Genomic DNA, 69268 nt, shown 5'->3' on the forward strand with positions numbered 1-69268 from the left:
GAAGACACAAACCTGAAATTTAAATGGAAGCAAACAAACTAGAATGGGGTCTTAAGACCCCGAAGTGGTCAGTAAGCACCATATGCTGTAGGTATGTGGATAACTGAGCGGAGGTAAGCAGACTGATGAACCAAAGATGGTTACAAAAGTTCTCGACGAGCCCAATGATGCAGAACCCAGGCCAGACCATCCTTCTTTTTTTCCCACCAATTCTGACCTGACAACTATCTGGAGTTATGGAGAATTTCTTCTGTGAAAGGCAGCGGGAGAAAAGAGAGAATAAATATTAAGATCATAGCATTAAGTCACCCCATCTCCCTATTCGACAGCTCTCCATAGTTAGATGTTCTATCATTATGTATCCAAAAGTGGAGTCCTGCTGCTTGCCGCTCCAAACCAGTAAAGAAACAAGGTTGGTGGAGAGGAAATTTTATTTTGAATGCTGACAAACAGGGGTGGGGAGTGGGAAGGAAGGATGCCTGTCCAAAGGCCAATCCCCCGCCCCACCCGACAATCAGGGAGCAAGAGCTTTCATAGACAGACAGAGACGGCTACAGGCGGAAACAGCACAGTCAGCTCTGTCGTCTTACAGTTGGTCACCAGTGGTCTGACCAGCGTCGTCTTGATTGTTTTAGGTACAGTTAATCTTCAGCTACAGGGTCAATTCAGTCTGGTCATCAGGCATTTAACTTCTCCAGAAATTGTGGGTTTCCGTCTCTATAAGCGCTCACAGGATAAGGCTCAGAATATTACCTATAGCCCTTGAGAAGGAACTAAATGCCCTTGACTATGCTTAATGACCAAACTATTATTATTTGGTCTCCTTTCTTTTTCTTTGTGTCTGCTTGTTTACTTCTATAATTAAACTTATTCTTTTGCTAAGGTTTTTCCAGGCCAAAGACAGGCAAGTGACTTGGGGTGACAAGGACCATCAGGTCCCCCTCTGTTCCTATTGCGTCTTCATTACACCCAGGGAACTTTGCATAATGTCTTGCACCTAATGGCAGATTCATGAATACAGTTTGGAAAAATGAGTCCTATCCGAGTTCCAAGGTGGCCATCTGTGTGGTCTATGCTAAGCTGGAAGTCCTGGAACTACTTACTGTCTTCATATGGAGAGGATGTGCTAATGTGTGGTGAAGACACGCCTTCACAATGAAGCAAGAGTCGTGTTCGCCCGCACCAATGGGAGGTTTGACTTGATGGGCTCAGCCAAGCCCTAATGGTGTTAAACCATTTTCAGCAACGCTCGCAGACTGTCCTGGAGGACAACACTGTTAATGCAGACATGCTGTCACTGTTTCAGATGTTAACTCTGATTGTCCTCAGGGCTTGTAAGTTGTTCTTTTCCCCCAATTTCCTTTGACCAATATTCTCTAAATTTTGTCTCTTAAAAAAAACTCCAACTTTCTGGTTTGTTAACTCTCCTTTTCTCCCCCCCAGTGTGTGTGTACGGTACAGGTCGTGTAGAGCAACCTCAAATTTCCAGTACCAGAAAGCTGTCTAAAACAGCTCACCTGGAATGCATGGTATCCGGTGTAACAATTTCTACCACATCTGTATATTGGTATCAAGAAAGACCCGGTCAAGCCATACAGCACCTGCTACACATTTTCTCTAACAACACCGTCAAAAGGGAATCAGGCATTCTGTTGAGCAAGTTTGAGGCACACATGACACCTGAAACTTCCACATCGACCCTCACCGTTCACAATGTGCGGGAACAAGACTCTGCCACCTACTACTGTGCCCTCTGGGATATGCACGGTAGAAGACATTAGAGTCATGCTATTCAATAAATGGTCCTTGGGTTTCATTCACTATTGTGAGTTAGGAAACCACAGTTACCACCTGTGTGCTTCTGTGCAGTTTTCTAGGTAAACTTTCATGTGGGTGACTACGAAGTTGCCAAATCCCACATTTTCTTAAAGAGGAAGCTTTGTGCTATATAACACAGGGAGCCCAGCCAGATGCTTTGTGATGATCTAGGGAGTGGGGTGGGGGGAGGGGAAGGAGGTTCATATATACAATTATACATACATTATATGTAATGTATATATGTATTTATATATGTATACGTATGTATACATATGTATAATTATGGCTGATTTGCATTGTTGTATGGCAGAAACCATCACAACATTGAAAAACAATTTTCCTCCAATTAAAAAATAAGTAAAAAAAAGAAGTACCTGCAAATAACTAGGCTCCTGTTTTCGGGAATCATCTTGCTCTCCAACAGGCTTTCTCAGGGCACCCATGTTTATTCATCTGAGTCAGCCTCCACAACACACTGTTTTATTTTCTGCCGAGATATATACACCATACTATCTGTGACTCCTTTTTAAATTTAATTCATTAATTAATTTTGGCTGCACCGCATGGAATGTGGGATCTTAGTTCCCCAACTAAGGATCAAACCTATACTCCCTGCAATGAAAGTGTAGAGCCTTAACCACTGGACCACCAGGGAAGTCCATGTGACATCTTTTGTATGATTTGCATGTCATTACATTTTTTTTTTCTGATCCACTTATCTCCTTGGATTAAAATTGTGGATATTAGATTAAATGTTACTTATTCAGCCTGGAGGCTAAAATGTAACACACACAGGATGATCTAACCACAATCAGGGCTGACTGCAAGGATAAATATATCAAATACATGCTTGGAATGGTGATATTTGATTTTGCACAAAGCTTATATAAATGCTGCTACCTACTGAGTCCAAGTCAAAGTCTACTTTGGATTGGAGCTTGGGGAGTAGCTCATTTTCTGCACTACTGAAGATTCCACCTATCTCACAGTAAATGTTTGACTGACACTCTGAGCCAGGCATTGAGCACCGCAGACACTGAAGATATCATATGCTCTGTCAGATCTGGAGGTCATTGCTGTAGCACTCCCCTCTGCCACTGGGCTGCCAGTCCCCAGTGAAATGATAGTCCTCAAATTAAATATTAATACCTCTCAGGGTTATAAATCCCTCAGGAATCCCGGTTACTTCTAGCTCAGCTCATGGTTTATAATGTGTGTTGTTTTGCTGTGACAAAACAAATAAGATCTTGGTCTTCTTCAAATGTCATTCTTCTTAGGTAAAACAGATGAAAGTAGATTTGCTTTGGTTAAAAGAATTGAAGGATAAATATGGTTTGATTTCTCAAATAGCTCTTACGTTTTCTGATTTTTCAATAGAAAACAATTATCTGTCTACACAAAGGGCCTAGCCAGGTGGTGAAGACTTTGGTCTCTTGTATCAGAGAGACCTAGGTCTGACCTGGGCTCTGGCATTTACCAGCCATGTGACAAGGAGGATCTCTGCTATAGTCCATTTCCTCACCTATAAAGTAGTGGTCCTTGTAGAGCTTCTACAGGTACAGGAACACACATACACCCCAGGGCTTTGTACCTAGGGCTTAGCACCACATTGGTCATAATGGGGCTAACTTACAGCTTAAAGATAGATTAGTGAGATACAAAGAAAACCCCATGAGAAGCCGTCTCAAATCAATTTCAATATAAGTTTTCAATCATGGGTCCCTAGTACACTTAGGGTGCACACAGGTGAGAATAACAGTGGCTTCCTCATGGACCAACAAGCCATATGTGGGTAGGGGGAAACAAGTCTATATGTGGAGTCACTTACTCCTCCTGCTCTTCTTTAGACCAATGTGAGCTTCACTAAGGACACTGGCCACACATATCAAAGGCAAACCAGCCAGATGCAAACCAGCCTGATTCATAGAACACCAAAAGCACTTTATAAGGATGAACAGTACTGAAGACAGAAGTGGCTCAATTAATGTCTGTTGAAATGAGGTCTATATTCCCATTATTATTGACGTGTTTGCATTACCTAATGGGTGGATGGGGATTTTCTATAGATGGATGCATGAAATCTCCTGATGATTTTGATTTAACTTCTTCTTATACCAAAAGTGGGTGATTCACAGTGACTGTAAGTAATAGAACCAATGTAGTATTATCTAATTAATGCTGAATATGAGAGCTGACGAACTGATACTTTCAAATTGTGGTGCTGGAGAAGATTCTTGAGAATCCCTTGGACTGCAAGGAGATCAAACCAGCCAGTCCTAAAGGAAATCAACCCTGAATGTTCATTGGAAGGACTGATGGTGAAGCTGAAGCACCAGTACTTTGGCCAATTGATGCGAAGATCTGACTCATTGGAAAAGACCCTGATGCTGGGAAAGGAGAAGGGGGTGGCAGAGGATGAGATGGTTAGATAGCATCACCGACTCAATAGGCATGAATTTGAGCAAACTGCAGGATATAGTGAAGGACAGGGGAGCCTGATGTGCTACAGTCCATGGGGTCACAAAGAGTCAGATACAGCTAGCAACTGAAGAGCAGCAAAAGTCTAGGAAAACCTTAAAAGTCAGTATTTTCTGTAACATATCATGTATTACCAACTCCCCACACATACTAACACTGTAGGAAAAGTCATGTGTGTTACCTAAGAGTCAAGTTGGAAAAATCACAATTCTGAAAATTGCTAGGCCCACCTGGAAATCCATATTGACTCTTTTGACTTGAGTGACTTTACTTTCAACCCTGAGAATGGGTTTAGAGAATTAGCCCAAGGCAGAGGAAAGGGCATGGCTTTGTAGTGATCACGTCTGGGGGTTGGGATCATGGATAATTGTTTTCTACGTCACTACTGTGGCTCCTATATTGTCTAATAGAAAACTTTTATTACTTTTGAATTTTAGTTCAGAATTTATTTTTGAGAAAAACTCATATATTTCATAATATTAAAAATACCTCAGAAACTATTGAGCACTTGGAGACAACATGTAAAAATTGATGGTTAGAAAGGTTCCATCTTGACCACTTTTTCTCCCCACCTCCTCCAGCAGCTTTTGCTTCTTTACAAAATAAAATCTTATTTTCTCTCCTGATTCCCAGTGAACCTCTCTGGCAAGTGAGAGACCATGTTAATGCTCAGGGTGGTTTATTGGGCTTCAATGTCTTTCTTCCCCTTATTATAGACACTATAATGTACAGATAGTGCCAAAAATATGCAATTTTCTTCTTTTTTTTTTTGGCCATGTAGCTTGTGAGACCTTAGTTTCCTGACCAGGGATCCAACTCAGGCCCTCAGCAAGGAGTCTTAACCACTTGACCACCAGGGAATTCCATGCAGTCTTATTAACCCTATGCTACTGAGAGGGTAACAGGTAGGAAGGCCAGGGGTCTCCAAACGGAGGAAATAGGCTACAAGTGTCAGACATTTTTTTTTTAATCTCTCTCCTAAGCAGCAGGAGGAAACAAACTAGTGATATATTTTTTCCCCTTCTCTATGCAAATTTAAAAAGAGGTTTCTCTTAAAATACTGTGTTGCCATAATGACACCTGGTTCCACCTGAACTTAAGTTTTCTCAAATTTTGAGCTAACCATTTTGAGCTTTCCATTTTTCTTATGGAAATGTTTGTCTTAAGCTATGTTAATGTCCTATGCATTTACCCCAAACTCTTTCCACCTAAAGGCTCAGAACTGACTTGACAAACCAGTATGTTATCCTCATACATTGTTCTAATCCATGTAAATGGAACTATTTGTATGGTAATCTGCCTTTATACAAGATTCAAGTCAGTCATTTTATGGCCCAGGATAATTCACCTTGTGTCAAGATTATCTCAAAATGCATCTTGTGGGTGAGGGACCTGGTGCCATTCTCTGAGTTTTTAGACATTTGTTTCTTTCATTAACAGACTGCTGCTGCTGCTCCTGCTGCTAAGTCACTTTAGTCGTGTCTGACTCTGTGCGACGCCAGAGACAGCAGCCCACCAGGCTCCCCCATCCTTGGGACTCTCCAGGCAAGAACACTGGAGTGGGCTGCCATTCCCTTCTCCAATGCATGAAAGTGAAAAGTGAAGTCACTCAGTCGTGTCCGACTCTTAGTGACCCCATGGACTGCAGCCCACCAGGCTCCTCCATCCATGGGATGTTCCAGGCAAGAGTACTGGAGTGGGTTGCCATTGCCTTCTCTGTAACAGACTGCTAGTAACTATATAACATCCAGCTAAAAACTAGCAGGCGCGTATTCTTTCTGCCCCCTTCTGATATCTATGTCAGAAGCTTTCTCTGTCTCTTTTATACTTTAATAAAACTATTACACAAAGGCTCTGAGCAATCAAGCCTCAACTCTGGCCCCGGATTGAATTCTTCTCCTCCAGAGGCCAAGAATCCCGGCATCTTTTGTGGTTCAGCAACAACTTTTCACTACAATGTTCTTGCTTTCTTTACTTCTGTTTTGTCCAGATGCAGTGATGAGCAAGAATTGTACACTTCACTGCACAGGAGGTGTTTCAGTCTGCAAGGCTGCTGGCACTCCTATTGCCTGAGAACATGACCCTCTACCTCTCACAGAAGGTTGCTAGAAAATCAGCCTCACGGGATCTTCACCTGAAAGCCCAGAGAAGATAGACTTTCAGCTTTGACTCTGTGAGTGCCCTTCTTTGGGGCATTGATTTCTCAGTCAGTTCAAGGACATGAGGGGATGCTAAGAGGCAAAAAGGATGGACTCTGTTGAAGGTTTTCTGTTTTCTCCTCAAGTCCCACTCTCACGTCTCTCCAGCCTGCTCTTGATGCAGGAAACTAACCCCTATGGAGTCCACTAACGGGCAGCTTCACTTGTTGCTTTCCATTTAATTTTGGCCCAGCTGGAATTTGAAGTTCAAAGAAATGAAGACTGTGTCACCTGACCAAAGCATTCCTTCCTTGGGCACCAGGACTTTGAAGCCCTGAGGGGGGAAAAACACACACACACACAAAAAACCACATACTCCTCTCTGTTCAGTTTATCAGTTGGAAAGTACAGAATTCAGTGACACTCTCTCAGCTCCTGTCTGGTTTCCTGTTTTCTTACTGAAGGAGTAGGGGTACATCCTGTTCTGTTAAGGACGGGATCTCAGTGGCTTTTTGGAAAGTGAAATGAAACAAACTTGGTGAAGCCTTCTTCCTGCTCTTCAACCTGTATTACTTATCTAGGGGCAAAGATAACCCACTTATTTGAACATCTGTTTGATTTCTTCCCTTTACTCTTCCAGATTGACTCTCCATTTCTCTTAACTCTCCTTTATGCCTTACAAGTCAGAACTTCATGAACTAGACTAATGGTCTTATTTCTGGTTGCTGTTTGGTAGACTGGAAAGTGGGAGAAGAATGAGGTCAGCGTTCCCTCCTTGACAGTGACCTTGGATTAACTGCGTTCTCCTCCAGTGACCAAATATAGTGACATCTAACTCATAGCCAGAAGGTTTAAGTCCAGGAACCAAAAGATCAAGGTGTAGGAGGACATTCTTTTTATACTGATTAACCCCATGGAGGAATGTGTTTCTTTTACTAAAACCTTGGGAGGCTGTTTCCTCTTCTTCCTGTTCCTCTTTTCTATCTGCTCCTCATCCTTTTTGGGCACTCAGCCTGGGTAGACAGGATGTATGGGTACAAATATTCATCTGTGAATATTGCTCTGAGTATGCACATTTGTTTCTCTTTTTCTTAGATTTGGTTAGGATTTTTTCCCTAGTGGCTCAGACAGTAAAGAGTTTTTCTGCACTGCAGGAGACCCAGGTTTGATCCCTGGGTCGAGAAGACCCCCTGGAGAAAGAAATGACAACCCAGTATCCTTGCCTGGAAAATTCCATAGAGAGAGGAGCCTGGCAGATTACAGTCCATGGGGTCACAAAGAATTGGACACAACTGAGTGACTAACACATTTCTTTTTAAAGTAACTTCCAGTGAAATAAGTCAGACAGAGAAAGAGAAATACTTTATGTTATCACTTACATGTGGAATCTGAAAAGTAAAACAAAAGAATATAACAATAGCAAGACTCTCAGATAAAGAGAACAGGCTAGTGTTTACCAGTGTGGAGAGGGAGGTGGGGAGGGGGCAAGAGATAGGTATAGGTTTAAGAGACACAAACTACTATGTACAAAATAAATAAGCAAAAAAAAAAAAAAAAAGCAAAAAAATAAAAAATAAATAAAAATAAATAAGCAAAAACACAGAGAAATAGAACTATTGTTTTGAAATAACTTTAAATGGAGTATAATCCATAAAAATACTGAATCACTATGTTGTACACCTGAAGATAACATAATATTGTAAATCAACTATACTTACTTCAATAAAAGTACAGTTGATTCACAACATAGTTACCCATGCCAGCAAAGAACAAGTAATCTTTTATTTCTTGATTATTTTGCTTTTTGTTGGAAATGCTATTCCAATTGAAGCAAAGGAAAATATGTAATTTAATAGCAGGAAGGAACATGTATTTTCACTGTAGAGTATCCAGATATAACTTTCCATATACACACAAATGCTGATACCAAATCAGGAGTTTGAAGATCAGATATTTACTTTAAAAAAAAAACAAACAACTGTTTTCAAGGTCAGTTATGATTAAAGAACTGCAACCATAGAGTTTGTAAAATTCACAGAAGATGAAATGAAGACCTAATATAATAGCCCCTGGGAACCTTAGAGTACCATTAGAGCCAAGAAAATGAGCACAGACACTCCTTATCATGACTGTGACCACATCCTTCCCGACACGGAGCAACCTTGGTCCTGAGTCCAGACCTCAGCCCTGACTAGACCTCAGCCTCAGCCTGCAGCATTTCCTGAGCTTCTCAGGTCTACGCCTTATATCAAAGAAAAGAGGAAAGGGAGCCTGATGGCTATCGACTGTACCCCTACAGATGTGAGTAACCGTGCCCCTAAATGTCTGCTTTGACATCATTTCCTGTTGATGTGGATTCCTACTGAGAGACGATGAGTGTTGAAATGGTCTGATTATCTCAGAGAGAAAGAAGACAAGGTGCATTATTTAATTTCCCAGAGATTTTCAGTCACTGTGAAGAATTCGGGCCAAAGGTACTGACAATGAACATAATGGACTTGATAACCATTTAGCTCCCACTGGCTGCCAGATAATTTATTACACATATTCAGAAGCTCATGCGATTATCATTAAGAAAAACCCTGCAAATAAGTGTGTTTCATGGAAGAAGGAATTTATGCTTAGAGAGGGTAGTTATCAGTCCAAATAAATAGTCCATGCTGCTTCAATTGCACTATTGGGCCACCGTGAATCCCTTAGTGTTCGTTAACTCTATAAAGACATACTTTGGCATTTGTGAGCAAATATGGGTTGACGCAGGCCTGTTGCCCTACCTAGTGGAGACTTCTCTGGACATAATGAGCAGCCACTCAAGAAGTCATGGCTTGAAGGTCACGTTGGGGCACCTCTTAAAGAGTTCTGTCTCTGTACACTCTTCTCTAGGACCCTTCTCCCTAGTGGAGAACAAAAGTCTAAGAAAATCATCTATCTTCTGTGTTTTGTGAATTTACTTTACCAAGAAATATCATAGCTGGGATACATAATGAAGGCCCTGAACTCCATGCTTGGACTTAAATAAACAATCATAATAATATGCAATGAGGAAAATGTTTTGGAAATTTATAATCAGCATATTTTTATTTTCCTAAATGAATCAAGTTGCCTGTATGTCAGGAAGCATTTAACAAGAGGCTTCCTGTGTACTGTTTTGGATCTGTCAGGAACCCTCTGGCCCTTATTAATTCCTGAATATTCAGGAATTAAGAGGAGAGGCACACCTTTCCCAGGGCTGAGGAATCCAGGCATTTCTCATTATGGTGATAAGTACCCTCTTCCTCCTTATGAACCATACAGGAAAAGGTGATTGTTTGCAACTCTCTCTTTGATAGGGATCCGTTATGTTTTGTAAATCTGGAATCTTAATCTTTATCTTTGCTGAGAATAACTACCTTGTAAGACAGTATATATGCCCACACCATGTTGATTAAAACACCTTTGCTCCATCAGAGCTTTGGTGCCCGTGTCTTTCTTTCTTTTTCTCTCTATCTCTATTTCTGGCTGATTCCCTGGAGCACGGAAGCCGGCTGCGTAACCCAGGGAATATTAGCCTCTTTCCTTCTTTCACTCTCTCATCGTCGACTCCGGACCACCAGGTTCTGGTCCATTAAAGGACCAACACCTGTCGTCCTTCTACTGAAACTAACCCATGAGATTTGCCACCCATGGAAGGTGACAGTGGCTGTGCCCAGAACAAAGCTCACTTTTGCTTCTTTTATTTTGCCTATTTTTCCCAGATTTATTGAGGTACAGGATTGTGTAATTTTAAGCAATGTAAGATGTAGAATCAATAGTGGTAGGTTAAGTTCTGATTCTTACACTAGCTAATTCAGAGGAAGAGACGAAATCCCAGAGACCAGCAGGGCAAAGAGCTAGAAGCTGATGAGAACACAAGGGGGATGAGAGGATGACTGTAAGAATTCACACTCCTCCTGTGTGTGGTGAAACCATCTGGGGGATGAGAGGAAGGGTGAGAGAGGAACAAAAAAGATAAAGAATGTACTCAAAGGGACTGAACTAACCTGCAAGGGGCCATTCTAAAACAGTGGAAGCTATTTTAAATTGGTAATTAGTGCCTTCTTTCAATGTCAAAATGAGGAGATATATCAATTATACACAACAATGATGCTCCCACACCTCACACATGCGCAGAGTGGTAGCGTATATATGTTCTACCACTGACCTCTACTCAAGGTGCCTAGAGATTTGGAATCCCAACCCATGCCAGCCTCCCTTTACCCACAGGATCAGACTATGTTAGCCTCAGGATTCTGATTCTGCATGGGGATGTGTCTTTTTTAATAAATAAAGATGACCTTTATATGCTCCTAGTTAGGAGGTAGTAAGTTCATAGAATCATATAGACAAGAAACGGCTTTTAAATAAATTAACTCTATGAAACTTCCTGGTCCTAAGGCATGAAAATGAGTCTAGGTTAAAAAGAATAATCAAAGAAGATGGCAGAGTAGGAAAATCCCGGGTTTTCACTTCCTCCCATGGGCACAACAATATTATAACCATTTACAGAGAAACTGTTGATGAGAAAGACCCAAAGACTATCAAAAAAAGATCTTCTACAAATAAAGATATAAAGAAGAAAGTACAGAAAGATGGATAGAAGGGGTTAAGGAACAGTATAAACAAGGCTCATAAGCCAGGATAAGTGACCCACATACAGGAGGAAAATAGCAATTGCAGAGTTTCTCCCCAAGAAACACAAGTACCACGCCCCAGATGGGGCTCCCCAGACTGGGGATCCTGCACTGGAATGACCAGACCCCATAACATTTGGCTTTGAAGGCTGGCAGGGATTACTTTTGGGAGAGTCAGAGGTCTGTGGGGTATAGACACCCGTTCACACAGACTGCACACAGAATCTTACAGGGCAGCCACAGTAATGTGACAGGAGCCTGGGTCAGATTCACCTGCTGATGCGGGTGAGCCTCCCGGAGAGGCAGGAGGCGGCTGGAGCTCACCCACAGGACATGGACTCTGGCAGCGGCCGTTTTGGGGAACTGGTGCTGGCAGCGACCCTGGTGTTGGCAAGTGTCACTGTGGAATCCTGCCTCTAGTTTATTAGGGTCTGAACCCACAAGGCTCTCAGCTGACATGGCAGGAGAAAATCTACAGGCCAGAAGAGAGTGACATGATATATTTAAAATAATTAAAGGAAAAAATCTACAACTAAGAGCACTTCATCTAGAAAAAGCTTTCATTCAGATATGATGGAGATATCAAAAGTTTTAAAGACAAGAAAAAGATAAAAGAGTTCAGTGCCGTCAAATCAACTTAAAAAAAGTAATACAGGAACATCTCTACATAGAAAAGAAAAGGCCACAACTAGGAATATGAAAATCAAAAAGGAAGAATCTCATTGATAAAGGGAATATACAGTAAAAGTGGTAAGTCAAGCACATATAAAGCTATGAGGAAGGTTAAGAGAGAGTGAAAAGCAGTGAAATTGTCTACATCCACAATAAGAAGAAGAAATGCAAAAGAAAAGGACACAAAATAGGTAAGAAACAGTAAACGGGTGTGTGGAGTAAAAATGAAAGGTTGTTAAAATGTGTTTGATTTAAGAGACAAGCAACTTAAAATATTCTCTATATAGACTACTACCTATAAACTCATGGTAGCCACAAACCAAACATCTATAAAAGATGATACATGAAAGAGAAAGGAATCCAAACACAACACTAAAGACATTACTAAATTCAAAGGGAAGACAGCAAAAGAAGAAGGAAAGAACAAAATGAACCATTGAATAACCTTACAAAACAATTATTAAAGAAAAGGCAATAAGTACATATGTATCAATAATCACTTCAAATGTAAATAGAATAAATGCTCTAATCAAAGGGCATAGATTGGCCTTTAAATATATTTATAGTTCATAATATCAAGTTAATATCTATATATTCCAAGGGGGAAATCTAGAAGTTAAGACATCATAATGATAGCAGTTGTTGGTCTTGGTAAAATGATCACAGGTATATTTAATTATCTTATTGGTGTATGCGTGCTTTACAATGTTGTGTTAGCTTCTGCTAACACAAAACAGGTAAGAAACAGTGATTCAATGAAGTGAATCAACTATATGGATCACAGGCATTTTTATTTTCATCTTTACCTGTTTCTCTGAACTTCTTCAATGAACATCTTTCCCAGCACATCCCACTTAAAGAGCTGGGTGACTTTTGTTGAGTCACATTGCTCCTCTGAACCTCATTTTCCTGATCTATAAAATCAGAACTACCAACACCAATATTATGTGATTTCTGTGAGAAGAAAAACATTTAGATAAATAGCCTAACAAACAGACAAAGTTCATTAAATATTTGCTACCATAGAAGTCAATGTTTATTAAACTTACAATATTTGAAAATACTAAGCCGAGAAAAATACTAGCTCCTGGGCAAACAGAAACCATTTTCATTCTACAGAAATCAAGATTCCTCCATGGCTCCCTCACAGTCATATCAAATAATCCTCCAGAAACCACTAGTTTTATCTTAAGATCAGCAGAGCCAATGAAGGACCAGAGGAAACAGGAGACTCAGGCCTGAGGAGCCTGCAACCAAAACTAACAGCCCAGGGACACATTAGTCTGGCTACTTCCTTCTCCTCCCCCTATTCAGCCATGCCCTCTTACCACTGACTTGGGGCGTCCAGCCACCAGGTCCCCACTTTCCTGCCTTCACTTTGAGCACACAGCCCAGCAGACAGGATGTCACCGCTGGAAGCATTCACATTTTTCTCCTTCTGGGCTTGTGAGTCACTCCCTGATCAATGCACTTTAGCTGAATGAACAAAGAAATTCTTGCATATTTCTTACATTATCAGAAGTTCATTAGAAATTCTCTTCTTTTACTTGCAGCTGGACTTGGGTTATCAAAAGTGGAGCAGGCCCAGATATCGCTTTCCACAGAAGTAAAGAAAAGTATTAACATACATTGCAAGATAGAGAGCACAAATTTTGAATCAGAAACTGTTTACTGGTATCGGCAGAAAAGGAATCAGGCTTTGGAGCATCTGGTTTATGTGACCTCAACCACAACTGCAGCTCGAAGTCAAGTAGATGGGAAGAACAAAATTGAGGCAAGAAAAGATGCTCGAATGTTCACTTCGATCCTTACGGTAAATTTCATAGAAAAAGAAGATGTGGGCATTTACTACTGTGCTGGCTGGAGCTCACAGTACTAGAACTGTGGCGACAACCCACACAAGATCCTCTCCCTGGGTCTGTGCCCACCCACATCCTTCCCACCAGCAGCGACCAGTTCCACACCTGGGCTCCCCACCTCATCTGCAGCACTTCCTGAGCTTTCCAGGAAGTCATCTTGGATCACACTTGCACTTGACCTTCAGGCTTTATTTGACTGTATCCCAGTGAATAGAATTCTTGGGAATTCTAGGGACTGAGGGCACACAGACTGTGCCATCATTCATTATCTCCCCATCCAGAGACTTCTGCATGTGGGCAAGCTTCAGGTTTAGAAAGGGCATTACCATATTCCTTTATTGTGACATATACTCAAGACAACAGGCTGCTATACAACTATTATTGGTTCATTCTACAAATAAAGAAATAAAAACCTGGAAAATTGAATCCTAATAATCACCAAAGAAAAGAAATCCATGCTTTGAACTGGACTGTGAGATCATACTGAAAAGTTTAAGGATTGCAATTCTTTAAGTGAACATTAGACTATTAAGGATAAATTAGGGATGAAATAAGTGCCCTCTTTTTGAGAGGTATGGGTAAAAGGATTCTGCCAGCATGATATCATCAGAATAAAACTCTGTGTCACTGGGGTGCTTAGATGAGTTCATCATCCTTGGTTACTCAGATTCTGTTTGTGAAAAAAAGATAAAGTGGGACTTCCCTGTTGGTCCTGTGGTTAGGACTCCATGCTTCCACTGCAGGGGGCACAGTTTTGATCGCTGGTTGGGGAACGAGGATCCGTCATAAGGTTGTTAGGTAGTTAGACTAGGAAAAAGGAGTCCAAAATGGCAGTGGCTAAAAGACAGAGAGGAACAGCCCACAAAAATGGAACACAAGAAAATCCAAGGACCAGAGTGAGAACCTAAAGGGTTAAAGTGTGGCCCCCTAGAAAAGAAGAGAGAATGCCTGCCAAGACCAGAAGAATTAGCATTGATGTGTCTGAATGAATTCCCTATAAGTGTTCTCAATGCCTTGCATATATTAGCTCCTTTAAACTGCATTATCTGTAAGATTTTTTCTCTTATCATGAATATATTTGATTCATGAGGCAAATAAAGTACCGGATGGTTCAATCACTTGTCTAAACCACACAGCTGGTCCATGGCTAGTTGACAGAGTAGGAAAGGGACCCAGGTTACCTAGCTCCTCTTGATTAATACATGAAACCACTTCTTAACTGAAGGGCCAGGCTTCCTTGGTGGTAAAGAATCTGCTTGCCAAGCAGGAGACTCAGTTTTGATCCCTGTGTCAGGAAAATTCCCTTGAGAAGGGAATGGCAACTCACTCTAATAGTCTTGCCTGGGAAATCCCATAGACAGAAAAGTCTAGTGGGCTATAGCCCATGGGGTCATAAGTCACACAAGATTTAGCGACTAAACAGCAATAACAAATTGAAGTACAATGAAAGGATGGATCCACTGTTCCCAGCACCACAAACAAGGTTGTTCTGAGCATCATAGAACACTAACTGACTCATGTTACCATTAGGTGCTAAAGCATGTGCCCAGGATTGGAATAGTAGGTATCTTCTCAGAATAAGTAAAATGTCAATAAATTATCTATTGGCTTTTCAATGTAAAACAATACAAAATTCTTATTTTTTATTTCTAATAGTAGTATCTGTAGCAGGTTTCTTGTAAGATCCATGGCTGATTCATATCAATGTATGACAAAACCCACTGGAAAAAAAAAAAAAAGAATATGGATATATGAGCCTTCAGCCTTTCCTCTCCCATTTCTGGTGTTCTTATATTTTGATTCACATCCTGAGCTATACTGCTTATGACCGTGACAGTTTTTTAGTGGAGAGACTGTTGCTAATTAGAGTTAAAAATAATCTACCCGGGCCCCTATGAGTTTCCCTGGTGGCTCAGTCAGTAAAGAATTTGCCTGCCAGGCAGGAGACTGTCTGAAATGCATTGAGACAGGGGTTCAATACCTGGGTCGGAAAGATCCCCTGGAGAAGGGAATGACAACCTTCTCCAGTATGCTTGCCTGGAAAATCCCATGGACAGGGGAGCCTGGCGGGCCACAGTCCATGAGGTCACAAAACGTCAGACACAACTAAGTGACTAAACCACCACCACAGGCTCCTATGTATGTTTTAAAATGTTTATTTTAGTATAGTTGATTACCAATGTTGTGCTAGTTTTGGCTGTACAGCAAAGTGAATCAAACATACGTATCCATATATATCCTCTTTTTTGGATTTCCTTCCCCTTTTCGGCCACCATAGAGCATTGTTTCCTCTGCGATACAGGGTTCTCATTACTTATCTGTTTTATACATAGTCTCATAGTGTATGTATCCATCTCAATCTCCAAATTCATCTCCCCTTCCCCCTAGATGTCCATGCATTTGTTCTTTACTTCTGTGTCTCTATTTCTGCTTTGTAAATAAGATCATCTCTACCAATCTGGGTTTCCCTGGTGGCTCATATTGTAAAGAATCTGCCTGCACTGCAGGAGACTCAGGTTCAATCTCTGGATCAGGAAGACCACTTGGAGAATGGAATGGCTACCCACTCCAATATTTTTGCCTACAGAATTCCATGGACAGAGGAGCCTGGCAGGCTACAGTCCAGGGGAAAGCAAAGAGTCATAAACAACTGAATGACTAACAATTTCACTTTCATGCCAATTTAAGAAAGATAATTTTAAATAAATTGACTCTGTGAAGTTTCCTGGCCCAAAGGAAAGATAAAACGAGTCTGGATGAAAAGAATGATCAAAGAAGTTGGCAGACTAAGAAGAACCTGGGCTCATCTCCTCCCATGGGCACACCTATATTACACCTATTTACAGAGAAACTGCTGATGACAAAGACCCAAAGACTAGCAAAAACGATCTTCTACAAATAAAGATATAAAGAAGGAACTACAACAAGATAGGTAGAAGGGGCTAAGGAACAGTATAAACAAGACTCATAAGCCAGGATAAGTGACCCACAAACAGGAGGAAAACAACAATCACAGAGTTTCTCCCCCAAGAAACACAGGTACTAAGTCCCACATAGGGCTCCCCAGCCTGGGGGTCCTGCACTAGAATGACCAGACCCCATAACATTTGCCTTTGAAGGCAGGCAAGGCTCACTTTTGAGACAGTCAGAGGTCTGTGGGATACTGACACCCCATTCACACAGGTTGCACACAAAATCTCACAGGGCAGCACAGTAATATGAAAGGAGCTTGGGTGAGATTCACCTGCTGATGTTGGTGAGCTTCCCGGAGAGGCAGGAGGCAACTGGAGCTCCCCCACAGGACATAGACTCTGGCAGCGGCCATTTTGGGAAACTTGTTCCACCCCAGGGACACAGGTCCTGCAAGTGTCACTGTGGAATCCTGCCTCTAGCTTATTAGTGTCTGGACACATAAGGCTCTCAACTGACTTTTCAGGAGAAAATCTGCAGGCCAGAAGAGAGTATACATTTAAAAATATTTCATAAATAAATAAATATTAAATATCATTTCATCTAAAATAATGAAAGGGGAAAACCTAACAACCAGGAATACTCTAACCAGGAAAGCTTTCATTCAGATATGATGGAGATATCAAAAGTTTTACAGACAAGAAAATGATAAAATAATTCAGCCCCACCAAACCAGCTTTACAAGAGATGATACAGAAACTTCTCTCAGTAGCAAAGAAAAGGCCACAACTAGAAATATGCAAATTAAGAAAGGAAGACTCTCATTGATGAATACACATATACAGTAAAAGTGGTAAATCAAGCACATATAAAGCTGTTAGGAAGGTTAAAAGATGAAAGTAGTAAAATTATCTATACCCACAGTAAGCAATTAAGGAAATAAAAAAGAAAAAGACACAAAACAGGTTAAAAAAAACAGTGAACATGAGGGTGTGGAGTAAAAAGGAAAGGTTATTTAAATGTGTTTGAGCTGAAGAGATAAGCAGCTTAAAATATCCTCCATATAGATTTCTACATATAAACCTCATGGTAGCCACAAACCAAACATCTATAATAGACACACAAAAGAGAAAGAAATCTAAACAACACTACAGACAGTAATTAAATAACAGGGAAGACAGCAAAAGGAGAAGCAAAGATCAAAAATGAACCTTTGGAAAACTCCACAAAACAATTAATGAAAAGGCAATAAGTACATACATATTAATAATTACTTTATTTATTTTACTCTGTATTTATTTGTCTGTGCTGGGTCTTAGTTGTAGGATGCGGGATCTAGTTCTCCATCTAGGGATCAAACCCAGGCTCCCTGCATTGGAAATGAGGAGTCTAAGCCACTGGATCACCAGGGAAGTTCCCTCTATAATTACTTTAAATGTAAATAGAATAAACGAACCAATCAAAAGACATAGAGTGGCTTATAAATATATTTATAATCCATAATATTGTATTGATATCCATATATTTGCAAGAAAGAAATCTAGAAATTAAGACACTGTATGATAAAACTTGTTAGTCTTGGTAGTATGATCACAGGCATTTTTATTTTCACCTTTATTCTATTTGTCTGAATCTCCTCAATAAGCATCTTTCCCAGCACGTCCCACTAAACAGCTGGGTGACTTTTGGTGAGTCACGTTGCTCTATGTTTTTCCTCAGAAAAACCCCATTTTCCTGATCTATTAAATGATAACTACCAACATCAATATCAATATCATGGGATTGCTGTAAGATGAGAAACATTTAGAAAAATAGCCTAACAAATAGAAAATGCTCGTTCAATATTTGCTACCATAAAAATCAATATTTATTAAACATACAATATTTGAAAATACTATGCTAAGGAAAAGTGTTCATAGACTAGCTCCTGGGCAAATAGAAACCATTTTCATTCTACAGAAATCAAGACTCCTCCATGGCTCTTTCACATTCGTGCCAAATAATCTTCCAGTGACCACTAGCTTCATTATTGAGCTTGGCATTGCCACTGGGAATACCAGAGGAAACAGGAGACTCAGGCCCAGTGAGCTTGTGGCCAGCACTAACAGCCCAAGGACCCACTAGACCATCCACTTCCTTCCCCTTCTTGGTTCAGGCCACGCCCTTCCACTGATTTGAGGCATCCAGCCACCAGGTCCCCACCTTCCTGCCTTCTCTTTGAGCAGACAGCCCAGCAGACAGGATGTCACCACTGGAAGCATTCACATTTTTCTCCTTCTGGGCTTGTGAGTCATTCCCTGATCATTTCACTTTAGATGAATGAGTAAAGAAATTCTTGGATATTTCTTACATTATCAGAAGTTCATTAGAAATTCTCTTCTTTTATTTACAGTTGGACATGGGTTATCAAAAGTGGAACAGGCCCAGATATCGCTTTCCACAGAAGTAAAGAAAAGTATTAACATACATTGCAAGATAGAGAGCACAGATTTTGGGTTAGTGGCCATTCACTGGTACCGGATTAAACTGAATCAGGTTTTGGAGCATCTGGTTTATGTGATCTCAACCACAACTGCAGCTAGAAATCAAGTAGATGGCAAGAACAAAATTGAGGCAAGAAAAGATGCCCAAACGTTCACTTCAACCCTTACGGTAAATTTCGTGGAAAAAGAAGATGTGGGCATTTACTACTGTGCTTGCTGGGGCTCACAGTACTAGAACTGTGGAGACAACCCACACAAGATCCCCTCCCTAGATCCGTGCCCACACACATCCTTCCCACCAGCAGCAACCACACACCAGTTTCCCACCTGGGCTCCTTGCCTCAGCCCCATCTCATCTGCAGCACTTCCTGAGCTTTCTAGGAAGTCATCTTGGATCACGCTTGGATCATGACCTTCCAGCAGACCCCAAAAGCTGTGCTTCCAAAGCTTTTTTTTTTTTTTGACACTGGTATTTTTTTTTTTTCATTTATTTTTATTAGTTGGAGGCTAATTACTTTACAATATTGTAGTGGGTTTTGTCATACATTGACATGAATCAGTCATGGATTTACATGTATTCCCCATCCCGATACCCCCTCCCACCTCCCTCTCTACCCGATCCCTCTGGGTCTTCCCAGTGCACCAGGCCCGAGCACTTGTCTCATGCATCCAATCTGGGCTGGTGATCTGTTTCACTATAGATAATATACATGTTTCGATGCTGTTCTTTCAAAACATCCCACCCTCGCCTTCTCCCACAGACTCTAAAAGTCTGTTCTATACATCTGTGTCACTTTTCTGTTTTGCATATAGGGTTATCATTACCATCTTTCTAAATCCCATATATATGTGTTAGTATGCTGTAGTGTTCTTTATCTTTCTTGCTTACTTCACTCTGTATAATGGGCTCCAGTTTCATCCATCTCATTAGAACTGATTCAAATGAATTCTTTTTAATGGCTGAGTAATATTCCATGGTGTATATGTACCACAGCTTCCTTATCCATTCGTCTGCTGATGACATCTAGGTTGCTTCCATGTCCTGGCTATAATAAACAGTGCTGCGATGAACATTGGGGTACACGTGTCTCTTTCAGATCTGGTTTCCTCGGTGTGTATGCCCAGAAGTGGGATTGCTGGGTCATATGGCAGTTCCATTTCCAGTTTTTTAAGAAATCTCCACACTGTTCTCCATAGCGGCTGTACTAGTTTGCATTCCCACCAACAGTGTAAGAGGGTTCCCTTTTCTCCACACCCTCTCCAGCATTTATTGCTTATAGACTTTTGGATAGCAGCCATCCTGACTGGTGTGTAATGGTACCTCATTGTGGTTTTGATTTGCATTTCTCTGATAATGAGTGAGGTTGAGCATCTTTCCATATGCTTGTTAGCCATCTGTATGTCTTCTTTGGAGAAATGTCTGTTTAGTTCTTTGGCCCATTTTTTGATTGGGTCATTTATTTTTCTGGAATTGAGCTTCAGGAGTTGCTTGTATATTTTTGAGATTAATCCTTTGTCTGTTGCTTCATTTGCTATTATTTTCTCCCAATCTGAGGGCTGTCTTTTCACCTTGCTTATAGTTTCCTTTGTAGTGCAAAAGCTTTTAAGTTTCATTAGATCCCATTTGTTTGTTTTTGCTTTTATTTCCAATATTCTGGGAGGTGGGTCATAGAGGATCCTGCTGTGATTTATGTCGGAGAGTGTTTTGCCTATGTTCTCCTCTAGGAGTTTTATAGTTTCTGGTCTTACATTTAGATCTTTAATCCATTTTGAGTTTATTTTTGTGTATGGTGTTAGAAAATATTCTAGTTTCATTCTTTTACAAGTGGTTGACCAGTTTTCCCAGCACCACTTGTCTTTTTTCCATTGTATATCCTTGCCTCCTTTGTCGAAGATAAGGTGTCCATAGGTTTGTGGATTTATCTCTGGGCTTTCTCTTCTGTTCCATTGATCTATATTTCTGTCTTTGTGCCAGTACCATACTGTCTTGATGACTGTGGCTTTGTAGTAGAGTCTGAAGTCAGGCAGGTTGATTCCTCCAGTTCCATTCTTCTTTCTCAAGATTACTTTGGCTATTCGAGATTTTTTGTATTTCCATACAAACTGTGAAATTATTTGTTCTAGTTCTGTGAAAAATACCGTTGGTAGCTTGATAGGGATTGCACTGAATCTATAGACTGCTTTGGGTAGAATAGCCGTTTTGACAATATTGATTCTTCCAATCCATGAACACGGTATGTTTCTCCATCTGTTTGTGTCCTCTTTGATTTCTTTCATCAGTGTTTTATAGTTTTCTATGTATATGTCTTTTGTTTCTTTAGGTAGATATACTCCTAAGTATTTTATTCTTTTTGTTGCAATGGTGAATGGTATTGTTTCCTTAATTTCTCTTTCTGTTTCCTCATTGTTAGTGTATAGGAATGCAAGGGATTTCTGTGTGTTAATTTTATATCCTGCAACTTTACTATATTTGTTGATTAGCTCTAGTAATTTTCTGGTAGAGTCTTTAGGGTTTTCTATGTAGAGGATCATGTCATCTGCAAACAGAGAGAGTTTCACTTCTTTTCCTATCTGGATTCCTTTTACTTCTTTTTCTGCTCTGATTGCTGTGGCCAAAACTTCCAACACTATGTTGAATATTAGTGGTGAGAGTGGGCATCCTTGTCTTGTTCCTGATTTTAGGGGAAATGCTTTCAATTTTTCACCATTGAGGGTAATGCTTGCTGTGGGTTTGTCATATATAGCTTTTATTATGTTGAGGTATGTTCCTTTTATTCCTGCTTTCTGGAGAGTTTTAATCATAAATGGGTGTTGAATTTTGTCAAAGGCTTTCTCTGCATCTATTGAGATAATCATATGGTTTTTATCTTTCAATTTGTTAATGTGGTTGACACTGTATTTTAATGAATTGAAATCTTGTCTGAGGGAACACAGGCTGTGCTACCATTCATCATCTCCCAATCCAGAGACTTCTGTATGTGGGCAAGCTTCAGGTTGAAAGAGTGCATTACCATGTGCCATTATTATGACATATACTTAAGACAGAAATGCTGTAGTGTAAGTGTAATTGGCCTGTTTCACAACTAAAGAAATGAAAGTGTAGAGAATTTAACCATCATGATTAGCCTAAGACAAGAAGTCCATGTTGATGATCTGGACTATGAGATCACACTGAAATGTTTAAGAATTGCAATTCTTTAAGTGAACACTAGGATACTGGGGGTAGATGAGGGATGAAAAAAAGTGCACCTTTTTGGGGGACATGAGGAAAATGATTCTGCCAGCAAGATGTCATCAGAATAGAGCTCTGGATCATTGAGCTGGTTGGATGAGCCCACCATCCTTGGTTATCTGGCTTCTGCTTGTGGAAGAATAGAAAGTGGGACTTCCCTGGTGGCCCTGTATTTAGAACTCACACTTCCACTGCAGGGGGCATAGTTCGATCTCTGGTTGGTAATGAAGATCCCTCATAGGCTTATGGTGAGGCCCCCCAGAAAAGAAGAGAGAGTATCTGCCAAGAAGAGCTAACTTTGGTTTGTGTGCGTGCTGTGTGAATGAATTCTCTATCAGTGTTTTCAACGCTTTCCATATATTAGATCCTTTAAGCTGCACTATTTATAGGTTTTTTTTTTCTCTTATCATGAGACAGATTTGACTCATGAGGAAAATAAAATACCAAGTAGTAAAAAAAAAAAAAAAACCAAAACCAAGTAGTACAGTCACTTGCTGACAAAAGTCTGACAAAGGTCCATCTTGTCAAAGCTATGGTTTTTCCAGTAGTCTTGTATGGATGTGAGAGTTGGACTATTAAGAAAGCTGATCACTGAAGAATCAATGCTTTTGAACTGTGGTGCAGAAGACTCTTGAGAGTCCTTTGGGCTGCAAGGAGATGAAATCAGTCAATCCTAAAGGAAATCAGTTCCTGAATATTCACTGGAAGGACTGATGCTGAAGCTGAAACTCCAATACTTTGGCCACCTGATGTGAAGAACTTCTTGGAAAAGACCTTGATGCTAGAAAGATCGAAGGCAGGAAGAGAAGGGGACAACAGAGGATGAGATAGTTGGATGGCATCACTGACTCGTTGGACATAAGTTTAAGCAAGCTCTGGGAGTTGGTGATGGACAGGGAAGCCTGGCATGCTGCAGTCCATATGGTTGCAAAGAGTTGGACATGACTGAGTGACTGAACTTAACTGAGTTCAATCCTTACCACAAATTTCATAGAAAAAGATGTGGTCATTGAGTACAATGCTGTTGGGACCCACAGCACTAAAGATACCAACACAGTATAACAACTGCCTCTTCTGGGACTATGCCCCATCATAGTCTTCCCACAGGAGCAAAGTCAGCTACTTCCTACCTGGGCTTCCAGCCTCTGGCTCACCATCTCTGCTGCCTTCTTGAGAATTCCAAGAGAAAACCTTGGCTTGTGTTCATGTATTAGGACTCACCTTGAGCAGCAAGCATTTCTGACCACGATGTTCTCAAATCTTCTTTCCTAATGAACTAAAGTCTTCTCTGTGAATGAGTGGACATGAGCTTTATTTATTATGTCACCATCCAGAGTTTTCCACTAACTGTGAATAGTTCAGGCTGAAGAAAGGAATCATTGTGTACCAGGATTCCTAGGCATGGTACATATATATTACCACACATAATTATCACAGCTCTCCTGCATGGTAATCATTATCTGCCCATTTTACAGACAAAGAAATGACAGCTTAGACAGTTAAAACGATTGGTCAGAGATAAGAAGTCTGTGCTTTTTTAACTGGACTGCAAGGCTATCCTGAAAATTTAAAGATCATAATTCTATATAACAAACAGAATACTTGAGGTAAATTTGGGATGGAGCAAGTGTCTTTTTCTGTGGGAGGAGGAAGATGGTTCCTCACTTCACAGACAGGGATGTGCCAGCATGATGTCATCAGAGTAGAGGGAGGGCTGAGACACTGAAACCAACAGATGAACCCTCCATATTGTGAGTAGGAAGAAAGCCACCTCGTATCTGCCTATAAAGAAAGAGAGAAGATGGTCCAAGAGAAGAACAGCTAATGATTTTGGGTGTGAGAGAATTCTTTATTAGTGTTCTCAATTTTTTGCACATATATATGAAGCCCCTTAACCCCCATGACAACCTGTGAGATTTCAGTTATTATAAAGCCAGCTGACTCATGAGGAAAATGAGCCCCTATGTGTCTCAGGAACTTGTTCAAGTCACACAGCTGGCACTTGGCAGAATAGGGTTGGATCCAGTGTGTGTAGCTCTGGAGTCTCCTCCTCATTCTCAGGGGATAAAAAGTGTTATGTGTCGTTCCTACCTCCATGGAGAAAACAAAACTCACCTTTGTGGAACATTCACTGGCACAATTTACTATTTCATGCTGAATCTTGTGAGCAGCATTTGAATCATTAGCAGTCTTCAAAGAATACATGAAATGCCAATAAGTTATCAATTTATTTTCCAAAGTATTTGAAAACAATAAAAATTCTATTGTTTTGTGATGCCACCTCTCAAATCATTGTGAAACAAAGGAGAACTACTTTGCAACCCACACTTCTTATACAGCAGATACCAGGCACCCCGTGGATATCACTTTGCATCTATGCCATGAGTATTCCCTTATTTATTTGATAATTTCCAAAGTCATGGCAACATAGTCATCCCCATGACCCCTTCTACTTAAGACTCCAGTTCCATTACTAATTCAGGGAGGCCTTTGAAAGAAAAAAAGGGGGAACTCACAGCAAAGACTGACATAGAATCAGTCTGTTAGCCTTTCTCCTTCTACCTCTGATGCAGGTAACCTGTTGTGATTGCCTGACCAGTTAATTTCTATCCATCGGATACACTCAGTGCAGGCTGCAGTTGATTTCTTGAAACTGAATAGGGCATTGTTGTTTACCTAAACTTTGAACACAAGCTAAGGTAGAGATCCAGACTTGAGAGAAACAAATGGTCTGAGAACATAAGCCCTTTTGAGACAGGAACTCGAAGACAAGCTTGTCAACCTGCTTCTGCTCCCTTCTTCACATGATGGCTCATTGAGTAATCAAAAGCGCCCCATAAAGCAGTAATGGGATGTCCATAGTAGGGCCCTCTGTATCAGATCTTAGAGGAGAAGTCTCCAGCAGCTTCTTACATGTCAGGATAAACGGTGAATAACAGGGAAAGATTTACACTGTGTTCAAAGGATAGAACACTATGCAGTCATTGAAAACGAAGTTTTCTGTAGTTAAGAATCCACCTTCCATCCATGGCTGATTCATGTCAATGTATGACAAAACCCACTGCAATGTTGTGAAGTAATTAGCCTCCAACTAATAAAAATAAATGGAAAAAAAAAAAAAAGAATCCACCTTCCAATGCAGGGGACATGGGGTTGGTTCTTGGTCAGGCATCTGAGGTTCCACATGCTGTGGGGCAACTACAGAGCCCATGTGGCCAAAAATATAAATAAATAAACAAATTTAAAGTTAGAAATTTTAAAATAAAATAATAAAAGATATGTATGCAGGCAAGCTGCCCCTGTGGAAAGTGAGGCAAAAGAAGCTTAAATAATTGAGCCCATGTCAGATGGGGTAAGTGGTATTGGAAATTGCTTAATTTTCTTTAGTTATTAAAAATAACTATTAATAATTAAAAATAATATCACATAGATTATTGAAAACTGTGTTTCTGGGGCTTCCCTGGTGTCTAGGTGGTAAAGAATCCACCTGCCAGTGCAGGGTTCCATTGCTTATCCGGGAAGATCCCACATGCCGTGGAGCAACTAAGCCCATGTGCTACAACTACTGAAGCCCATGCTCCCTAGAGCCCGTGGTCCGCAACAAAAAAAGCTACCACAAGGAGAAGTCCGCACGCCACAACTAGAGGGTAGCCCCCGCTCTCAGCAACTAGAGAAAAGCCCAAGCAGCAATGAAGATGCAGCATAGCCAAAAATAAATAAATAAATAAAATTACATTTAAAAAGCTGTGCTGCTTACAATCATAAGATAACCAAACAAGAATATAAAGCTAAACATGCAAATTCCACTTAAATGTATATTTATATAAATAATACCCGTCAATCTGATCTCTAGCCATAAAAATGCAGAGAAATTTTCAAAGTAAATGATCTGTGCTTTTTTGGTCCTCTTTACATCTTATTTTACCCATTTCCTTTAAAAACAATGGTGGCTTTTGGGAGTTACCACATTTACCAGCTCCACGTCTTTAAATGAGTCTGTTTGCCACTGTTCTCCTTTGTCAAATGGAGATATTCATAACAGCTACCTCCCAGGATAGTGAAGAAGATTAAATAAAATAACATGAGAACATTTAGAACCATGCCTGATGAATAGAAAGTCCTCAATACATATTAGATGCCATTTTAATTTTAAAGGTTATCACTGCATATTCAACAGAACATTGCTTTAAAAATACCCCTGCATGTGACATAATGCTCATGAAACTGTTGTCAGGTCCAGGTTGAGTAGCAGCTGATTTCCACAGACTGCTCTGTCTCAAAGATCCACAAGCAATTGCAATGTAGTCCCTTTTTGAAGGCACCCAGATTGTAAACAAAGTGTGATTTCTCTGAATGGTAATTTGCATGGTGACATCTTAATTAATTAAAAAAAACCTCTAAAGTATTCCAGTGCTTGTGTCTGTAGCATATTAAATCATGTCAAGAAGATGTTCTAACGTCTGATGGTTTTCTGTAACATTACAGAAAAATAAAGGTCAGGTTTCATACACGAGTCCTGGATTACCAACCATTTACAGAAAGACAGACATCGGGAAAGAACACAGCAGGGATGTCTTCCTATTTCTGCAGCAATGTTACTACGGTGTGAAATTTCAGGGAGATGAGCTGAGCAGCTATGAGAGTAGCCCCACCCTCAAGTATACGCATTCATCTCTGGGTTGTCTGTTCAGATCATGATCCTTCTCTTAAACCATCTGCATCGGACTTAGGGGCAGGAAACCCCCGTAAAACCATAGCTGCTCATATCTGTTGCAGATTATGAAGAACCCCAGACAACCATACCACCAGATCCACCTCTTTCTCTGAGACACAAGATCCAGGCCCATTCCCCTGCCACTGGCCTGAGACTTCCTGCCAACAGACCTTGCCTTTTTTACCTCCTCCCTGGGAGTCAGTCTGGTGACGAGATGGCACTCCTGGAAGCTATCCTCTTCTCCTCCTTCTGGTCTTGTGAGTTGCCCTCTCAGTCATTTCAGTCTACAGGAGAGACTAAGAAGGTCTTTCTTGTTGCCTCTTCACATGTCTTTTGTTTATGGGGATTTGTCTTCTTTGCTTGCAGTTGGCCTTGGGCAATTAACATTGGAGCAACCTGAAGTATCAGTTACTGGAACAAGAGAAAAGAGTGTAATTATGTCTTGCAAGGTGTTCTCTAAGGACTTTAGCAAAGATTACATCCACTGGTACCGGCAAAAACCAGATCAGGGTTTAGAACAGCTACTATACGTCTTAACAACCCCTGCGCTAAGTCACTCAGGAGGGACGAAAAACAAGCTTGAGGCCAAAAAAGATGTTTCCTCTTCCACTTCTACGTTGAGAATAAGTTTCTTACAGAAAGAAGATGAGGCCATGTACTACTGTGCCGGCTGGGTGTCTGCCCACAGTGTGGGAGTTCCTTGGATAACACGCACAAGAACCATCACCAGGTCTGTGCTCACCACATCCTCAACACAGAGGTGGCAGAGGCGGCAGCCACAGAGGTGGCAGAGCTGGGAGCCCTGCCTAAGCCTCCCACTAAGGAAAATGCGTCTTGCATGATTTTTTTTTTTAACTATCCAGAGATTACTTGCAAGTTACATGGCTCAGTCTCAAAGAGGAAATCACCAGAAAACCCACAGGTGATATTGCATCTTATATCAGCATCACAACACTGAGACAATGTAATATTCACATTTTCCACATTAATACTAGTAATTTAAGATGCAGTGGGATAAAATGACTTTTTAGACCCTAAATCCCATGTCCCTTCAACTCTCTCAGGCCATCCTGAAGAAGTTCAGAGTCTGGTTATTCCCTGCTGACTGGGGTGAATTTGAGATGAGGTTCTTTCCCTTTCTTCCATGAATGGGGTGACTGTTAACTGTGCACTCAGGGTTTGTGTTACAGCCTGACCATCACAGTTCCTTTTGCATAGGCCTCTGACCCCCCAGGGCCATTGGATGATCTCAGAACAAGGTAGACACTCCAGTCAGGATCCTTTTCCCCAGGATTCTGCAGTGAACCTCTGCAGGATTCTGCAGAGCCTCACAGTGGCCATGCAGTCAGTTGCTACTCTTTCTGACACTGTTCTAACGAGGTAAATTGTTCTCATGTTTGAGATAATCCATTGACATTGGTGCTGTCAAGAGTCACATTTTGTAACTGATGAAACAGAAGCATGGAGATATGATTTCCTTTGTGGTCACAGTTAAATGAATGGGGGTGGAGGCCTGCAGCTGGATGGGAAAAAAATAGTAGACTCACTTCATTAAGCATGCAAACAAGAAAACAGTGAATTAAAACCTATTAAAATATTTATTCATTTGTTTGACTGTGCTGGGTCTTAGGATCTAGTTGTGATATGTAGGATCTAGTTCCCTGACAAGGGATCAAACACGGGCTCCCTGCATTGGGAGCATGAGTCTTAGCACTGGACCACCAGGGAAGTCTCAAAAAGACAATGGAATAAAATCTTTAAAATGATGGAAGAGAAAATGGACATCTCAGCAAAAATATACTTCAAAAGTACAGGAGAAATGAAGAATTCTCAGACAAAACAAAATTGAAGGAATCCACTGCCAGCCAACCTACTCTATGAGAGATGTTAAAGTAAGCTATTTAGACATAAAACATACAATATAGGTCAAAATTTGAATTTATAGAAAGAAATGATATGTACTATGAGTATAATAAATGGATGTAAATGTTATTTTTAATTGTTCCAAAATAGGAGTTGTCAGACATTTTTTGTGAAGGAAATATTTTCCATTTTGCATGCCATATAGTTTCTGTCCCTACCCTTCAGCTTTGCCAGGGCAGCACGAAGCCACTCTCCCTTTAGACCTGAATGGACATGGAACTGCTACATGACCGCGAGGACATTGGTATCAAGAGGTCACCTGATGGGAGCTGCAGACTTTAGTAACGGGACACAACAGCCTGTTGATGCAAATAATCCATAAATAATCTTTAGCAAGAATACAAATAATTTTTTTACTTGAGTCAAACTGACGGCAACAGCCCAGGTGCCCCTGATTTAAAAACCATAGTTTGTTGTGTTAATAAGTAAGACTGGAGCCAGCAAGATGTAAAAGGTGACCGCGAGACCATAAGCTTGCAGCTGGCAGCAGCTAGCAGATAACAGTTTTAAAAAGGACTGGTGGTGTCCCTGAGTTTGATACACTTCAGAAAATTCAAGTTCTCAGTAATGCAGGAACATGTCTGAAACCACATCCACAATGGCACCCGGCACCATTTGGGATGCCTTAATGACACTTTTATTTCTCTCAGAACAAAGATCAGACATCAAACATGTCAAGGGTGCTCTTCTTCAAGATTTCAAAGAGACAGACTAGCATGTGCATGGTGACACAGCTTGACCTTGGTGTCTGGAAAGGATATCTCATCTTCAAAGGAGTGCTAGCATAGGAGAGGAGGAGCATTTATTCGTATCCTCAGAGTGGACGCTCTAAACAATCTGGTTAATGCAACCATGAAATTAAAAGACACTTACTCCTTGGAAGAAAAGTTATGACCAACCTAGACAGCATATTAAAAGCTGAGACATTACTTTACCAACAAAGGTCCATCTAGTCAAAGTTATGGTTTTTCCAGTAGTCAGGTATGGATGTGAGAATTGGACTAAAAAGAAAGCTGAGCACTAAAGAATTGATGCATTTGAACTGTGGTATTGGAGAAGACTTTGAGAGTCCCTTGGACTTCAAGGAGATCCAACCAGTCCATCCTAAAGGAAATCAGTACTGAATATTCATTGGAAGGACTGATGCTGAAGCTGAAAATCCAATTTGGCTACCTGATGCAAAGAACTGACTCATTTGAAAAGACCCTAATGCTGGGAAAGATTGAAAGTGGGAGGAGAAGGGGACGATAGAGGATCAGATGGTTGGATAGCATCACTGACGCGATGGACATGAGTTTCAGTAAACTCCGGGAGTTGGTGATGGACAGAGAGGCCTAGCATGTTGTGGTCCATGGGGTCACAAAGAGTCAGACATGACTGAGTGACTGAACTGAACTGAACTGAACTGAATTTATTTGGGAGATGCAGGCAGACAAGTAGAGTGATAAGGAAATGAAGCTTGAAAAGGAAGACAGATGATAAAGTATATTTTGGTAAGCTGCTAGGTGACCAAAGGGAACATAACAGGGTTTCAAAGCTGAGTGATGAATTAAGTAATGGATTTTCTATTCTGCTCTCCTGTTTTGTGGACTTCCATGTAAAATGAAAAGAGTCTGTGGGACCCTAACTTATCTGAGAGTCAACATGGTGGTCAACCAAAGAACCTTGCTAAGAGTCAGAACCCTACGAGGAAGAAATTACAGAATATAAAAATGTTCATGGTATCTTATTAAATAATAAAGACAGAGCATAACATTGCATATGTATCATCATACCTATGTGAAACAAAATTTTAAAAGGAATAGACATAGTTGTCTCTATGCGATGGGACAAAAAGCCATTGTCTTCTCTTCTGTTTGTGTTTCTTTACGATCCATACTGAGGTTGCACTCATTTTATAATAGAAAATAACAATGGCTTTTGCTTTTAAGGCATATTGAGGCACTCCAAGGATACAGCGTCTCTAAGGATCCCATTTAATGGTCATATTCAAAAATAAGAATCTGAAATAAGTCTTCTTCAGCTGGGTTATAGAAAATATAGAGCGGGGTCATACACTACTAGTAAGCTGTCCCTACATCTGTGATTGCCTGATGCAGTATAGTGACCATCAAAGATGTTTCAAGTTCCCATGAGCCTGTCAAGTGTGGACTTTGGCCTCTCCTCGCTCATCTTTCTCTTCCCCTCTGTTAGAGCAATAAAGGACTTTAGTCCTTTCACCATAAAATTGGTTCTTTATACTAACGTCACTGGTTGGTGAAAATCACAGGGTGATTGAAAGAAATCTGCTGATAAAATAGCAGACCTATTTCCACAGGTTGTTTGAGAATTACCACCAGCCCCTGTCTCTGTAGCCTGGATGCTAGCTGTGTGTTCTAAACACCACTTCCTCCTACTAAATCAGCCTGCCGGTTTGCTCTGTAATCTTCCCATTATTCAATCACATCTCCTGACAAGAGCTGGCAGCATGCTGCTCCTGCCCCAGGTCTTGGTGGTGGCCTCCTTCTGGACATGTGAGTGGCTTTACCCAAGGAAGAGAATAGATCATGGACAGTCACATCACCCTTTTCAGGTGGATGCTGGTCACATGGTCTTTCGAGCTAGGCTGAAAAATTCCACCAATACCTTGAGTTGTTCCAGAAGAAAATGTAAACATCAGTCCCCAGGCTTTTCATGAGTAGAGAATACATATAGACCACGTTAATGAACATCAAATTTTCATTAATTTTTCCTCTTGTTTTTTCTTTCAGACACAAGTGGAGATATTTCAATAACGCAACGCATAATATCCATTACCAAGAAAAAAGGAAATACGGCATTTCTTGAATGCCAAATAAAAACAGATAAGTTAAAGAAGAATGTGTACATGCACTGGTACCGACAGAAGCCAGAACAGCCTCTAAAACGAATTCTGTATATTTCCTCCAACGAGAATGTTGTTCACGAACAAGGGATTAGTGAGGAAAGATATGAAGCAAGGAAATGGCCGAGTAACTCACTGGTGAGCCTCAGGATACACCAGGCTACAGAAGAGGATGCGGGGCTCTACTATTGCGCCTGCTGGGTGGAATACACGTTGCGTAAGAGATCCTCTGTCATTGAACAAAAACCGCCCTTAGGCCAACATGGTGCAGAAGAGACCCACTGTCATCGAATGCCAACGCGTCTGTGCAAAAGCACCTTACACCCCCCCAACCTCCGCCGCCCCCGCTGCTCCCGTTTTCTGCTTTCTATAAAGGGCTCTTTTCCTGCACATGTGCCCTGAGCAGTGTCTGAGCAACTAGCCCAGGACCTGATCCGTGAGGCTTTTTGTTAGATCACTTTATCCTCCATCCTAAACTCTTGGTCATAGGCTGGCTTTTGTAACTAGCCAAATGGTCACAGCTTCATCATGTATGGGAGCCTCTTGGGAAGGAAGCCATAAACCAGTGCTCAACGTGATGTGTTGGCTTGGAAAGAAAGAGAGAAAGAATGAATGAATGAGTGGTGGAAAAGACAAGGTCTTTTTAGTGACATAGGACTGGATTTCTAATTCCTGCTTAGCCATTCCCTGACAGGGTGACCTAGGCAAGTTACTGAATCATTTATTTCTGTTTTCTCATTTTATTTTTATTCTACTTATTTATTTTAAATTTTTATTCGGAGTATGGTTGATTTATTTTGTTATTAGTTTCTGCTGTACATTATAGTGAATCAGTTACACATATACATATACCTACTCTTTTTTCAGATTCTTTTCCCATATAGGCCATTACAGAGTGTGAGATTAGTTCCCTGTGCTAGACAGTAAAGTTTTATTAGTTATCTATTTTATGTATAGTACTGTGTGTATGTCAAGCCAAATCTCCCAATTTGTTCCTTCCCTTCTTATCCCCTGGTAAACATAAGTGTGTTTTCTACATCCCTTGTCTCTACTTCTGTTTTGTAACTAGGTTCCTTTATATCTCTTTTTTTTTAAGATTTCACATACAGGCAATATCAAATGATATTTGTCTTTCTGCATCTGATTTACCTCACTCTGTGTGGAAATCTCTAGGTCCATGTTTTCCCAGTTTTAAACGGGCCTGGTGCTAACAACCCCATAAGTTGCTGAAGACTGAATGAGGTTTACACAGGGATGTCTCAGCACAGTGTTCAACAAATCACAGTGTCCTAACCTGCCGCGACTAAATCAATTCAGAGTCATCACAGCTAAAATAGGAACTCAGGACTTAAAAAATCACATCTTACATTGTCCTCCAGACCACAGTAAAGCAGAGATTTAATGCTGAAAAACTAAGAATTGTAAATAGGAAGATTGAAGGGTAACAAAACAAGGGGATTTTGTTTCTTGCAGCACTTTTCTTCATGCACAGCAGAATGAAGAAATGGCATATAGTAACATCACAGTATCCTAAGCAATAACTACAATAATTGTTGGCATTTACCGAACTTTGTGAACTTTCTGCAAATGAATGATCTAAAAAATATACAGTCTCCTGCATATTCATATTCATGTGTTACTATCTACAGTAATGATAATATCTTTCTAATTCTTATGATAGCCATACCTCATTATCCACACTCTCACAAAATATGGTGAAAAAATCTATAACTCAGAGAATGAAAAGGATCCCAAGGATAGTGTGTTTGAAGCAACATATCAAGGAAAAGTGGAAGAGAATTTCTTCCAAGTGTTAATAACATTAAGTTACCATATTAAAAAAATTATTTGGCTGCATCAGGTCTTAGTTGTGGTATGCAGGATCTAGTTTCCTGACCAGGAACTGAACTTGGGGGCCCTGCATTGGGAGCCTGGAGTCTTAACCACTGGACTTCCAGAGAAGTCTCAACAGTACATTATTATAAGTGTTTTTTGATGAGGTTGTTGGGAGTCTGAAAGCTCTTTTATACCAGTAAGATGATAAAGAATAACACTGTGACAGATCTGAGAAAGACTTTCATTGGTTCTAAAGCAAAACTTCCTCCCACATCCCTGCCTCCACAGAGCAAGTGCTGCCACTGCATCTCCTATCCTGTCCTGATTCACACCCTATTCTTACCAATTACTGCAATGCCAACCACGTGGATTTTCCTCATGTCTTTGGCTTGGGTTTGTAGGTTGACTTCTATCCTCTCCCCTTTCTTTCCATTGTTTTTGTGTCCAGCGTCAGCTTTTTTAAGTGCCTCTGATTACCTCCCTTGCTTTTCAGATGGAGACATCAAAATGAAAATTTCTCAGCAGCAACTCTCCTCTACCCGAAGACCAGACAGAACAGTGCACATAAGATGCAAGCTGTCAGGGGTGCCCCTGGAGAATGCCGTTGTGCACTGGTATCAAGAGAAAGAAGGGGAGCCCCTGACACGAATCCTTTATGGTTCAGCTAACAGTTATAAGCTGGACAAACCTAATTCCCGCTTGGAGATGGATAGCAAAAAGAACGGAATCTTTTACCTGATAATCAACAATGTTGTCAAGTCCGATGAAGCCACGTACTACTGTGCCTGCTGGGATCCCACGGTATTACAGAGTCAGAAGGGACGTGGAAGAAAACCTTCTCTGTTACTAACCCTCACCTGCCCCTGCCCCACCACCACTCAAGCAACCACAGGCTCTTGATCATGGGTTCATAGCTTTTCGAACAGGAAGGGCCTTCAGGACACATTTAGTCCAATGGCCACACTTCAGATAAGAAAGCGGAGGCTCAGAGATTACGAGTGGCTTTTGCAAAACCAGTTAACCACAGAGGTAGGGCACATCTGCTTTTCAGACTCTCAGAGCATTGCCTTTTCCTGCCTGTCTTGTGTTTAACATTGAGCTCCTTTTAGTACAATTGCATTTCTCTCAAAGGGAGCTGTGACAAGAATGGCTTGTCTTCATACATGATGTCCCCAGGACCCAATCAGGTCTGATTTGTAGATAAATTATGTGACTACCACACTCTTGAGAAAGGGTAAAGGTCAGGACTCCTTGATCTGTCTGCCTCCCTTCTGTTTTCCTATGGCTACTTACTCCCCTTCATTTCTGTAGCTTCCCATCTGTTCTGAAATTCTAGATTAGAATAGTTTTCCTGGCATACACATCAAATGTGGAGATTGCTTTCCTCATGAATACATTTGTAAACATCACTTACAGAAGGACCTACCCAACCAAGTCCTAAATTTCCTGCTCTTCAGTCTGAAACCTGGGACTAATTCTAACTTGATGGCCATACACTTGGTTCCAAGTTTGGTAGCCCTGATCTGCTTTTTGCGTTTCTTACCAGCCAGACTTGAAAATCACATAAAGAAGAGCAATAAAAACAAAATTGATACCCTTACAATACAGCTAAATATATCTCTTCTTGGATTTCTGATACGTTGCCAGAATAAAATTGATTTCAATCCATTCCTTCACCCCAGTCTGCACAATTTGTGTTCTTTTTTTCCCAAACTTTCCTATCTCAGTAAAGAGCATATGTCTCTGTGTCCTTTAATACCATGCAAGAATATTTTGTGAAAAACAGATGGTGTTTTCTTGACCTTCCACATCTTTGGCTTTCTTTGGTCTTGAGAAAAAAAGCAATGAAGGAACCCGGCAGTTCTTTAGGTGTTTCCCATGGAATGAGATCTGAAAGGAGGAGGCAGGAGACCCTGGGAACTTGGGTTCTTCTGGTAGAAAGGAAACCACAAACCAGGCCAGAATCTCTGATGTATTTTCTGAGAATAGCATTGGCTGTCAAGACAAAGCCCCAAACCCAAATTCTCAGATCCAAGGCAGAGAACTGCTATTTCTCTCTATGACTTAGGGCAACTGTAGAAACTCTTATTTTCCAGCTGACATGTGCAGGATAATCAGTAAGCCCAGGACAGAAATAACCACTTAATCTTAACAATGATCATAATATGAGATTCATAACTTTTGGTGATCTGCCAAATTTGATAAATTTGGTCAACTATGAAATCATCAATCATACTTGAAAAAACAATGCAAAAATTCAAGGGGTCGTTTTGAGACTAGTACTTTACTTCACTTGACTTGTTTGTTATTTATATATTTATTCATTCTTCATACTAAAGTAGGATTTTAGTGCCTTAGTTGGTCACCCCAGAATGTGGTGAGTTGTGTGTATGTGTGTGTGTGTTACGTGAAGCAGGGTTAAAAGCAAAAGTATTGATTTTGTACGCAGCACTAAGATTTTTCTATTCTTTGCAAGAAAGTGAATTCTCTGTTCCCGAATCTTGCCTCATCTCTTCTAGACACATTACCTCATATGAACTTTACAAACGTACTGAGAAATAGATACTGACACTTCCCTTTTAAAGATGAGGAAACTGACCCTCTGAGATGTACCCAAGGACATGTCACCAGGAGTGGTGGGGTTAGAATTGGAGCTCTATCTTTCTGATTTTAAAACATCTTTTCCTTCACTTTCAACCTCTTTAACGTTAATTTGATTTCTCCCACTTGAATTCCTTAGAAACCTGATGAACCTGTTAATATTTATTGCACCAGCCCTTCCGTCCATCCCCACTGTCACTACAATAACTGGGTCCACAGACGCCTCTCAGTAGCTCATGGCGATCGTCTCTGAAACATGTCTGCTTTCTCAGGACTGGTCCGCTGACCCATCCATCTTTCTGCTCTTACATTATGTTCCTAAAGCACAGATCTGATCCTGTCACTAAAGTCTTCACTAAGTCACCACCATTTATCCTTTCAAAAAATGTTTATTTGAAAAATATGTAAAAAGTGAATATTCTCCAAGTGCCTCCTTCTGAAACATTAAGTATCATGTAAAGGTGTCTCCTATGCCTCTTCCCTTTTCAAGCTCCCCACACAACAGACGCAATTAGTCTCCTGCTTCTTTCTAGCTCACATCTCTAGAGTCTTTTTCATTTAAATATTGATATTGATCTACTTAGAACCCCATTTATATGGTATGAGGTAGAGAGCTAGTTTTGTTTTTCCCAACATAGTAGTCAATAGTCCAAAATTGGTTTTAAAATAATATATTTCTTTATTATTGAAATATAAAATATTATATTTTAGTTAGTAGCTTTGTAATAAGGATAAAATCTACTATGTGCAATGTCTCTTCACCATTGTTTTTAAAAATATTTTTCAATTATCTCATATTTATTCTTCCCACTAGAATTTGAAATCAACTTATCTAGTCCACCCCCACACTTCACAGCAAAGACCAAGAAATAAAATGTTAGTGTAATTCTGATTGGAATTGTGGTCAACTTAAATAGGAAAGATTAGCTTCTTTATCATCTTGAATTTCTCCTTCACAAATATGACATGTTTCTCTGTTTGTTCAGGTTTTATTTTATGCTCTTGAGTAAGATGTTATGCTTCCTTGATGGCTCAGATGGTAAAGAATCTGCCTGCAATGTGGGAGACCCAGGTTCGATTCCTGGGTCAGGAAGATGTCCTGGAGAAAGGAATGGCTAACACTTCAGTATTCTTGCCTGGAGAATTCTATGGACAGAGGACCCTGGTGGGCTACAGTCCATGGAGTCACAAAGAGCTGGACATGACTGAGCAACTAATACTTTTACTTTCTTCATTAAGATATACTCTTCACATAGTTCTTCTAATTTAATAAAGGATTTTATAACTCTTTATTTACTCTTTTGTATTTTACTACCTTTGTGGATCTTGAAATACAGACACCTCCTAAAATACTTTATAATTCTGCTCATTTTCTTGGAATAAGGGGAAAACAGAGGAAAAGGATCAGAAAGAAATTGAGTGGGCAGGTATCACTCTTACCTACAATAGATGAAAAGGGTATTTATTGGACAGATCCAAGTAAAAATACCTTGGAATTTTCAGCTAAAAACCCTTTCTAAATATGATTTTCATCCAGGTCTCTCATCCTCTCCCATTGTGTTGGGGTCCGTGAGCTGCTGTGAATGGACTGTTGCCCACCATGATCTCTTACATTAATCCTCAGGACAGAGGCATTGATTGCTCTCAGGGGATTAGACCAGGACCGGGTGGATCTCAGGTGGATCCACCTGAGGTGGGGGTGCTCAGGACCTATTCTGTCTGAATCCTGGAGATGGGCAACTCATCTGTGCTCAGAGGAGCACTCAGCAGCTTCTGGCAATTTCTTTTCCCCCAATCCAAGATAAGTGACATAACATTACAGAGCAGCATCATCCCAAGACTTCTTTCGACTTATCCAGAGAACTAGATTTACTTCTTAAGGTTTAATTTAAATAAATAACCTATTATTTCCAAGAGATAGAGTTCTACAAATTTCTTCTTTTATCCTAGGAAAAATAATAAGTCATTACAGAAATAATTTTCTCATTTGACATTGCCTTCGTAAAAATCATGTGACCCAATAGTGAAAGTGTTTTTATGAAAAAAGAAAACTTTGTTCACATTGCTCACGGTATTTATGTTGGTATATTTGCATTTTCAGTTACCTAAGTGTTTCCGGCTTCCAGAAATACATTGCTGAATTACTAATGAAGCAGCCCTGGGATTTGTGAGAACAGAGGAGATGTTCTTTGATGAAATCTCTGACCAGTTTCAACAAAACCGAACACCTGAAAATAAAAAGAAAGCCCTAATTCTCTGAATACTTTTCCTGGAAAGTTAGAAAAGCAGTCAGTTGATGCCAAACTCTTCTCTTTCTGTTTTTACCCTTTCCATTATCTATCAGTGCTTTTTGATGTTTATGACTCAGAGGAAAATGAAAGACTTTTGAGTCAACTGATTTGAGGAAAATCTATACATATTGGATGCCATGAAACCTATGTTCAAGGACTTTCAAAAGTCAGAAGATCAAATTGTCACCACAAACTGTTTTAAACTTCTAATCACATATTGAAGCAAAGAGAAGGCTGAGATTTTTGTAGAAGCTCCAATCATTGTGACAGTTCAATCTGGATCAAGGTATTTGGTGAAGGAACTAAGCTCGTAGTAATACCTCCTGGTAAGTAACTTTTTCCTATTTCAACTTAATAGTGAAAATAGTTGCCTTTTAGAAAAAAAATTTAGGATTCCGCCTGTTTGACTGCCTCATTCTTGGCCTCAGCATATGAACAGGAGTTTTGCAACAGTAGTTTTGCAACTACTGGTCTTTGTATATGGAAACAAAACTGTCTTGTAAATGACTTATTCACTTCCTTACTTGTAAGAAGTTGGAATTCTACTTTTAGAAATTCAACTTTTTAACCAACAAAGAATAGACTCAAGGTAGAAATTAAAGTATTTTGAGGACTATGTCTGTAATCTGTTGGTATAAGTTACTGGTTCAAAATTCTTTTCTAATAAATGGACTGTTAAGTGAGAAACAGTTTTCTAATTTATCTCTTCTCTATAAGTCAACACAGTATTTCTCTCTCCCAATATCTTGAAAAAAGGACATTTTTGGTTTTCAGCTCATCCTTAACAGCAGTGGAAAAAAATTATAGTAAATGATGATAGATAAATCCCACTTCTTACTACTCCACTTCTTATTACTCTAAATTCTTAGAGGGAGGCTGAAGTCAGTTGAAATTTATGCAGTCACATCTCTTGTTACATAGCCTGCATATGGACCAGTTTCATGGAATTTGTAAGCTCCATGAGCCATCTCAGCTCCAAAGTCGATGAAAAGAGTCTGTATGGTTGGACATCCTTATTTGCTTATTCTCTCAGCAAACATTTATTGAGGGCAGTTTCTGTATTAGATGCTGGTGATAAAAAGGTGAACAAGACACAAGACAGAACAAGTTTCAACACTCAAAGAGTTTCTTGATTAGCAGAAAATCATTATAGATTCCAACATGATTGAGCCCCATGTTCTATGGCCTGTGGCTGCCAGAGAAGGAAGAAGTCTTGAACTGATGAGCTTGTTTCCTTTCTTAATGGATAAAATGATTATTGCATATAAAATCCATATTGGACACAGCTAAGCAATATAAAATCCATGTACTTTGTTAGAAGATTTTAATGAAATGGCTGCAGACCACCTTTTTAAAGAGAATAATAATATCAGCTCCTGTTTACTGAAGGCCAGACACCATGATTAGTAGTCTTAGGGCCTTATCTCTTTCCTCAATAGAAATTCTCATATTCCCATTTCATAGATAGGGAAACTGAGGTTGAGAGAAGTTCAGGCACTTGCCTAAATAAAGTACATGACTAGTTACTGTGGTGAAGTTTGGAATCTGACAGTCTATTCTTAAGTGCATGGCCTGGATCATTAAGTGATGTGAGAAGCATCCTGTTTTTATATTCTGAATATTTAATCTTTTATATTCTGACCTTTTAAAAGGATTCTGTAATTGACTGCTAATTAGCAATAATTCATAATTTATATTATTACTCGTGTATGAAAACAATGCTTCTGCTTCTAATCAGGAAATGAAATGACCTCTTTCCTCCCAGAAAAGATCATGTAAGTCATATTGAATATACATTTATTAAATATGCAAGGTTTGATTTTCAGGTTATTTTTATAGAATCAGTCATTTTGACACCATTCAACTCAGATTTCTTTTTGTATGGCATCAAATTTGCTAAATTGCATAACTTAGAGCTGCCTTTCCAGTCATTATAGGAATGAAAAATATCAAATACAAACTATTATGTTTAAAACAGGTAACCAACAAGTACCTACTGTATAGCACAGTATTCTGTAACAACTTATAGGAGAAAAGAACTTGAAAAAGAATAAATACATGTGTATGTATAACAGAATCACTTTGCAGTACACTTGAAACTAACACAACATTGTTAATCAACTATACTCCAAAATAAAATAAAAATTTTAAAATAGTGCAGAAAATGTGATACCAAATACTCGAGAAATGCAAGGCTGAATAAAATTCTCTGACGAGCAGTGGAGGATTTTATTTCAATGCTCTTGAAACCACAAGGTTATTTTTAGGTAGAGGTGAGCAGTCTTTCAGCAAAGGAATCGCTTAAGAGATCATCATTAAAAATTCACAGTCTGTAACAACTTTTTTTGTCTACTAGATGAGAATTAGATTCTGGAAAGAAGTTACTTTAGAATTAACCCAGATACTTTCCTCTTAAAACATATATATCACAAAATGCCTATAAAATGTAACAAATATACATCTAAATACTCAAATATATTATTCCTATTATTGTTCAGCTTTGGAAATTAAAGAAATATTACTGTATACTCTAAGCATGAACTGATTTTATGCATGAAAACACTTTAAAGGGAGGATATTTAGAAGATTTAGACAAAATGGTGAGAGAAGATTTAGACAAAATGGTGAGAAAAGATGAAATCATACTCTCTAATGTATGTGAAATGAAATGGGACCACATAAACCCAAGCTGCCCAGTAAGAGCGGGTTCAGTTTTTCAGTTCTTGATCATTTGTACCTAACGTGCTTTTGCTTGAGGTCCATCTTTATTTAATGTTAGCAGGTTCAATTTTTATATATTTCTACAAATATTGAAAAGATATGGGCACAATTTGAGAGCAGGCACAGAGGGAGATTTCTGTAAAGGCCTTTTAGGTAGTGCAAACAGGTGGCCAGAGCATCAAAGTGTTTGGTTCCGGAACACAACTTATTGTTACAGGTAAAGTTTCTTTAAATTCTGTACTAAGGTCAGGATGGGAGGTAGGCAGTACAGGCACTGCAGGCTCGAGTGTTGGTGCTGGCTCAGAATTCTCGGGTTTACTCCGTTTGGTAACGAACAGGCACGGGGAATGTCTGGAGAGGTCAGTGACTCCATCCAGGTCCTTGGAGTATGTTCTTTTCCTGACCTAGTAGAGAGGATACTGACAAGAGTTAGCCAGTTAGACCAAGTGTGAGTCCCTCAGTGGTGGATACATTAGATTCATTTGGTCTTGGAAAATTTCAAACCTCTTAGATAGTTTTTAATTTAATTCCAGAAACAACCAAAGGAAAATTTGGACTAATATTGTTTAACTTATTTAGTCAGAGAATGATTAATATCAAGTTTCAAGATATCTAACTTTGTGACCATATTCAAGAATGTCTTAAGATGGATTTTTTCCCCCTTAAATTCAATCCAGTAAACTTGTTCCCTCCTCATTTGCCTTAAAGATAAAAGTTTGCCTGGATGATGGGGAACATCTCTTGAGGATGTTCCTATCCTATGAGATCCATGGAAATGAAAGTTTTTAAAAATTTTTGCAAAGTTGATAAAGCATTGAAAAGTGAAAAAAGTTATGTATTTTGATTTCTTTAGTAGTTGGGATCATAAGAACAAATGAGGTTTGTAAATTGGAAAGCAACATTCTGGTCTGCTTTTTGCAACTGACTCTATTCAATGTAAATTATAGCAATCCAGTTAAATGAAGGTGAACCAGTTATAACTCATAAGGGTCCTGGAAAATGATTTTTAGTAACATGTAGTGAGGGAAAAACATAGACTTTGATTCTGAATCTGTCACTTATGTATGACGATCCTTTAGCAAATACATTTTAATTCATTGATTATTGCTTTAAAAAATTATAAAGACAATACATGCTCATAATGGGGAAAATTTGAAAAATACAGAAACAAAGAAAAAATTAAATTTTTATATAGATATATCACTGTTAACAGTTTGATATATTCCCACTGATTCATTCCATCTATGTAACAACCATCTCAAGTTAATGTTCTGAGGATGAAACGAAATTAAAAATGAAAATTACCTACCATAAATATTGGGACATGGTAGGTGATTAAAAAGTCAATTCCTTCTCTAGAATTCAAAATATTACTCACTGGAATTTTTTATGAAATCAGGAGTACAGATAAATGTATTAATTACCACCTCATCTTAGGCCAGTTTAAAACGAATAGTACTTAAAAATTCTCAGTTTCTATGACTAATTATTAACTGCTTCTAAAAGTGGCTAAATGTATTAAGCATAGTTTCAAATATTAGAATATAAGGTGCTCTCTCATTTTGCAGTGGAAATGTTTGGAAACAAAAAATGTGTTTTTTAAATATGAGTTTTTTGCAACTTGAACATACAAGCTTTCAGGAATACGTACAAAAGTCAAATATTCAAGTGTAATATTTAATTTCTTATTTGAATTACACCTTAAAGTTAAAAATTATGTCAATACAAAAACAGTTGAGAAATAATGCCTTTTGCCCGCACATTTCATTAAAAATTTTGTTCAGACTCTAAACATGCACTTAAATAGCAGACTGTCATAGTTACATTAAGACCTGAAGAAATCAGAGATGCTAAATTAGTCTACAGTTTTTGATATGGGTTGAATCACTGTGGAGACATAAAAGTCTTCGGCGATGGGACAAAACTTGTAGTCACAGGTATGTATCAGAGGAATGGAAATTTTTCAAGTTTCTAGAGAAAAGAAGAAAAAATTAAATTGGAGTAATAGTTAAGAATGTTTAGAGAAAACAGGGCTTTGATGATGTTTAGATGTAGATTGGAACGGATTTTTAAACGAATCTGCATAGTAAAGGCCAGCAGAGACAACACTATGTACGTATTGCGATAGGAATCAGCTATGTGTCCATGTGGACTTGTACGAAGTACTAATAACTATGTAATTATGAAGGTGTTTGGCCCAAGGCCAAAGTTTATTACTACAGGTAAGTTTTGTGAGTTGACACATTTCCTTTTCTGATGATGAAAGGATGTTTTTAAGGAGTGTAGCTTTGGCTGAGCTGGAGCTCTGGATCCGTCACTTACTGCTTATGTGAACTTGGAGATGATACTCTGGCTTCAGTTTCCTAATCCGTAAATGAGATAACAATATGTATCCAGCAGGGGTTTTACTGCAATTGAATGAGATAGTGTGAATATAGTACTTTGCACGTTGACTTACTTATCATGGGTGCTGGATAGTGTGACTACAAGCTATTCAAAGAGAGTTGTATCCAGTATGGAGTTATTTGCGGTCTATTGCATTGACAGAACAGATGTTCTCCAGCAAATACAGTTGTATTTCTAATTGCTCAAATGAAGAATTATCTTACCGTCCACTCACACAAAAGATTGAATTTAGATATATTCTTTTTCTCTTTAGGGGATATTGTTTTCACTTAACAAGAAAAATGAAATTAAAATGTGTTTGCTTTTTATTTTTGTTCATAAATGTAGACTATGAACACTTTATGCACATATAAGACAATAAATCTTAATCTTTTTCTTAATTGATATCATATCTACACCAAAATTTATTGCCTCAATTTATAGCCCATAAATTTGGGCTTCATGCTTATAGTTATCAGAAAAAAAAAACTAAATTTTTATGGAGAATGATCAAGGTATAAAGTCAAATAGATGTAGTTAGAAATGTCATAAATTTGAAATTATTATTTAAATATAAATGAAATATATTTATCTGATTAAAAATATGACAAGAAAAAATAGAACACATAAATCAAGATCAACAAATTACATATACAGATGGAGAAATATTTAGTGTCTTATTAAAATCAGTCAAATATTATTTGTGCTAAAACTGAAATGTATGAAATTAAGCACATTGTAAGCTAATTATATTTACAGCATGAGTAAAAAATTAAGATTGCTTGCTGACTGATTTAGTATAGAAATTAAGACCTTTGCCACACAGGCAGAAATTATCAAGAATATTTTTCCATTTCTTCTCAAAGGAGAAATCCAGTGCTTCTTTTCTTAAGAAATTGCCCCTTGGATTATTAAACTAAATGCAAGTTAGCCAAAAGATAATATCAGCAAAGCATTCATGTTCAGCTGAAGATCAAATTGGAAAGTGTTCTAAGCCTCAAATTTCATTTATTATATTAACAGTAAGCATATAATCAAGAACATTCCAGCATCCAAGTGACACCTTTTGCAAACTGTGATGTTTTGTTACATACCTTGACTTTATGTCTACAAGAAAACTCGGGAGCCAAAACTTTTAATGTGACACTAATTCTATATATACACTTCATTCAGCAGGTGTAAACAAAAAATATTTTAGTTCGTAAACAGTTTAGCAGCCCAAGGTAGATTTAAATTTGAGGGGAAACACTGAAAGTCAAAATATGGTGTGTTCTTAGTTATGCTTCAACTTCGAATGAAATTCCAAAATAAAATGTGTTCCTGACGAACACTTTTTAAAGCAAAACAAAATTCTATAACTGCATTACTTGGCAAGATAAATATAAAAATATTTCTAAAAATAATTTATTTTAATAGAAATACTGAAAATATTGTTTTGCTTCTAAATTCAAGACACGGTAAATAATTTAGAGGTGAAACTTTAATATTGCCCCACTCGAAAGTCTAGAGTGGTTCTGATGTGACATTGAGAAGTTGTATAAACTTGTCAATCAGTTAGGAGAACTTCACTTCAGAACTGAGTATAGGACCCACATTTGAAGCTAAAAGTTCAATTTAGATTGTTAAGTACATGTGGACATAGATTCCCATGAATACAAGTGAATGTATATTGTTTTAAAATGATAACCTCTCCTGACATTTATTTATTTTGGAATTAAAATAAGTACGATATATCCCAGAATAAGTTAAATGAAGAATGAGGGTCAACATATTTGCAGAATGTGAGAATGTATTAATTGGCCAAAGAGACCATAAGTTACAAAACCTGATATAGGAAAGGGAAGTAGTTTAGAAGCAACTAAAGATTCTTACCTGTAGAGAAACCATCAAAGTTACCTGGTCTCCTCCCCTAAACCCATAACCTACTCCCATCCCTTTAAAAACAGTCTCCACTATAATAGAACAAAAGAGATTTAAGAAAATTAATTTGTTTATGAATATCACAAGCATTGATATGGGGCATTTTTAAGTCATAGTCCAACTTAGCAGGTGGAAAAGGAACCAAAGCCAAGATGTGGGTGAGCCTCTGCTTCTGAAAAACTGTGACTTTGGGCAAGTGATATAACTTTTTGAACATCTCTTCCCATTGAAACAAAACAATAATAGGTACCTCATCATCTACTGTGGATGAAAAGCCATGATTAGAGTTAATTCACTGGCAGCTTTTCACGTTTTCACTCTAAGCTAAGTTGTTCCAAACCACATGACATGTATGTTTCTCTAATAATTCTTTTCAATTCTGTTCCATTTCCCCCCACAGATAGAAGGCTTGATGGAGACTTGTTTCCCAAGCCCACTATATTTTTCCCTTCAGTTGAGGAAGTAAAACTCCATATGGCTGGAACACATCTTTGCCTTCTTCAGAAATTTTTCCCTGATGCTATTAAGGTACAATGGAAAGAAAAGAATGGCAATACAATTCTGGAATCCCAACAGGGAGATATCATCAAGACCAATGACACATACATGAAATTCAGCTGGCTGACCTTGACTAAAAAGGCAATGGATAAAGAACATGTATGTATTGTCAAACACGAGAATAACAAAGGTGGACGTGATCAAGAGATTCTTTTTTCTTCAGTTAAAAAAGGTATGAGATCATAAAAAATATAACCTCCAATAATACTTTTTTTCCAAAGGAACTACCCCACCTTTTCAATCAAGCATTAATGAAAACAAATATAAATCATCTTAAATGTTGTTACCTTTAATGATAGCCTAAATGTCCTACTAAATTGTATTGGCTGGCTCAGCTGGTAAAGAATCTGCCTGCAATGTGGGAGACCTGGGTTTGATCCCTGGGTTGGGAAGATCCCCTGGAGAAGGGAACAGCTACCCACTCCAGTATTCTGGCCTGGAGAATTCCATGGACTGTAGAGTCTATGGGATTCCAAAGAGTCGGACATGACTTAGTGACTTTCACTTTCACTTTGAAACATAAAAAAGAAAAAAATTTAGTAAACCTTTCTCAGATCAGTTTGATCACCTAAAATATAAAGGTCACAATGATATATTTTAGTGTTGTTGTGCAGATTAAATGAAACAACACACGTCAAAGTACCTATCAGTTAGCATTCAATAAACACACCGAAAGATTTTCCATTTCTGATGGTATTACTTGATCAGAAATAAGAACAACTATATACCCTCCAGAAAAGTTCTACTCAGCAAGTAAAGTCACTCTTACTTCAGTCTTGCTTTGCTCAAGATATAACCCAGAAATAATGAGTTATTAAATGACAAAATGGTGGTTTTTATGAGGAATTCAGATTGTAGCTCAACAAAAAGTAGAATAATTACTGCTGCTGGTTTATTATGGCCTTGGGTTTTTGAGATTTGTGCTTTACCTACTATCTTAAGCTAAAATTTTGTAGTTAAAGGTGTGTGTTAGTTGCTCAGTTGCTTAGTCTGACTCTTTGCGACTCCATGGACTACAGCCCGCCAGGCTCCTCTGTCCATGGAATTTTCTAGGCAAGAATACTGGAGCAGGTTGCCATTTCCTTCTCCAAAAGAGAATATACTCATTCCCTAATCACTCAGAGTTACTCGTGATTTGGGCATGATGTCCCAAAGGAGCCCGTTTGATGCAGACGCAGGACATGTCCGCACGATGCAGGCAGAGGGCTGGATGTGCCTTCGCCCTCTAAGTGGTCCTGTAACTCCCTGGACTTGGAACTTAATGTCCGGAGTATTTGCCTAACAGACCAAAGGCCCCAGAGTGCCCATAAGAAGGAATCATTTTGTACTTCTCTCCGTGGTTAGGAAGCCTTTTTAAGCAGTGGGAACCAAGCATAAAAAAAACTGCACAGAGATTTTGTGCAGCAGTCCGAATTTCTGAAGTAAGTCTATCTTCTCAGATCCTTAGTTTGTCCAATGATCAAATTACATTTGAGTGGTTGCCTTGGATTTGTCCTGGGGCCGTGATGAAGAGCAGATGAAGTAACATCCGAGAAAACGCTTGCTTTCCAAAACATAATACTGTGGTATTTATTCATATATTCATTGGATTTATTTACATCCTATTCTAAAACTAAATATAGTACAATTACAGAAACAACCCCATATTTCTGTTTCTACACCTAAGAAACAGAGGGGAAGCAAATATACAAAGTAAATTTAATATAACCTTGGGCTTAAATACCCTATTAGGTTTTGATTTTCCTAATATTCAGGGGAAAATAGGAATAATAAGTTCTAGGTGATGATGACCATATAAAGGAGAGCTGTTCCAGTTCATAATATATTTTACTTGGCACTTAATTTCTGAAATAAATGCCTCCCATGGTCTTCTCAGAGCAACATAGCTAATAAGGGCAGTTTATCAAAGTCATTCTACACTAAACTCCTAATGTTGTTTCTTAGAAGTTTCTGTTTGTTTTTGTTTTTGTTGCGTTAGTAAAAAATAAAAATAAATACGGAAGCACAAATCAATGACATGATCTTGAAGGCACACAAAAACCAATCTGATCCACGTTTGTGACCAGTGATGACTGAGAAAGAGAACTTAGGATACTCACACGATTTTATGAGGAAAAAATTTTACATTATTGTTTTTAGCTCAGTCAATGAATGGTGATAAGTGATCTTTATTAATATTATAATAAGTTCACTGTAAGAAAAAGAAAGAGTTTTTAAAGACTTATTAAAGACAGTTCTTAAGTATATTTTAACATCTAACTTGAGTGTGCTAGCATTTTCATTCTTGGGATTTACCCCAACATTTATACAGGTTTAGCTTCTACCCAAAAGTAGATTGTTCCTATGAAATCTTTCCTAAGCTGAAAGGCATAAATGAAGAAGCATTCATCTGAAGACACATCTGGCTAACAAATGCACAAGAAGTAAACAAAAAATAAGGCACAGGGCTTTCCTGGTGGCTCAGTAGTAAAGAATCTGCCTACCAATGCAGGAGACATGGGTTCAGTCCCTGGGTTGGGAAGATCCCACATGTCACGGAGTAACTAAACCTGAGCTCCATAACTGTTGAGCCTGTGCTCTAAGGCCTGGGAGCCACGACTACTGAGCCCATGTGCCCTAGAGCCGGCACTCCACGAGAGAATCCTGCACATCGCAACTAGAGAGTAGCCCATGCAGTAACAAAGACCCAGTCCAGCCTAAATAAATAAATAAAACTATATATATAGAAGAAAGAAAATAAAGCACAGATGCTTGCGGACACAGTTCAGAGCCGTGGCAATGTGATGCTGAGATGCTGAATGCAGTTCCTTGGCAAGGCTGTCCTTGCTGCTGGGGGTGCCCACTGCCTCTATCACGGCTGGCTGCAAAACAAACACTAAATGCTACTTTTGCTTCTAGCCTTTCTTCATAAAACTGAAAATCCTCTTCAGATTCCTTTGCAAAAACAGGTACTTATACAGATCTTTTGTAAAAGCAAAGTGGTAAAAAGTGAACTTCTGAAAAATGGGGACACTGTATCCCAAATGCATTTTTTAGAGTGAACCAAAAAAAGGTCTCAAGGGTGTAAAACAGCACACCAGAACCATATCATGTGGACAAAAACCATCTAGGATAAAAAGGATAAACCCAAACAATCTCTGTGTCTCTGCTTCCCTCCATCCAACAGTTTATTACGTTCTAAAGAAATTTTGTCTTTGTATGAATACTTGCCTTTTTTCACTTTAGATAAATACAACTCTCACGTCAAGTTTTATATTGTCAAGAACAAGTAATGTGATTTGGTCTCTCTCGCCATCCTGGAAAGAATTGCACTGAAATGCTGAGCTCCTATGATAAATATTTCATTTGTTAAGAATAATTAAGAACTCTGGAAAAGGTGTTTTTGATGGCCATCATTGAGTGAATAACATGGTGAAATTATACGGTCTCTTTAGAGATTTATTTCTCTGTATTTCGATGGATTATTTTTACAAGTAACTTTCACATGGTTTATCTCATTTATTCCCCCACAACCAACATCTGACTATACTCTGTCATCACTGATATGACTTATCCTCTAACTTTTATTCCCCTTTTGTGACATTGAATACCTCCCCAATATAACTCACAGTGTCATTGGGGAGTTAAAGGAGATCATGCATGTATATTATTTTATTAAATGTCTGGCACAGTAATAATCACTCACTAGCTATTAGTTAGTCAGTTAGTCACTCAGTTGTGTCTGACCTTTTGTGACCCCACTGACTGTAACCCACCAGGCTGCTCTGTCCATGGGATTTCCCAGGCAAGAATAATGGAGTGGGTAGCCATTCTCTTATCCAGGGAATCTTCCAGGCATTATATTGCTATCCTAATATCCATAAATTCCATGACAGCAGAAAATCACATATGTGAGTTGGGAGTACTGGAGTATGTGTGACTTGGAAAGGCTTGGCTGTTTTTTTTGACTAGGTGTGAAATTTACCTAAGCCAAACTCCTTCAAATGTGAGATTCTGTTGTGGATTCTAGGATTGGAGGCATTCCTTTTGAGAGCATCCCTTCACGTAAGCAGTGGGTGCTTAAGACAGTAGAACAGTCACTTTTGCTGACGATTTGTCTTTTTGACAGTATTTCTTGAACACTTACTTCTTGAACACAGACACTGTGTTAGAAGCTATGAATACAGAAGGAAAATAAGATGGTCTTGAAAGGGAAAGTGTTAGTTCTTCAGTCATGTCTGACTCCTTGGGACCCCATGGACTGTAGCCCACCAGGTTCCTCTGTCCACTGAATTCTCCAGGATACTGGACTGTGTTGCCAAGAATACTGATGTGTGTTGCCATTTCCTTCTCCAGGGGATCTTCCCAACCCACGGTTTAAAACCAGGTCTCCTGCATTGCAAGCAGATTCTTTACTATCTGAGCCACCAGGAAAGATGTTCTTAGATAATAATATCACCTTCTGATTGTAACAAAGGAGAAGAAAAATGTCCCCTTCATGAACTTCAACATAGTCACATACAGAAAACCACATATAAGTTAGGTCTACTGAATTACGTCAAATCAGACCATCTGTTCTTAAATTTGTAGGGCTCTTATTTTTAATGATTTTCTCCTCCCTTGGAAGAATCTATCAGCCTGTCTGTCTATCTACAGATACACACAGAGACACACACTGTCAAATAATGGATATAAACAATTCACTAATACTTGCTTTTATTTTGTAGAGGTCGCTAAAAAGGCCTGCATGAAAAAAGAAAGTGGTAAGTTTTTGTCTATGTTTGCCTTTATGTCACACTACCACATTTTTTTCCTCTGGAAAAATTTAACTATTGAACTTCTTTGGTTTAAGGTGGAAGAACCAGAATGTCTGGATATTGCAGAAATGGACTGAGTGATTTTTTAAGTAAATCTATCCTCATTTCCTAGGAGTTATCTTAACACTGTAAATGCTGGTTTTGATGTGAGATGATTCTGAATTAGAGGGTGCAGTGATAGACTCTGAATTATCTCAACAGTGGATTTCCTTCATTTGTGTGGCTTGTGTTTCTAATAACTGGGGAAATGTGATTTCAAATTTCTTGTAGATTTTTTTTTTTTTAATTGTCTTTGGTGATTGCTAGTAGCTAATACACGAACTGACACTTACTGAGAGCTTTATATATACAAGGTGCTATGCCATGTCTTGCCTAAATATTATGTTTGCTCCTCCTAACACTCCCCTGATGTGGTACAGCATTTTCTCCTCACTTTACAGATGAGGCCAAAGGGCTGAGAATAATTAAGTCCCTTATACGAAGTCACATGTCTCCATCTGGGAATTCAGCCCAACACATCTGAATCAATGACTCACACACACTTACTCAGTTCTCTATTCCACCTCTAAGATACAGGCATAGAGCAAGAATCCCAAAGCCAAGGTTTTGAGATAGAATGGACCCTCTGCAGGGTGCAGAGCAAGGTGCGGTGTGTGTATAAGTGCATGGGCTTCTGAGTATCACAGATGGACATTAACACCAGTTGTTTTGTTATTGCATGAATATGGGTAAAGTACTTATATCTTCTGGACAGTAGTTTCCTTAACTTCCAACAGGGTACGATTGCACTCAACTCAGTTAATTGGGAGATAAGTTCACATATGTGGAATGCCCCCTATAGGGTATCCATTTAGCTAGCACAGAAATCAGTACTAGTGGGTGGCCCCTTCTCTCTACATGATGGTTCTAGGTGAATTTAGAAGTTCTGGCTCTAAACTGATCCCTCCTCCATTCCCAGTATCAAGGGGCCCGGAACTCAGCTAACACCTGACGTTGCCTGAGGGCAGTGAGTTATGAATACATCGCTTCCTGAGATCCTTTCCACATCGAGTGCTAGTGATTCTGGAGTTCTGACTTTATGAGATGAAGTGTGGAAAAGGAACATTTTCATAGGAAGAGACCTGGTGATCTATTGAGGACAAGTCAGACCCATCATCATTGTTGTTATTTTTTCTTGGCATCTTATATATCTTGCAAGATTTCAGAAGAGATAAGTACAATTATTCTATGATGTCTTAGCCACAATGAGAGATGTTAAAGAAAACACAGGTGACTGAGGCATGAGCTCCTAAACTTTCAGACAGTTTGGATTAAACAGTTTATTCCATTTTGTACAATGTTCTCTTTACTAGCCACCCCCCCATCTCCCACCATAAACACCAACAGATTTCCCTGGTTTGTACCCCTTAGAGGAATCTCATTGAGGCACAACATATAATGGCTCAGACTCTTCAAACTAGGACATGTTTCCCCATCACTTTTTTTTTATCCTTTTGAAAGACGAGGCCTAACTAATCAAAGGACTTCTCTTAGATACCCTGCAGCTGCAGTTTGCGAGCACCTCTGCCTATTATACCTACCTCCTCCTCCTCCTCAAGAGCGTGATCTACTTCTCCATCATCGCCTTCTGCGTGTTTAAGAGAACAGACATCTTCAGCGATTGGAAGATTTTCTGATGGTGCCCTAAAACGGTCAACTCTCCTTCATCATCTACATAATGGGTACATTTTTCTATTATTGTGTACTGATTTTTCAAGCCACTGGGCAAACAGTTTTCCTCTTTAACAAGGAATTCTGCCATTATTCAGGGAAAGTGCCCAGGACTGGTCCAGGGGATCCTCTCCCCACCCTATCCCTACAACCTCATCAGCTCCTCCAGCCTCCAAGTCCTTGTACCTGCACACAGCGGGCAGCTCCCCATCTCTTCCCTCAGCACCACCCCCCAGACATCACCCTGACCCTCCCTGCCACACATTCTGGGACTGCCAGCTTAGCTACTTGAATTCTGTACTTTCTTTTTCATAATGGGCATAATAATTAAAAAGAGAAATCAATAGCCACTTTTGTCTGTGTGTACTTTAATTTCATGAAATCTAACCAAGCTAAGAACAGCATGATGACTGAGCTATTAAATTCAGTGCTGGTTGTAATAATGATCAACAGCACATTTCTAAGTCTTTCCCTGAGACGGTGGTTATGGTGCTTCCTTTGGGGCGCTGACCCCAAGAGGAACCATGGCCAAATGAAAATACTGGGCTCCTTCTCTTTCAAAGTCACCAGATTCAGACTCATTGGTTTGGGATGTTCTGATGATGGTGACAGGGTGACACCCATCCTGCCTTGAACTGTGCATGTTCAGATTGTGCCAGTGTCTCACAAGCACTTCCTCCTGATCCTCACATTAACCCCGTGAGAGTTGCTCTAGCACCAGAGGGGCATCGGGTGGAGGGTGAAGCACACAGACTCTGACCTCCCTCCACCCCCGAGGGCCTGAGTTTGAACCCCGAGTCTCTATTGGCATCTGTGTGACCTCAGGAAGCGATTTGAACTCTGCACCTTCATTTCCTCTTCTGGGTAATGAAGTTACAGAGTCCTGTCTTCATGAGCATGAAGAACATGTGTTAACGATGTTGGGTTCATGCAAGTCCTCAACAACATTAGCATCTAGAGTTGGCAGCTCTACTGTAGAAACAGTATTGATAGATTCTACACATTCACAGGATCATCACGAATCATCTCTAATCTCATTTCCCTGCAGACAAGTTGGATGTGAATGGAAGAGGGACTCATTTTCTATTATTCACCAGGTAATTCCATTAATCCTCCAAGAGTCCTTGGAGGAAGGTGTAGCTATAGTCCACACTTTACAGATAAGAGAAATAAAGTTATCCGCTCTTCACCACTATTTTGTTCGTAACACTCATTTAAAGCCAGGTCTCTTTGTTCTCAGGTCCTATATTTTGTTACCTTGTATGTTTTAGCATCCCTAGCACTCACTTTCAACTGGGAAAACAAAACAAAGCAAATCTAAACAAAACAAGACACAGGCTGCTTCTTTACTATAGACATTCTTCAAGGAGTCAGTGAGAATTTTCTTAAGGACTTGTAGGTGCATCTGCCTTTTCCTCATGTATATTCTCTGGAATCATCATAGCTACTCCCCTTGTTATCAACACTATGGAAATCCTGCCTTACTCTGGGAGTGTATCTAGATTCAGTTCAGTTGAGTTCAGTTCAGTTGCTCAGTCGTGTCCAATTCTTTGCGACCTCATGAGTCGCAGCACGCCAGGCCTCCCTGTCCATCACCAACTTCCGGAGTTTACTCAACCTCATGCCCATCGAGTCGATGATGCCATCCAGCCATCTCATCCTCTGTCGTCCCCTTCTCCTCCTGCCCCCAATCCCTCCCAGCATCAGGGTCTTTTCCAATGAGTCAACTCTTCGCATGAGGTGGCCAAAGTATTGGAGTTTCAGCTTCAGCATCAGTCCTTCCCATGAACACCCAGGACTGATCTCCTTTAGGATGGACTGGTTGGATCTCCTTGCAGTCCAAGGGACTCTCAAGAGTCTTCTCCAACACCACAGTTCAAAAGCATCAATTATTTGGTGCTCAGCTTTCCTCACAGTCCAACTCTCACATCCATACATGACCACTGGAAAAACCATAGCCTTGACTAAATGGATCTTTGTTGGCAAAGTAATGTCTCTGCTTTTTAATATGCTATCTAGGTTGGTCATAACTTTCCTTCCAAGGAGTAAGTGTCTTTTAATTTCATGGCTGCAATCACCATCTGCAGTGATTTCGGAGCTCCCCAAAATAAAGTCTGACATTGTTTCCACTGTTTCTCCATCTATTTCCCATGAAGTGATGGAACCGGATGCCATAATCTTAGTTTTCTGAATGTTGAGCTTTAAGCCAATTTTTTCACTCTCCTCTTTCACTTTCATCAGGAGGCTTTTTAGTTCCTCTTCACTTTCTACCATAAGGGTGGTGTCATCTGCATATCTTAAGTTATTGATATTTCTCCTGGCAATCTTGATTACAGCTTGTGCTTCTTCCAGCCCAGCGTTTCTCATGATGTACTCTGCATATAAGTTAAACAAGCAGGGTGACAATATACATCCTTGACGTACTCCTTTTCCTATTTGGAACCAGTCTGTTGTTCCATGTCCAGTTCTAACTGTTGCTTCCTGATCTGCATATAGGTTTCTCAAGAGGCAGGTCAGGTGCTCTGGTATTCCCATCTCTTTCAGAATTTTCCACAGTTTATTGTGATCCACACAGTCAAAGGTTCTGGCATAGTCAATAAAGCAGAAATAGATGTTTTTCTGGAACTCTCTTGCTTTTTCGATGATCCAACAGATGTTGGCAATTTGATCTCTGGTTCCTCTGCCTTTTCTAAAACCAGCTTGAACATCTGGAAGTTCACGGTTCATGTATTGCTGAAGCCTGGCTTGGAGAATTTTGAGCATCACTTTACTAGCGTGTGAGATGAGTGCAATTGTGTGGTAGTTTGAGCACTTTTTGGGATTGCCTTTCTTTGGGATTGCAATGAAAACTGACCTGTTCCAGTCCTGTGGCCACTACTGAGTTTTCCAAATTTGCTGGCATATTGAGTGCAGCACTTTCACAGCATCATCTAGATTAGTAATTGCTTTTTGGGGGGAATGTAACAATTGAACTGAGAGTCTTGGGCAGAGCAGGACAATGGATGGTACTCTGAGCATCCTGACACCCCACCTCCTCCTTTAGACTCAATGGGCCCTGAGGTCCTCAGAATCTCCCTGCAGAAGGCTCTTGTGTATCCAGGTGCATTTCTGAGGTGGGAGGAAGGCGTACATACTTTTGGTCCAGTCCTTTTTCACCACAGCATGACTGCCCCATGGTATGAGGGGAGGAACGCTGGGCCAGAGTTTCCACCTCACATCCCATACTTAGCATCTTGGCTACTTGGTCTATTGTGACCAGCTGTGTCACGTCTCCTTGACCACGTGATGTTGCCTAGTTTATCCATCTTTTGAAGAAAGTGTTCAAGCTAAATAATTTCAAATTTCCAGAGCAATTTATAAATTTAATGACTAACATCTTAATGAAGCAGTAATAGCAAATGCTGGAATAGTGCTTTCTGGGGCTGGTCTAGGTATCTGTTATTTAATTCTCATGAGAATTTTGATCTTTTCTATAACTGGGGACACTGAGGCAGAGAAAAGGTAAGGAGTGTCTACAGAGGGAAACAGCTAATAAGAAACAGATTTGGAACTTAAACACCAGCAGTTTGGTTACTGGAGCTCTGTTCTTTCCTTCTACAGTAGTTGCCGTTAAAATAGAAACAAATTACTTTTACTTTCAATTAAAACAGGGAAATTTTGTTATCAGGCTAAGAGGTGATTAAGACAACTGCCTCTTCCCCTGTCCATATTTCCTCTCCCTGCTCCTAGGTTTAGAAGAGGTTAAATACCAGCCTCCCACCTACTAACAGGATTTCTGCAACTAAAGTTCAAGAGACTTGGTTCAATAAAATAAATATTAGAGCAACAGGTTACATCCACAGGTGAGCAATAGAAAAGTTAAGCAAACATTTGCATAATTCCATATCAATACACTCAAGGCCCAACAGATTTTATAGAGCTAGAGTGGTCCATACACTTCTCAACAATAAAAAGGGAAACTTCAGACAATAATTCTCAAAGTTTTCCCATTATGTATTCTCTACTGTTTTAGAATTCTTTCTCTCTTTGACTTCATGTTTTGCAAACTTTCTGTCAATCAAGCAGGCAACAGTTAAGTAATACTTGATTTCCCCTTTTTTAAAAAGCAAAGTCCTATATAACTGTCAACTAGAAATCATGAGTAATAAGAGATAACCAGAGGGACTACACCAAGATGAGCTAATTCAGTCAAAAGGCTAGAAATTCTACATTTCTGTTAGCCATGAAAACTTGTCTAATTGTATGATCTCTGTATGTTCTGTTAGGCTAATTTTCTTTTTTTGCTCTCTCTCTCTCTTTTTTTTTATTGTTTGAATGGCAGCATGTACTGACTACTTAGTAAGCATCAGGAATTCTGTAGGCAATTTGTTTGCTAGTATAATGTTCATTTCACTGATGGAAAGACTAGGTCCCAGAGAGACTGGGAAAGACATCTAAGGTTAAGCAGGGAGCAGTGCCAGGATACACACAGGCCAGGTCTGCTTTTGTACCACAAAGTAGGTGAATGTCGGGACAGCGATGTCAAAGGTCAGGATTTTGCTCATCCTGGTGAAAAGTAACATCTCACTGTAGTTTAAATTTGATTTTCTTTGACAAGCGAGGACCAAAGTCTTTTCATATAGGCAAAAACTATATTTATTTTTCTGTGCAATATTTATTCATGTCCTTTGATCACTTTTTCTATAGAGTAATAATATGAACAAGTATGATGTTCATTTAATTGTATGTCTTGTATTTCTATAGGCACAGGCATAAAATGTGTGATGCATGATACATGGGTAGGAAAAAGATCATATATTTTTCTATTTTCTCTAGTGACACCTTTTAAAGTAAAACCTTTTATGTGTCAGACATAAGCCAATGTATCATTTAAAATTGGAAATTTCTTTTTTTGTTTGTTTTTCATCAACTTTAGTATCTGCTAAGCAGGTTCTTTGAGAAAGGAAGTAGAAATTCCCTTTGGAAAGGAAAATAAGAGCAACCAGATACAAGAAAGATGAAATCTAACTTAGATCAACTACTTGATTTGCATGAATTTGATTAGGATTTTTCAGCCCAAATACGTGGCCCTCCTCTTATAGATTTGGAACTATTTCTGCATTGAGAAAGCACAGAAGGCAAGAAGGGAAACTTGCAAATCACTGACTTTTTGCAGCTGATTCCACAGCTGGGGCCCTGCTGGGCAGTGTTTCCTGTGGTTTCCAACTTCTCAGCAACTTCCTGCCCCAGCTCGCCCTGGGCTGCCCTGGCCCAGGGAGGTGCAGAGAAGGAAGGGCCGTGGGATGGGGTGACGGCCTGACTGACAGCAGGAGGGTGCTGGTGTGGCTGATGGGGTTTCATTTTCTCAGGGTTTTTCTGTTTACGTGCTCTGTCAAATGTGGTTGATTCGTGGAAAATGCTCAAAGTCAAACTGGCCTCTACTGGTTGAGGCTGTGCAAGGGGTAGCTTGGATGTCACAAGGAAATGAGAACAGTTAAACCACAGCCGACTTTGCTCACTTTCAAAGGGTCACAGCTAATGCAAGAAAAGTCCTCTACACAGGCTTGTGATGGTTATCAAACGTACTCTGGGCTGTGGGTCTAGGTTCCCCAGTTTTTACAGACAAAGTTCCTCCAATCAACTCTTCTGTGAGTTGGGAAACTTACACCCAGGATTTACCTCCATCCACGCTCAGGACCCTGTTCTGGAGGACAAAACCAAGATCATCCCTGACGTTCCACCAACCACCTGGGCTCTTCCATGATCTGTGACTTACTGAGGCTGGTACTTCTTGGTCTCATTTTCCCAGTGTAGATGGGGTGATACACCTGATTCCTGAACTCAGTGACACGGACAGACTGCAGGGATGGGCAAGAGCGGTCTGCTTTGCTCCTCAAAGAACAGTAATAAGGAGGCCCTGGCTTCACCTGTGTAGTGAAGTGTCATATATGGAGTCACATAAATGAAAATGACTTCAGAGTCAACCTGAGCAAGGCTTACTAGAGGACAGTAAGTCAGATGACAGTGTGATGAGTGAATGAGCGGAGGGCTGCTCAGCAAAGTCAACATGAAAAGCAAGTGTCCACCCACCCACCCCCACCCCTACCCCAGCAGGTCCAGGATGAGGGTCCAGGTCCTAGACTCCATCCATCCAGTCCCAGAGGGAGGCTCAGCTCTATGGCTGAGAAAAGGCTTTAGCTCTCATAGTCTGACCCTAGGGCACATTCAAGTCACACCCTGACTTGTTCTCATGACAATGATGGGCAACCAGGAAATTTAGCAAAGGTGCATTAAGGCCTCTTACGGCTGTCAACTGAAAAAAAGCCCACACGAGATAGGAACCGTGAGCTGAGTTCGCTCAGTGTCTTACTGAGGACCACAGCCTGGGACACTGACTCTCAGTATCTCTGAGAAACTGTTCTAAAGTGGTAAGGGCTGGGGGCAGTGAAAAATGTGGAAGTGTGGGTCACTCAGTCATGTCCAACTCTTTGTGACCCCGTTGACTGTAACCCACCAGGTTTCTCTGTCCATGGAATTCTCCAGGCAATAATACTGGAGTGGGCTGCTATTTCCTTTTCCAGGGGATCTTCCTGACCCATGGATCAAACCTGTGTCTCCTGCATTGCAGGCAGATTCTCTACCATCTGAGCCACCAGGGAAGTCAGTATATATATATAATTTTGGTGAAAGGGTACATGCAATCAAGGATACATTTGGGTAGAAGGTTACTGCTAGTCACGAGAATCAAATCTTAGTTATTGGCTTTAGTGCTTTATTAAATTTTGACGATACAAGAATTTCAGTTCAAGATTTTTTTCCTGAAAATATTTAACTATTTTAAAGTCTGTCTGCCAGCTTTCTCAAAGCAGAGAGTACCTCATTCCTGATCTCCACCCTGGACTCTTCAGGGTGTGTTAAAAGCCAGGGACTACAGTTGCTAATGACTCAATACTAGCAGAGACAAAAGGTGAATGACATTCTTCAGTTGGCAGTGCCCCCTCATGGTCATAAATTGCACAAAGGATTGGAAGGTATTTCGTGATCATTTTGGCCATGGTGCTAGGAATGCTCATTTCTAGGTCAAGTCAGGATTTCATTGATAGGCCAATCAATGTGCTATTACTGGAATGGGCCCTATTAACAGTAGCCTAAAGCCTGTATCCTTATGGCAGAAAGTGAAGATGAACTAAAAAGTCTCTTGATGAAAGTACAAGAGGAGAGTGAAAAAGTTGGCTTAAAGCTCAACATTCAGAAAACTAAGATCATGGCATCTGGTCCCATAACTTCATGGGAAATAGATGGGGAAACAGTGGAAGCAGTGTTAGACTTTATTTTTTTGGGCTCCAAAATCACTGCAGATGGTGATTGCAGCCATGAAATTAAAAGACGCTTATTCCTTGGAAGGAGAGTTATGACCAACCTAGATAGCATGTTAAAAAGCAGAGACATTACATTGCCAACAAAGATCCATTTAGTCAAGGCTATGGTCTTAACAGTGGTCATGTATGGATGTGAGAGTTGGACTGTGAGGAAAGCTGAGCACCGAAAAATTGATGCTTTTGAACTGTGGTGTTGGAGAAGACTCTTGAGAGTCCCTTGGACTGCAAGGAGATCCAACCAGTCCATCCTAAAGGAGATCAGTCCTGGGTGTTCATGGGAAGGACTGATGCTGAAGCTGAAACTCCAATACTTTGGCCACCTCATGCGAAGAGTTGACTCATTGGAAAAGACCCTGATGCTGGGAGGGATTGGGGGCAGGAGGAGAAGGGGACGACAGAGGATGAGATGGCTGGATGGCATCACCGACTCGATGGGCATGAGTTTGAGTAAACTCCGGGAGTTGGTGATGGACAGGGAGGCCTGGCGTGCTGTGATTCATGGGGTCACAAAGAGTCGGACACGACTGAGCGACTGAACTGAACTGAAAGCCTGTATATCACCTGTCTTACTAATCTGTTATGGTCCAGGAAAAGATTCCCTTTTGTTGTTTCTTCCCGTACCTGAGTTACACTATTACATTTATTGATCTCATAAAGAACTGTATATTTATTAAATCCTTTCAAGACTCATAGTCATCATTATTTTTACCAGTGGCTCAGCCACATATTTGTCATGCAGCAATCTTGTAAAATAGGTAGAATACAAGTAATACAGGTAGTTGTGTTAATAGAGTTAGCCAAATATTTAAGCGAAGAGCTTTTAGCACCAACCCAGTGTTTTAAGGGATCATGAAGACTGTGGAGTGGATCATTTAAAGAAGAAATCTGATTTTTCACATGGATCATTAAATGTGTTGTCATAGAGGATTCATCTGGTGTGAAAAAAACACTCTTCAGTTTGAATTATGGCACAGATGCCTCCTGAGATGCGTAAGGATACTGAGGACCACTCAGTTTTGTAACTTGACTTTTCTCATCGTAGAGAACTCAGAATTCAGCAGGTTAACAGCCTGTCTGATTACTATTATTTATAGTCTGCTGCATGAATTTGTTAAAGCTTTGATATGGCCAGTTATATCTTTGGATCCTGTGAAGGCACAAAAACACCTGCTAAATGGCCATACCACTGTCTTACAGGTCATTTGAGCCATTAGGCTTATACCAATGGCAAATTTGCTGGGGCCATGTCTAAATTGGCCTGAAGGTGACCTTGAGTCCACAGGAAACCTAGGGTATATCTTCATCCTGGAAGAAACCAAGGCCATTAATTGGTTCCTCAAATTCGTTAAACTCTATTAGGAGCATTTCACTATATCTCCAGTCCTCTGATCCAGTCTGTCTTGTGTTGCCGTCACTAAGGGTAATGATATATTGGCATTGTTCACAAGGTACAAAGCCCAATTGCCTAGCATTATGAGAAAAACTCCTGACATAAGGGAGCTTTTCTGCTTAAAAGACCGTAGCTTGGTGTTAACCATATAAATCCATCTCATGATTGTAGAAAGTTTCCCCCTAATAAAGTGGGGAGATTTTATTTTTCCCTTGTACCATAAGGCATACAGGATCTTAGTTCCCCAACCAGGGATTGTACTTGGGACCCCTGCAATGGATGTATGGAGTCTTAGCCATTGGCCTGCCCCTGAAGTCCCAGGGTTAATGGTTTTTGACTGACTCAGCTCTTTGTTCTAGTTTAGCTTAAGAAACCTTTCAATAATATTCATATTTATGGTCAGTGTTAGAGTAGGTATTATTGATCAGCCAAGTGAGGGTATACCATCTTGTAATATCCATAGTGGCCTGAACAGGACTATGACTTCTTTCCTTCAAATAAATTTCCTAAGTGAAATTCAATCAGTGTCTTCGAGGGGTGAGACACACCAAGGTTAACAAAAGGACTGGAAATAGGTAATTAACCACAAGCCCAACAATTGGATTGATATCTAAAGTCTGCACAGGCTCCTTCTCAAATGCCAAAACACTTGATTCTGTGCAGAAGTCCAAGAAATTAAGAAAACATGGGTTGGGTTTGGCATCCTAGGACAACTGTTTAGTTCTGATTCCTCTCATCCTGGTCCAGATGTGCCTTCTCCATTTGAGTTACAGTTCCCTCATAAAATCGGACACGACTGAAGCGACTTAGCACTCATGCGCTATAGACTAGTCTGGTGCAGGGGTCATTTTCCGGTGGAAAATATAAATCCAAGAATCAGTTTCCTTTAGTTTTGTTGCAGATGAGCGAAAGCACCTGTTAGGGGTCTTCCCATCTAGGATGGAGTATGTCTTTCCAAGTGCTCTTCTTGCACACTGGTCACTGCAAGAGAACTAAGGGTCCAGAAACAAGCATCTTTATGGTGAACTGTTGTTTTACAAATGTGCTACGTCAATTCAATGAGGAAAATGTGGTCTTTTCAACAAGTATTTATGTGCCAACTGGATATTCAAAGTGAAAGAGAACTTACTTCCTTACCTCCAAACACATTCAAAATGGCCAGGAGAGGGTGCTAGAAGTTAGCAAAAGTAACTAAATAGAATCAAGGTAGCTTCCCTGGTGGCTCAGACGTTAAAAAAAATCTGCCCACAATGCTGGAGACCTGGGTTCAATCCCTGGGTTGGGAAGAACCCTGGAGAAGGGAATGGCTACCCACTCCAGTATTCTTGCCTGGAGAATTCTATGGACAAAGGAGCCTGATGGGCGACAGTCCGTGGAGTTGCAAATAGTTGGACACGACTGAGCAACTCTCATTCACAGGGAGTAAAACAATAGCACATTATGCATGAAATCCAACATTCCAAAGAGGACAGAAATTGATCGCTGAATCACAAACAACCCAGCAATTTACTTAGAGCACAGGCTCTGGAAACTGGCTGACTTGGTTCAAATTCTTTATTCCCTAGGCAACCTCAAGTAAGTTACTTAATCTCCCCAAGCCTCTGTTTCATATGTAAAATGGTCATCAAACTATATAGAAAGAAAGACACTCATTTAGAGGTAATGATAAAATTCTAGTATTTCTTTATAGACTATTTCCCATATAACTTCCAGGTACCTGCAGCTGAAATAGAAATGTAAGTAATAGTCTGGATGCTGTAACATTCTCCCCAAGGAAGCAATGATTTGGCAACTCTCCTAACATGAGCACATAATTCTGGTGTCCTCATATGTGACAGATAAAATTGTCAAGAGAAGCCAAATAAGTAAATTTACACTTGCAAGCTTGAACTCATTTTCCCATCATAGCGAGCTGACCAGATGCCCTGGGCTACATGCCACAGGCCAGTAGAGCCCAGCAAAGATGATAAAATAGAATGGCAGGGATGGAAGAGAGAGATTAAATGTAATAAAGGGAAAGGAAGCTATTTAAGGACACTGATAGCAATAGAAATTAGTATTAGGAAGTTCGGGAAAGAGGGATGAAGGGCAGAGTGGGAATGAGAGGAAAATAGCAAATGATGGAGACAGTGACATAGAGATAAAAAGAGTTAGTGAGGAGAGAAATGTACACACAGAACTATAGATCTCTAATGAAAGGAGACAGAGATAATAAAAGAGAGGAAAGTAAAAAGACAAAGAGAGAGGGATAGAAACAAAGGGATAACAAGATGGAGACAGATGGAGAGGAGGAAGGAATGTTATTGAGAGAGAAGAGTAGAAAGAGATTTTAACATAAATACAGTGAGAGAGAGAGAAGGAGAGGTAAACACCAGAGACAGAGATGGAGAGATAGGGAAATACACAGTAAGAGAATCAGAAATGGAAGGAGAGACAATATGACAGAGCTATAGAGACAGAAGAATATATGTGGTTACATAGAGTGTGATATACATGTTGAGATGGATATACAAAGATAGAGGGAAATATTGTGAGAGAGAGAGAGAGAAAGAAAGAGAGGGAGAAAGAAATTAGAGATATGCATATTTATATACATATTGTTACAAACTATACTTATATAGTTACACATTTATTCAGTATATGAATATATTTTATATAATAAATTAATAATATGATTTTTCTTTTCTATTTATATATATTGTCTTTCTACCTATCTATATCTATGTCTATCTATTTATTTATCAATTATTTATCTACCTATCATCTATCTAACTGCATAATAAAATGGTATAACAAACATCCCAAGCACACAGTAGCTTAAAACAATAATTAATTCTCACAAGTCCACAGGTCAGCTAGGCTATTCTGCTGATCTGGGTCAGATTTAGCTGTTGACCAGCCAGGCCCAAGCTAACCCATCAGCTACCATCATGTGACCTGGTCAAGGTGACCTGGGCTGAAATGAATCAGCTCTGTCTCAGGTAGGACTTCATCCTCCAGCTAACTAGCTGGACGTGTTCTCAGGACAGTGGTGGGGGTCCAAGAGAGTCACCAGGAGTGCATTAGGCCTCTTTTGTTGTGGTTGTTCAGTCACCTAGTTGTACCCGACTCTTTTCGACCCCATGGACTGCAGAATGCCAGACCTCCCTGTCCATCGCCAATAACTGGAGTTTACTCAAACTCAAGTCCATCGAGTCAGTGATGCCATCCAACCATCTCATCCTCTGTCATCCCCTTCTCCTCCTGCCCTCAATCTTTCCCAGCATCAGGGTCGTTTCCAATGAGTCAGCTCTTCACATCAGGTGGCCAAAGTATTGGAGCTTCAGCTTCAGCATCAGTCTTTCCAATGGATATTCAGGGTTGATCTCCTTTAGGATGGACTGGTTGGATCTCCTTGCAGTCCAAGGGACTCTCAAGAGCCTTCTCCAACACCACAGTTCAAAGGCATCAATTCTTCAGCACTCGGCCTTTTTTGTGGTCCGGCTCTCCTCTCTGTACATGACTACTCTCTTTGCCGTACAGCAGAAATAAACACAACACTGTAAATCAACTATACTGCAATAAAAATTAACTTTAAAAAAACAAGTAATGGGGGAGGTCAGTGTATATATGATATTAATGAAGGAGTACATGCAATCAAGCACACATCTGGGTAGAAGGTTGCTGCTAGCCATGAGACTCAGATCTTATTAATCATTTTAGTTCATTTCTAAGCATGGGAAGGTGAAAAATTTTGCATTCATAAATTTTTTCCTGATAATATCTAACTATCCAAAGTCTTGATTTGCCAGCTTTTCTAAGCACAGATTACTTCAATCCTGGTGTTCGTCCTGAAGTTTTTTCATGTGTGTTAAACGTCAGTAGCTGCAGTGGTTAATGGGTTAATGACCCAATCCTAGTAGAGCCAGTTAGTGAGCAACATGCTTTAGCTGGCAAGGTCTAGATTTGGAACTAGACTCCAGAACTAATGAGGAGAATGGCACCTCTTGTTTGAGGGGCTGAAATTCACATAGCAAGGAGTGAGTTCCAATTCTGGAAATATTACTGTGACCACACTTGGTCTCCTATCTCTCATTGATCGCAATTATAACTCCTGAATCTGAGGACTCTGTCAAATAAAGGGTAGCAAGCAGATAGGAAAAGGAAATCATAAAGTGAGTGTTATTGAACAAATGGTGAGTGTCCCTTTTTTTTTTTTTTAACTGCAGGTCTTCCCTGGCCTGGACTCAAAAAGAGCCTGAAGCCTATATGTGCATCAGGTGCAGACAGAAGGAAGGGGGCACTCAATGGGCCAAGAGCCCTGCTTTTCTGTTTTTGCTTGTGTTTCTTTTGCCCTTTCTCATTCTTTCCCACCCCTCACCCCCCACACTCACCCCCACACCCCCACACCCACATCCCAGTGTCTATGACAGCAGCAGTGACTACATGGAGGCTAAACCCTGAGGAAAGGGACCTTCTCGCTCACACAAGAACCTGTGGTCCCAAGAGCACATGGAGAATCCCAGTGGCTTTTGTTCTCTCTCTGTCGTCTCCCTTCTTGGCGCAGAAGGCAGACACAGTTGCAGAAATGCACAGCAGAGCAAATACACTAAAGTCCACTTACCTGGTCCAAGAACCAGAGGGACAATTCCTGTAAGTTGGAAAATGGTATAGAGATTGCAGAGAGGAGATTAAGAAAAAAAATCTTATATAATTGGTGTTTGACAACTAGGATCTCCACCCCCTCCTCCTGCCCCCACCCATATGCACAGGCATAAATGTGAGGAAAAACAGACTTTGCATTGATGTTAAGTGTAAACAATCACCTAGGGCCTATACTCAGCTTCCCTGGGGGCTCAGATGGTAAAGAATCTGCCTGCAATGCAGGAGATCTGGGTTCGAGCCCTGGGTCACGAAGATTCCCTTGGAGAAGAGAGCAGCAATCCACTCCAGTATTCTTGCCTGGAGAATCCCATAGACAGAGGAGCCTGGCAGGTTACAGTCCTTGGGGTCGCAAAGAGTCGGACCCGCCTGAGTGACCAACACTTCCTTTTCAGGGCCTAGACTGGTCATTGGGTGACACACACATTTTAGTGTGAACAGTACTGTACTGACCCAAACTGCCCATCAAAGGCAGGTAGGAATTTACTGTCCCTTAGTGGGTCAATTAATTTTCGCTAACAACAGCACAAAAACCACAGCAAAAAAAAAAAAAAAAAAAAAAAAAAAATCAGCATTCTCCATAGTATTTAAGCACTATCTAGAGCCCATAGCATTGTATTGAAAATGTACAGAATACAATCCACAATTCCCCAACAGGTGAAGAACCAGGAGGATCTCTGTCACACTGTGGAAAAGCTAGTAAATAAAGGCCAATCCTGACGTATCACAGGATTTTTTATGCCCGTGGAGGAAAATGGAGAGACAGACATAGAGACAGAAATTCATACAGATGAGAGAAGTATAAATGGAGAATTAGAAAGGGAAAGGCAGGTGGTAGAGTAGGCAGGCAGAGAGATATAAAGAGAGAAATAGAGATAAGGAGAGAGAGAGTAAGACAGAATAGAGATGAAGAGAAACAGAGAAGGGGAAGAACAGAGCTGGGAAGAAAGGCAGAGAAAGACTTAGGGGGTGAGCAGTGACAGTAAATATAGGAGATCTGTGGACACAGAGATGGAGAGACAGACCAGTCCACACAAGTGGTGGAGAAAGCCGTGGAGAGATAGGGAAACAGAATAGTAGAGAAACAGAGAGAGAGAGAGCCAGTGCAAGAGACAGAACTGGGAAATGCTTAAGAGAATTGTGTTTTCTTATTTCTCTTTTCCTTTCTCTTTTTCTTCCAATTTCTCACCCTGCACCCCATCTCTCTCTTTTTTGGGTACATTGTGTTTAATGAGTATATTCTAGTGCCAATATATTGTAATTTTTTCAACATCATAGTTGATAGTTCTTTCACATTCTGGTTTTTTCTCTTACTATTTTTTTTGTGTGTGTGTTTGAAGACTTTTCTTTCCACTCTAGACTAATGGAAATTTTCTCCTTTCTTATTTTTTTTTGAATTTATTTACTTATTTTTGGCCATGTAGCTTGTCATGTAGGATCTCAGTTCCCAGACCAGGGATCTGACTGGCGCCCTGCAGTGGAAGCATGGAGTCTCAAACATTGAACCGCCAGCGAAGTTCCTCTCGTTTTTTATTTTTAAACCATGAAGCTTCTGCTCCTGAAAGGATTTTGCAGGACTCCAGGGCACCCGCACTTGCTTCATGTACAACAGCCTGGAACACTCTGCTCTCAGACTACTTCCTGTCCCCCGCACCGTTGGCCCTGGTGCCACAAGGGAGACCAGCTATAGTCCTGTCCCTTCCTCTCTCCCCAGCTGTCCGTCATGAGCCTAGAAAATGAATTATCAGAGAGAGAGTAGCCAAAACGATGACCCTGGGGGTCTTCTTCTTCCATTTTATTATACATATTTTAAACATATATCCCAGCATTTTTACAAAAGTAGTGGGTGAAAATCTGTATGCACATCATTTCAATTCCACTACGGTTTCACTGTCCTTGTCTGATCTCCTACTTATCCATCTATGAGTCCAAGTAAATCAAAGGGGAAATTTTTAATAATGTCACCACAAACACGTTGTCCTTGAGTCCTGGTGACGTGAACAAACATTTCTGTTAGATTTATGCCTCATAGTGGAAACACAGTGTATCTGAACACCTTTCAATAGGTTTATTGTTCCTTGTACATGCAGGAACTATTGATGTTCTTTACTCTTTTGTTTTTTCATTTTGTCTATTTCTAACGATTTCTTTCTTTTAAAACTCAATTTATTTAAACAAACAAACCATTCGAGTATTTCTCCCATCTCCTGCCACTTGCTTCTTGTAACCACTGATCTGTTCTCTGTTTCTCCATATGTAAGAGAAATTTATGATATTTGTCTTTCTCTGTCTTACTTTTTCACTTAGCATAATACTCGTAAGTTCCATCCATATTGCTGCGAATGTCTGAGGAGTATTCTGTGGCATACTTATACTATAGCTACTTTACCCATTCACCTGTTTGCTGATGGTCACTTAGGTTGTTTCAAAGTTTTGACTGTTGTAAATAAAGCAGCAATGAACACGGGAGTACAGATACCTTTTCAAGTCAGTGTTGTTGTTTTTTTTTTCCCCCAGATCAATACCCACAAGTAAAATTGCTGGATTACATGGTAGTTGCATTTTTAATTTTTCAAGGCCCCTTCATACTATTTTGATGGTGACTGTGCTCATATACATTTCCACCAAGAGGGCATGATTCTATTTTCTCCTTATTCTCACCCACATCTGTTAGTTCAAGTCTTGTTGATAACAGCCATTCTGACAGTGGTGAGATGACATCTCATTGTTGTTTAGATATCCATTTTCCTGAATTTCAGATAAACATCATATTTTTTTAGTGTAAGTATATCTGAGTGTTGCATAGCACTATGTAGGATGTTTTTCCCCACTAAATCTAGCAACCCTAGGTGAAGGCCTTTTACTTGATGATGCAAAAATTTCTCTTATTTAATTGATTTGTAAGCACACACACACACATTTAACTTTGAGGAGAGTTAAATGTAGATCAACCTACCCGGTATCAATTTCTTACAATAAAAGAGGGGTGAATGCTTATTGGATTTGCGGGTAGTTGCCTCAAAGCTTACCTACAGATATAAAAAGGAAGGTCGTGCAGGGAAATGATAGAAAGGTGGTTCCTTGAGAGAAAGACTATGGCAGCATCATTAACATTGAAATACTGAGCTGCAGGGAACTTAGCCTGATTCAGGTCTGCTCACTCCACCAGGCAACAAGCAAGCTTTGTTGGGGTTTCACTGTGCACCCCGTATCTGTTTCCTCTGCTTGCAGTTCTGAGCTTTCAGAGCTCAGGCTTCTCTTCTCCTGTGGGGGAGGTGGCTGCTCCCAGCCTGCCCTCCAGAAAGGGGTTGGTGCAAAGAGG

At 39.9% G+C, this 69268-nt stretch overlaps 1 gene segment (V, D, J or C); it reads left to right on the plus strand.

The window, feature by feature from the left end:
* Positions 1 to 509: 509 nt before the first annotated feature.
* Positions 510 to 52907, plus strand: LOC122674293. The segment is given in 7 exon segments: positions 510 to 635; positions 1444 to 1767; positions 30375 to 30381; positions 38738 to 38793; positions 45894 to 46223; positions 50758 to 50793; positions 52381 to 52907. Coding segments are annotated over 6 exon segments (813 nt in total).
* The last annotated feature ends 16361 nt before the right edge of the window (positions 52908 to 69268 follow it).

The sequence above is a fragment of the Cervus elaphus genome, chromosome 18, assembly GCF_910594005.1.
Source record: "Cervus elaphus chromosome 18, mCerEla1.1, whole genome shotgun sequence".
Taxonomy (NCBI): domain Eukaryota; kingdom Metazoa; phylum Chordata; class Mammalia; order Artiodactyla; family Cervidae; genus Cervus; species Cervus elaphus.